Here is a 72,089-nt window from a genome sequence, read left to right as displayed (position 1 = left end):
AAGGATGTACTTAGGTATTAACCGACACCTTACAACTCAATGAGCTTCGAGTGTTTTAGTTTTTTTATTAGTTTTGAACTCATGAGATATTAAACACTTAGTCTTAAGGTTGTATAATTATCTTATTCCTATAATTTATCTTTTCATTTTCAACATTATTTGGCTATTTGGTTAATTGTTTGACCTAAATAACCAAATTACAATTTCATAATTTTTATTATATATATATATATATATATATATATATATAATTGTCTTTAATGTTTGTTCTTTAACAAATTTCACAAAACCATATCTTCTAAGCAATCTAAGAATGTCCTGATTAAAGAATTAAAATTAAATCAATTTTATGAATTATTGAATTTTGTAACGTTCCATTTAAATAATAATGTAATTAAATGAAACATTACACTGAATAATATAGTAAGCAAGGACTTGGAGTATAAACGCTACTCCTTACAGTTATCCCAAAAGAAACCAGGATGAACTAGGACACACCACGATGCAAGTAACAAAGTATAATAAGGGATCAACAGTATTTCAAAATAAAGTCCAATGACAAGACAATACATAGACCATAGCTCTAAAAGAAAATTAAGATGAGCGGAATCCAGCCCAGATAGGCTATGCAGTGGAACCTCCATTATCCTGATGACCACGGGAAGTTCTCGCATCTGCTCACATCAATAAATTGATGATCATCGCAAAAGGAGAAACCACACACATGAACACAAACAAGCAGAAAGGGTAAGCTAGAGTAGAAAATGATTTTTAACATACAATTGCACACATATTCACAGTCCAAGATACATACATCAACCAATCATGTGATGACTCGCAAACAATATACTAAGACTCAAGACAAGAGTTATCTGGATACATATAATTAGTCGGATTCAACGGATGCTTGCACTTGTGGTGACCTTTAATGCTATACCGAGCTAATTGTTATAGTGTTTCATCCCCCACACACAAGGTTAGCCTTAAAGTGTTTCAGGCCTCCTGCTACTCTCACCACTTGAGTCAGTACGCTCTACGTGAGACTCATTGACTCTTTAGAGTGTCAGGATGCAATTCTTACCTTGAATCCTTACTAAATTATATAATGAGACACCACAATGAAACTCCCACTAACAGGGGTCATGGAATTACGTCCTAACCAATGAGGCACCACCACACAACCAACATGGAATGACGTCTTAACCAATGAGGCGCCACCATGAGATCTCACCTAGAGTTCCATGGAATTACGCCCTGACCAATTGGACACCACCACGAAACTATCATGGAATTATGTCCTGACCACACCAACATCATGTTCCAATATAACATTATTGCTCATACCAATTCCATGTCACTTTTATAACCAACCATCCCATACTCATTACACACCAAGATCATGCCAAACTCATCATTCACAACCCATAAGTCATTTTACTCATGCATATTCACTTATCTCATGCTTTAACATAGCAATCCAACTTAACAACACATTATGCAAACAATTTTGGAATTTTTAGAAATAAAATTGCAGCTTGTGTAAAGCTCCAAAAGTTTTGTATTTATATTCAAATTAAATATGATTGAATCAAGAACCAAATGAAACAATAACCAACTTAATTGAATAACTATAAAGAAAGTTATGCACCAAGCAAGCAACAAAGGTCAATGCTATCAACAATCAAACTATAGTGATCTTGCGATAAAAACTGCTCTCTCTCTACAAGGCTCCGATTTAAGATCCGACCGGTCAAAGTTAAGAACTATGTGTTAGGGATCAACTGTTAAAATATCAGCTCGATCCAACGGTTAACAAAGTAGGAACCTTCATTTTATGAAAAGTGTGCAGTGTTGTCAACAACCAAACTACAGTGACCTTGCGATAAAAACCGCTCTCACTACAGAGCTTCGATTCAAGATCCGACCGATCAAAGTCAAGAACTATGTGTTAAGGATCACTTTTAAAATTTCAGCTCGATCCACGGTTAATGTAGTAGGAACCTACATTTTACGAAAGTGTGCAGTGCAGAAAAAAAAGAGTAACGCCACATCAATCAAACATACTCGCACACCATACATTTTTATTCGACCAACAGACTCATTCAAGCATCACAGCCATACAAACAGACCAAAAATTGGCAAAATAAATTAAAAACATAAACCTTAGCTTCCCTTACCTGGAAAACGCTAGCAAAACCGTGCCAACACTAGGAGGAGAGCACCACAAAACGTGGCAACTTGTAGAACTGGAAGTAGAGTTCGATCAGTCAACAGAGGAACTAGCTCAAACCCTAGCAGAACTCTGAAAAGAGAGAAAAGTGTATGAGGGGAAGGGATCTTGCGAAATGGGGTAGAATGAGAGGGTTATGGCTTTAGGGGTTTTAGGCACCCTATGGGCCAACCTTAGGCCCAACAGATGGGGCTGGACCCTTAAACTTTTAGGACAGAAATAAGTGGGTCTTACAAATTCAACTTATTGGATTGAAGGGTAAATTACATAGAAAAATTTAGTAAAATTTCCAAATTTTCTTTTATAAATTTACATCTCTATTTTTATCATTATCCTTAATTTAATTCTTTTTAAGAATTATGTCCTTTCTTATTATTCCAAAATCTTAAAAAAATATTATTTTTATTTATCTTTTTACGTTAAAAAAACTTATAATTTATTTTTCTTATAACAAATTTCTATTGGCAAAATAAGTAGACTTTTATCCATTTTCTACATGTCATAAATTTTCACGTTTATCAAACAATCAAGTCAATGGATGCGTGTAAATTAAATTCTTTTGAAGAGAAGTATTTCCCAACATTCATATCTTATATTTCATCGACCTCATTTAAATGTTGTGCTTTTAATTAACATTGAGCAGCTTGAGCTACTTATTTTTTTGGGTTAGTTTAATGCTATAAATTGACATTAAATTTAATTGCTTATATTTATTGATGTCGATAAATTTATGTGTAGTCTTATGATTTTTTACGATGTCTGATTATAAGAGACAATGTTAATAAATTTAATGAGAGGATAAAGAGCACCATATACATATGAACCAGAAAAATCTCTCAAAATTTTAATATTATTAATATAAATATAAATTACAAAATTTCTAGAATTCTTATGCCAAAGAAAACTTAACTTAGAAATTACCAATTAAAACTATCATCGGCGACAATATTCTAAAGTTGAGGTTGTTCTATGTCATAGACAACAATCACTTAAACTTTTGTTACATTAATATTTCAAATACTACTACTTATGATAGAAAAATCAGCCGAATGATGAACTAAAGTCCTCGTAGCTCATTTATATCAATATTCATTTTATTTAATGCCGCAAAAGGTTGAGGTTTGGAGCAAATTCCTTGTATCATTATACTGAAGCCATGTGTCGAATCAAGTCAACCACACGTGTGCTGAAAAAAAGAAAGAAAGAAATTTAGATGGAAATTATGATATGTTAAAAACATTATCACTATGAATATTGTATTAAATACTGCATTTATGTGATTATTAAACCAACTTTATAGAAGTTCCTGTCTAAACAATAGTAAGATTGTTCCATCAAAAGTTTGAGTTGTTTATATATATATCTTAGTGTGGTTTCAAAGAAAAATGATAAACACTTTCAAGGCATGGAACTGTGTTTTACCTGTAGCCCCATTCATTATCATACCAAGTGACAAGTTTCACAAAGTTGTTGTTCAATTGAATTCCAGCCTTTGCATCAAAAATGCTTGACCTGCCAGTATATAATCACAACATGGTAAGATTTATTACACAACAACCTTATAAACGTAAGCCACAAACAATTAGTTGTTAGTCCTTGTTGCTAAATTCTCCTAACTAAGCTGAAAACAAAACACTTGACCATGTTAGTTGCATCACCTGCTGTCACCAACAAAATCAGTAGACACAACATCATCTTCTGTGTAACCAAGGATTCCCTTCATACTTCCCTCAGATGCTTCCCTGTGAAGAAAAATGAATATATGATATGAGGACTTGCATCTCAAAATATAAACAAAAACACATTTTTCTCAATCTAGAAAATTTGGATTATTCTCACTTCACAGCTGCTTTAATCTCATCATAACTAGCTCCTTTCTCAAGCCTAACTGTGAGGTCAACCACTGAAACATCTACAGTTGGAACTCTGAAAGCCATTCCTGTCAATTTGTTGTTAAGGGCTGGAAGCACCTTAGCAACAGCCTAAACAATTCCAAAAGAAACATTGTTATTTCCAAGAAAAAATGTTGTGGATACAAAACTAATATATGAAGATTATACAAATTAGGAAACTAACAGGAGCATACTTTAGTAAATATAACATATACAAAGATAATAATATAACATTACTAGATACCTTAGCAGCTCCAGTACTGCTAGGAATGATGTTGCAAGAAGCAGCTCTACCACCTCTCCAATCCTTCATTGATGGTCCATCAACAGTCTTTTGAGTGGCTATGTAATGCAAAAAGACAAGTTGGTTAAATAATGAATCATATGAAACCAAAAACAATGTAAAACACTATATATACACTTACCGGTAATGGAGTGAACAGTGCTCATGAGACCCTCAACAATTCCAAATTTGTCATTAATAACCTGAATATATTTGGACATTGTCACTTAGCTTGGATTTGTTTGTGTGCAATGAGGATCTTTGATTCAATACACTATAAAATTTTACCTTTGCAAGTGGAGCAAGACAGTTGGTGGTACAACTAGCATTAGAAACAACAGTAATATCAGACTTGTATTCTTTTTCATTAACTCCAACAACAAACATAGGAGCATCCTTGCTTGGTGCAGAAATAATAACCTTCTTTGCACCTCCCTAAGATGAAATGACATGGCCAAACAATTAGGAAAACTGATCAAATATCGTAAGTGTTTTAAGACATTAAAAATTAAAATATTGGTTCATGAAATATTCTTCCGCAATAATATGGTTTCATTGAAAAGAAGATTCAAAGGAAAATTTGGACAAATACATGTAAAGATGAACAATTTTATCATTGTAAGTCTAGATCATGAAACTGTGTCAGATTGCAATTGAATGTTTGTTTGTAAAATTGATGAATGAAATTGATTTTATATAATCATTCCTAAATAGAAACAAGCTGTAGGTGAAGCCATTTGTTTGTTTATCTTTCTATCCTAAGCACTAGTTAGTTGTATTAAACATAAAATTTTGATCCACCAGACAGAAAAATCTTTTAGATACTTGAACTTGTCATTGTTTTCCTAAAATAACATTTAAATTTGAAAGTAAAACCAAACACACTAAGAAAGTTTGCCAAAGTAAAATTTTCCCTTCGTTGTTTCACTAAACATAATTAAAATGAGAAACCTTCAAATGGGCAGCAGCTTTGTCTTTATCAGTGAAAACTCCAGTGGACTCAACAATAAAATCAGCTCCAGATTCACCCCATGGAATTTCCTCTGGGTTCCTAATAAAATCACAACACAATTTTAGTCTCAGATATTGCATCCACATCCAACTTAATTAACACATAAAAAGAAACTATACCTTATACCATACACATTGACTGAGCTAGAACCAAAGAGAAGAGTTTTACTGTCCTTAATCTTAATTTCACAGTTTTTGAATTGACCATGAACAGTGTCATATTTGAACATGTAAGCCTGTAGAAAACAATTCCAAATTACTAACTTACAAAAACTAATTATGGTTTGATAAATTTAACGAACACATGGTGGGTATACAAATCAAAGTTGAAAAAAAATCAGAATCTCTTTTTATTGCTATTCTTAAACCCATTTACCATGTAATCAGTTGTGATGAAAGGGTCATTAACAGCAACAAGCTCTACATCATCTCTTTGTAGGGCCACCCTAGCAACCAAACGACCAATCCTTCCAAATCCTTCATCACCACAAAGAAAGAGCACAGACACATTAGTTACATATTATTAATTATTACCAAGGTACAACAATATGAACAAGTTTCTACAATTTTCTTCATTGCTATAATTGTTGATATAAGCATTCTCTTTATCAACATGTTGAGAAGGTTTTTGAGACACAAATCCAAAAAGAATTAAGAAAAAAGAAAGAAAATGACATTATTAGAATACCATTGATGCCAATCTTGGTTTTCTGCGCCATGATATTTCTACTATGGTTTAGTTGACACAAGGAAAAGAGGAGAATAAAAGACAGTGAAAATGAATTGAGAAAATTAAGTGACAGTGGTGAATAAACATGCTCATAGCTATATATATGTAAATTGTTGAGTGAAGGTGTGTGAAGGAAAATAAAGGTAAGTTTTTGTGTGTCATGCACCGAGAAACTTCCATTACTTTCGGAAGAAAGTTTCAAAGACTTGCATTGTCAAACAAAAAAAAAAATTAACAACTTTCATGTAGAATCGGTTTCTTACAAAATTATTCACCATAACTAAAAATAAAGTTAAAAGAAAATTTTGTGTCTTAAAACATGTAATAATATAAATCTAATTTTTTAATTACCTAAATTTCTATATAAGTATACCACATCCTTCATTAATTTTTTTAATTATACATCTTGAAATTAAGTTTAAAATTTTAAAAACAATCTATGTTTTAAATCTTAATTTTAAATGTTTTACGCCAATGTTTCTTAAAATTTGTTTTTATCAATTTTTAATTTTTCATTTACTTTTAGTTTTACTTTTTAAAATAATAAGATTTTTTAATCTAAAATATATAAAAGCAAAGACTTCTGAAATTGATCCAAATACCCCAATTTAAATGATTGATATATGTCATTTTTAAAGGTTTTTCTGTAAAATTACCCCTCTTTTCATCTTTTTTCCCGTCTCCCTCTTGTGTACTCATGAGTTTACTATTTTGTCCATTGTTGTTCTTTTTAAACAAAAATAGCTATTTGGGTTATTGTCATTTTAGGTTTCCCATTTATAAGATGGAGGAGAATTGTTGGTGATTGACTTATAAATCCTTCCTGTCTCCCAATTTTGTCCTTACCATTTTACAACTATATCATATCTTGGTTTGAGTTTTATGTATTTTCAACTTTCCCACTATTGCAAATGACTCTGCTTTCAAATATTTGACCTTTGTAGAAAACCTTTTTTGAGGTCTCTTCAACAAAAGTGTTTCATTCATCTATATGCGTATTTTTCTTTTCTCTAGCCATTTGAAATGCTAGGGATATGGTGTTTGGGTGTTAAAATAACATGTCGAATGTACATTTTACGATTTATTGTTTGATTTGATGAATGCACTTTTTTCTATTTATTAAAGTTCTTAACTTCTTTGTTGGTTCTTGGTTCTTCTTCTTTTCCTTCTTCCTGTTTGATGGCTTTCATGCATTCAAAGTGTACAAACGTTTTGGGATATGGTTTTTGAATGTTTCTGGCATGTGCTTATTAGATGATTAAATTTTAAAGTTCTTAATTTTGTAGTTGCTTCTTGGTTGTTCTTCTTTTTTTCTTCATGTTTGATGGTTTTCATACACTCAAAGTGTAAAATCTTTTTGGAATATATTTTTGAATGTTTTTAGCATGTGTTTAGATGATTAATTTATTTATTTTTTTTGTGTTTTTTAGGGTTTTCGTGTTTTGCAACTTCTTGACTGATATCATTTGAGGTAAAACTTTTAATTCGTGTTACCTGCTGAAATTTTTGGATCTTCCTTATTTGTAGGATGATTTAAGTAATCGGCTGGTTGAGTTTGCTCAATTATTGCAATTCATATAGCAACATATTTTTATAATGAAGTGCTTTGACTATAAAGGTATTATAGGAATTTAGCATTTAGTATGGATATATACTTTTGTTAACCTTCATCAACTTTTTAATTTTTTGTTAACCTTCATCAACTTTTTAATTTTTGATGTAGTATTGATCAATCACTATTTTTTTTTTTGCAGGCTACTCAATGATCTGGACAACTTATCAAATCAGTATTTTTTGCAGGACTGAAAGGAATGATTGGGGTAGAATAGTCATCTGCAACAAGACTTTGGAAATGATTGAATATTATGGATTGAAGGATGATGATATAGTTGATGTTAAATACATAAACTATTTTCTTTTAGGTTGTTTGATCAATCAGGTACTGAGATAAGCTAGTAACTCACGCTATTGAAATTTCTTCATCAGATCCTGACAATTTTGAATCTACAGAGCTTTCTGACTCTAATGAAACCACATCAAATTTGTAATTTTATTTCATTTATAATTTATTTCAATATTGAAAATACAATTAACTATATTACAGTTTTATATAGTTGATATATTTTTATTTTTGTAGCTATTATAGTTACTTCATTTTAACATTTTTACTACATATATTTATTTAACCAGATATTACTTAAACAAGTTCTTAAACCTATAATTATATTTATATATTTGGTTATTATTACATAATTTAATATCCAATCATCTACATATAACAATATTTTTAATATATATTATTATTTAATGTATTTTGCTTCCTCACTATATTTATATATTATTATTAAAATAAATTTAAAACTTATTCCTCAAAAATATATTTAATTATATTAATTTTCATTATGTTATCATATCGTGGTGAGCTTTTAGTATATTAATTTGAGTTGATTATTCATATTTTCATGTTACTTTTGTTTAGAACATTTTAAGTTTAACTTTTTTTTTTCTGATTCTATATGCAAACACTTTCTTAATATATATATATATATATATATATATATATATATATATAATTGTTTATATATATACATATGTTTTATGTAAAATTTTAACATCAATTTAATGTTATATTTATTTTGTACGGGACCACATTATATAATACACCTATATTTTATTTTAACAATGACTTGTGCATACGCATTTCATTTAATATAATATACATGTTTCGTGGTAATGATATCTGGATATGTTGGGCTCATTTTTCTTTTATAATATAGGTTTGTCATCTTTATACTTTGGAGACATATGAGGTTATGTATTGTATTCAGGGTGGGTAATGAGTTGGAATTTCTTAGGTGGTTGTGATGGTAGCCCTCTGCACTTATTAATTATACTATATACATGATGGACAATAGTTTGGTCATTGCATTCAATTTTTTGTTGAAGCTCATGATATTAGCCTTCTTACATTCCTTATATGTATAGGGTTATCATATTTTTTGTAGAAGGTTAGAGCACCCCACAAGTGCTCTACTATATGAATTAATATAAAAAAAATCTATATGTGTTTCTAAGTAAGATTTTAATATCAATTTCATGTTATATTGGATTAAATATGTTTTTGGTCCCTTAACTTTCAGTGAAAATTGGATTTAGTCCCTCTTCGAAACCTTGGCCTAATTTAGTCCTCTAACTCTAGAAATGTTTTGATTTAGTCCTTTTAACCATTTTTTTTAAAGTTTATTTAACATTTTCAACGCGTTTCATGAGAGCATTTGAATTGTTTACCCCGCTTGACACATTTTCGCTTCAATGTTAGCTAAGAAACTGTCTTAAAAGAATTAAATCCAAACATTTGTAAAGTTGGAGGATTAAATTGGGTCAAGGTTTCCGAGAGGAACTAATTCCAATTTTCACTTAAAGTTAAGGGACATAAAACATATTTAACCCTATTTATTTTATATGGGACCATGTCACCTAATATGCCTACATTTTACTTAAACAACGACATGTGCATACACATCACATTTTAATATAATATACAAGTTTTTACATCTACATGTATTTCTATTTAAATTTGAACATCAAATTCATGTTATATTTATTTCGTACCAGAGCATATTATACAATATGTTTACATTTTACTTTAACAACGACCCGTGCATACATATTTATTTTAATATAACATACATATTTTTATATCTACATGTATTTTTATTTAAAAAATTTAATATAAATTTCATGTTGTATTTATTTTGAATGAAACCATAATATACAACATACCTACATTTTACTTTAACAATCCATACATACTTTAACATAAAAAAAATGAATATTAAAATAATATTATTTACTCTTAATTAATTTGTTATAAATAATAATAATAATAATTAATTATTTAATTTTTATACATTATTTAAATATTATATATATAATAAAAATAAAAGACCCGGGTGCGTAGTTTTTTCTAAAGTGTAGTGAGTTTTGTGTTTTTATTTCGTTTTTTTTTTCTTTATAGGATAGTTAAAACTCGTGTAAAAAATTGCAACATGCATATTTCTCCTTGATATAGGACAAAATCACATACATCAACAATAACAATTAAATTAATTCATAAGATATTAATAAACTTTTATAATTTTGTTTACTAATCTTCCACCCATATTAATCATCCTTAAATTAATTAATTGTAATATAGCATTACCTATATATATTCTTTATTGTATTTTTTGTTAAATAGGTAAATAAGTGTACAAACACTTTAATTTTCTTCTATTCTTTTTAACTCTATTACATATTAAGGTAATTGAGATATTTTGTCTTTAACAATTGTCATGTGTATTTATTAACGAAAACAATAATAATGCTAATATATGCAATCTATCTTAGAGGGAATTAGAGTATGTAACCATTTAATTTTTTTCTTTGTAAATTTTAACAATTTTAAAATATCTAGTAATTAAATTACTTGCAATTGAATTCTCTTTATTTCTTAAATAAATAGTTTGGATAAAGTAATTAAAATATCTTAGATTTCAATTTTACAATGGACTTAACTCTATCTTTACCTTTGAGTCTAACATAACTTAGGTTTACCTTCGATTCGGTACGACTTGTCTCAACTTTTGTTTCAAGTTAACTTGAGCCGATACGACATGAACTGGTTTGACCTAGGCCAACTCGAATCGATTTGACATGGACTGATTCAAATTGCAGCCGCTTCTAACCTATTTGGCCCGAGTTAACTCAACTCAACTTTCAACTAGGGTAGATTGTTTTAAACCTTATGTCAAGGTCAACTCCACTTGACCTTCGGCCCGGGCCGACCTAGTTTGACCTTCAGCCAGGACCGGCTCAACTTAAAGCCATCTCGTTTGGAGCTTCAAATCAGGTCAGCTTGGCTTGAACTTTAACCTGGGTCGACCAAACTCGACCTTTAGTCCGGGCTAACTCAATTCAACCTACGACACGGGCCGACTAAGCTCAACCTTTTGCCCAAACCAACTCCATTTAGAGCCATCTTTTCTCGACTTTCGGCCTGGGCTAACTTTGCTTAACTTTCAGTCCAAGTCGACAGGTGCCCTTTCACAAAAATCGACTCATGATCTTCGACCTAGATTGACTCGGGCAACCTAAAGCTTAGGCCGACTCGGTTGACCTATGGCTTGGGTCGACCCTACTCGACATTCAGTCTGGACCGGCTCGGCTCGACCTTCAGCTCGAATCGACTCATCTCCACCGTTTGCCCTACCTAACTTGACTTTTTGGACTTATGAACTTTTTATGTCCTAACAAATGAGCAATTTCACAACTTTGTGAATTTGAATTTCCTTTTTTTTTGAGTAAATTTCAAATTATATTATTTTAGTTACTTGAAATGCCTTCTTATAATTTCTCAATTTCAATTTTCCCATCCAAACATCTCATTTTCCTTTAAAAAATTTTAAATTCTTCAAATAAATGAATTACTCTATTAATTGCCTCGTCCAAAAACATTGTAAGAGTTTTCTTCAAAGTTAATTGTATTATAAACTCAAAAAACAACAATCAATTTCATAAGACCTTCAAAAGGATGTCTACATCTATCAACTTTTGAGTATAAAGAGAGTATATGTCTATCAACTTTATCACCAAAGAGGATATATGATTACCAACTCTTGCTTACAATAATATAGCAAACAATGCAAACACTCCAGCAAAAATAATATAGAAAGACTATTGGAACACTCCCGCCAAATCAATAACTTTAGAAGCACTAGAATACTCCAACAAAAACAAGAGAGAAATTACTAAGAATCACAGCAGAAGCAACACAAGGATTCAAAATAACTCAACCTTTATGACCTTAAATCATGATAGCTCGATTGAGTATTTGAAATATATCTTCTATTACTCATAATTTACCCTTTCTATTCGCAATTCCTCTTATAAAAGAGTAAGTGAAAAAACTTTGTTTATAAAGTTTTTAAAAGGTTGATTCAAAAATAGTATTGATGTATTTAATTGATTAATACAAGATGTTAATCGATTATTCTAACTAAATATATCTTCTATTACTCATAATTTACCCTTTCTATTCGCAATTCCTCTTATAAAAGAGTAAGTGAAAAAACTTTGTTTATAAAGTTTTTAAAAGGTTGATTCAAAAATAGTTTTGATGTATTTAATTGATTAATACAAGATGTTAATCGATTATTCTAACTAAATTTTGAAAAAATAGCTACAACATTTTCTGTTCTAATCGATTATTACACGTTTTATTAAAAAACATTACCTCTAAAATTACTATATAAAATTATTTAATCGGTTATGAAATATTGTAATTGATTGTATCTTGAGAACTGAAATCGTTTAAAGGATTTATCTAATTTAATTGGTTATTAAAAATAATAATCAATTATCTTATTTTAAACTTTACTATAGAAATAGTTTAATTGATTATACCAAAACATAATTGATTATAAACATCATAAAACCTTTTTCAAAACACTTTTCCATATTTTAAAACTCATTTTCCTTTTAATTTATGTTAGGCTTAATTAGTCGAATAGTACCCGTTTTTGTTCAGAAGTTTCAGTTTAGTACTTGCTTTTAAAAAAAATTTCAATTTCGTCCCAACTTTTGAAAGTGTTTCAATTAAGTCATTTTCAGAAAAAAAAAATTTATTAACGCTGTTACCGTGCCACATGTCAGCCTCTATTTTTTTTTTCATTTTTCTAATTTTTTAATTTTTTTTAATTTTTTTAACATTGCCACGTGTCAAATTCTTGGTGTGACATGTAGTATTGTCAGTGCCACGTGGCAAGGTACCTCCACGTGGCAAGGTACCGCCACGTGGCAAGGTACCGCCACGTGGCAAGGTACCGCCACGTGGCAAGGTACCTACCAAGTGTCATTGTCTTGATTTCAATTTAGTCTACACATATGTCTATTTGTTTCAATTTAGTACTTTTATTTGTTTCATTTTAGTCCCCGCTCTATTTGTTTCAATTTTTTCCGAATATTTTTTTACAAAATAGAGAAATATTGTCTATCCCTTAAGACTAAATTTATTATTTATATAAATGTTATATTAATATTTGTTATTAAAAATGACTTATAAAATTAATTACTCATAATTATTTTAAAATTTAATAGTAAAAGTCATAAATAACAAATCATGAGTATAACAAATATCAATATAACAAAACATAAATTTTTTATTCATGACTTATACCACTAAACTTTAAAATAAATTTTAATACTTAATTTTAAGTCATTTTTAGTAAAAAATATCAATATAACATTTATATAAATAATAAATTGTCTTAAAAGAGAGACAATATTTCTCTATTTTGAAAAAAAAATATTCAGACTAAACTGAAACAAATGGGGACTAAATTGAAACAAATAAACATATATATGTACTAAATTGAAACAAATAGATACATGTGAAGTTGAAATCAAGATAATGACACTTGGCATGTACTTTGCCACATGGCGGTACCTTGTCACGTGGCACTGACAATGCGATGTGTCACACTAAGGAGTTGACACGTGGCAAACTTTTTTTTTCTTTTTTTTTAAAAAATAATTCAAAACAAATTAAAAAATTAAACAAAAATTTAAAAAAATAAAAAAATAAAAAAACCAGAGGTTGACACGTGGCACGCCGTTAACGGTGTTAATAATTTTTTTTTTCTGAAAAGGACCTAATTGAGACACTTTTTCAAAAGTTGGGACGAAATTGAAAATTTTTTAAAAATGAGTACGAAATTGAAACTTTTGAACAAAAATAGGTACTATTTGACTAATTAAGCCTTTATGTTAATATGGTTGTGTAGTGATTTTAACATTGTGTAAAAGACTAAATAGAACTCGTAAGAATAAAAGGAAAACACATGGACAAAATTAATGGCTTAATTAATTTTGTTAATTTATTTAATTTAATTAGGTTATTAAATTATGAAATAATTATTATTTAAGTGGTTTAAGTTATTGTTGTATTTATTTTAAATTTAAATATTATATTTAATATTGCAGATAATCTTGGCTTGGAGTAGATTGACAAGAGGCTGGGGTGGATTCGAGAGTTTTTATAATATATTTAGTTGTTTTAAATCAGATACTAAAAATTATGTAATTTTCTTTTATCCGCAAATGTTAATTGAAGTTTTTGACAAAGTGACGTTTGGAATTATGTAATTTAAATTAAATTAAAAGTTTTTTTTTGTACATTTTCAATGTTAATTCCTTTTCCGCTAAACGCAAAATTTTCCTAACGTTTCGTGATGTCCCAAAATTGGGGTGTTACATTTTGGTATCAAAGCCTAGTTTTCGAAAAAAAACTTTGGGATTGTGGGGAGTGAGCTCATCTAGTTCATGTTGTGTGACTCTGAACAATGTTATGAATTATATTTGATTGATGTATGTTTTGGATGGTTTCCTTTGGTTTGACTTGTTGTAATTGTTTGGTGATATTTACACGGTATGTAAGGTATGATTGGTAATGTTAGTGTGGTGCATGCTTGGGTGAGATGCTATGCTATGGTGATGACTCATGTTATACTTGATTGTGTATGTGATAAGATAGTATGAATTCTCTAATAACTGTAAAGCTATGATGGTTCTTTTGCTTGTAAGTCATAAGGAAAGCAACAGTCTTACCAGGTTTTGGTGAGTAGGTAAGTGTTGCTCTCTTGTCGGGTTTTGGTGAGCAGACAAGGGTTGTTGTTTGTAAGTCTTAGGAAAAAGCAAGAGAAAGGCCTTTTCCAAGAGGCGTTGTTGCGCATGAAAGGTAGAATGATTGGTTATGAGAGAATAACATACTGCTAGAGGTTACTTGGTGGTAATATGTTGTTGATCACATGTTTTGGTTTTGGGAACATGTTTCTGGTTGTTATCTTTGATGAGATTATGTGTTAAAGGTATGTAAAAAATTTGATGTTATTATTTGGTGGTTGTTTTGTTTTGATAAAGTTAAATAATATATATATATATATATATATATATATATATATATATATCTTTTTGTTAATTTGCTCGTTATAATTTTGTTTAAAAATGTTGTGAAAATGCATAAGGAATAAAGCTATGTGTGGGAAGAAAAGAAAGGTTGCATATTAGATTATTTTATTTTCATGAATAATATTCTACTTATGTTAATTCATGGAAGATTTTGCTTTCTTAGGTAATAATGTTTTTTAGAAAGATGAGGTCTTTATTTTAAATTGATAGTGAATGTTTTAATTGTGCAAATTTATTTGGTAATGAGACTTTTATTTCATCATGTGAGTGCGCAAAATTTTAGATATGCATGATGTGTTCTTTTTTAGTAGACAATTTTCGAGGACGAAATTTTTTTAAAGTTGGGGAGAATGTAAGACCCGGGAAAAAATTAGAATAAAAGGAAAACACATGGACAAAATGAATGGCTTAATTAATTTTGTTAATTTATTTAATTTAATTAGGTTATTAAATTATGAAATAATTATTATTTAAGTGGTGTAAGTTATTGTTGTATTTATTTTAAATTTAAATATTATATTTAATATTGCAGATAATTTTGGCTTGGAGTAGATTGACGAGAGGCTGGGGTGGACTCTAGAGTTTTTATAATATATTTAGTTGTTGTCAGATACTAAAAATTATGTAATTTTCTTTTATCCGCAAATGTTATTGGAAGTTTTTGACAAAGTGACGTTTGGAATTATGTAATTTAAATTAAATTAAAAGTTTTTATTTGTACATTGTCAATGTTAATTCCTAGCATTTTTGATCATCATCATAACATCTTCATTGTAGATAGAAGTCTTCTCCTCAAGTCCAACATAAAAGAGAATATAACAATTTCTCAAAATAATCTAAATAAATTTGTAGTCTCGGAGTTAATGCCAATTCCAAAATAGTCTAAAATAATGCTAGAAGGAATATCACTAAACCAAGTAAAATGCACTCTCAATACCAAGATTAGTGAGACCATAAACACATCTATTGTCTTCACGATAAGTGTGTGAAATCTTAAAGGTGAAATAATCTTTTGGCATAACTATCTTAACAGTTTTCTGTTTTCTATTTTTGTAGATTCTATACATAAACAACTTAATGTATATAGACAGTACATTGTATCTTGTGAAATATCTATGTAGAAACTTTTAAGTAAATAAATTCTTTCAATCTAATTCTTGTGTTTCTCATTTGTTATTGATGGAAACTATCCAGCCATCAAAACCATGGCTAAGAAGATTGAAGATGATGAAAAAAGACTCTACATTTAAAGAGTGACATACAAAGGTTTCTTCCATCCTCTTAGTCTTGTAAAAATGTAAATAAGTCATTTCTTTAGGCCTTGTATTGTGGTCAAGCTTACGTTTCTTTTGGGCTGTGTATTTTGGCCATTTTAGTGTACCAACCTCAACTTAATTGATTATGTAAGTAGAATAATCGATTAAATGAGGTAGTGTTTTACAAAATGTGTAGTTTTGATTTTCTAGCATAAGTTCTTTTGTGACAAGGCCTTGGCATGCGAATTAGGGTTTTATTTTGGGTAGCTTAGGTCTTAAGGAACCCTAGAACACTTTCATAGAGAGCTCTAGCTCGCATTTTACACATGTGGCAATGTGGAAATTGTGAACTTGGCAAGCTGGCTAGTCATACTTGAAACATGCCTAATTTTCAGCCAATTTAATTTGAATTTCAAATTTTCTTCCTCTCTTTTTTGCTGAGCCTTCGGTCAACTCCTAAACCTATAAATAGAAATGTTCATCCATGTTTTTAACTTGGAATTTATATGGAGAAACTCTACCAAATTTGAAACTTTTTTCATTAGGATAGTCTTTCTTCTAGACTTTCTCCCTAGACCTTTTCCTTGAGAGATGGTTGAACCTTTCTCAAGAAATACTCTTTAATCCAATTTCCAAACACATATCAACCTCTAATCATATCGCTTTCACTTCCATCAATCTTGTTCTTCATCATTTTTTTAGTTCAGCATAAAGGAGCTTCAAGTTCATGGAGTTATCTTCCATTAGTTATTGTTGTAAAAATACTTTCTTTCAATCTACTTCTTATGTTTCTTGTCTATTATTGTTGTTAACTCAACATAAGTTATTTTTTCAATTTCCATACCAGCTAATTAATCTTATATAAAGCCTTGAACAATAACCATATCACCTTTGATACAAGGGGTAAGTAATGTTGTAGTAGTTGACAAAATCACGAACAAAATACTTCCCGAGGCATGTAGATTCACTATCCTAAAGGACTTATCTGCGGTCTATTATGCAACCCCCCAAGATACAACAAGAACTTCTTAAAATTTTTGAGGATCTCAGAATCTAGCAAGACTATCTCTTAAAAAAGAGTAAATAAATTACTCCGAATATTATAATAGAAGTATAAGATGGGAAAGAGTGAAAAATAAGAGAGAATTAAAGGAAGTGTGAGTTGTGTGTTTACGGAGGTGAACTTAAGCCTCTATTTATAGAGGTTGGAAAAAGGATCTAACACCATGACCCATGGAGAGAATATAAAAGATCTAAGATATGCCCACCAAGGTTTACGGATGAATCACGTAACTTGTGGAAAAAACAACAATAGCTCCTCAACCTTCATAAGCATCATGCCACGGACTTCCTAACCACCCCTTCGCTTGCGGAAGGATATCTCCACTTTATGTGCTGCTCTGAAAGATGTGGGCATAACTTCAGAATATTGTGGCAACTAAAAGGGAGGCACCTCAAGCCGATTTTATTACCAAAGGCAATGTATATACCTTTTGCAATATTATATTCAATAATCCCCCACATATTGCAAAAGGTAAGATATAGAAAGAACTAAGAAAGAAAATCCTAGGTCTCACATAGGATGTAATGCATCAAAGCTGGTATAGTAAGCTATATGAACCAATCCTAGATTGGGAAACTTAACACACAGTGTAGTTGGTATAACAAGCTATATGAACCAAAACACTTAGTGTGTGTTAGTGGTGTATCAATCACAATAAACCCCCACAATCCTTGTTCTTATCGTTGTGTTGTGCTTACTAGGCCATGCACGTGCCCGGTATTCATGAGTGCTCTAGAGGTCATGCTAAAATCTCATACAAGCGGCCCCACTTGACACTCATATAGGTGATTTCATCAAGTGTATGCTGCAAATCATACCCCACCCGTAAGGGATATGAAAATCATTAAAACTTTGTTTAAACTAAAATTCTTACACCATAGAGAATTTTAATCACAAGGTTTAACCTCTAAAAAATGCAGTCTCTAGCACATTCACACACACACCATAAGAATGGACGTAATTGATTTAAAATCAATTTAGTGCTATCAGAACTAATAAGTGACTTGTTTTTACCCATATGAACCTTATTCATGGGATCCCAATCACAAAGGTTGGGTTACCATAACTTGCTTGTTTGCAAGTGGCTTAAGACCCATTCCCCTCGATGTTTCTAATATCATGTTTCTTCCCAAGGGTTTAGTTAGAGGATCTGCTAGATTTTGTTTTGACCTCACATAATCAATAAAAATAATTCCACTCTTTAGCAGCTGCTTAACCAAATTATGTCTCAATTATATATGTTTGTTCTTTCCATTGTAGTTCTTTCCATTGTAGTTCTTGTTTTTAGCTATAGCTATTGCCGATTGGAAATCACAATGTATTAACACAAATGAGGTTGGTTTCATTCCTAGAGGAATGTTTGCTAAGTAGTTTTTCAACCACTCAGCCTCACTACCTGCCATTTCGAGAGCAACAAACTCAGATTCCATTGTTGATCTTGCAATAATTGTTTTCCTGGCTGATGTCCATGTAATCGCACCACCCCTAAGTGTGAATACATAACCAGTAGTGGATTTTGTCTCCTCTAAATCAAAGATCTAATTAGCATCATTGTACCCTTCTAATACAGTGGGAAATCCACTATATTCAATGGCATAATCCATCAAACCTCGCAAGTATCTCATAAGTCTTGCAAGTGCATCCCAATATGCCTAATTAGGACATTGAGTGTACCTACTCAGTCTACCTATTGCATAAGTAATATCAGGTCTTGAAAATCTCATTAAGTGCAGTAAGCTTCCAATTATCTAGGCATACTAAGGTTGAGAAACATATTCTCTTATATTTTTCATTAATTTAGAGTTAGCATCAAAAGTGGTACTCACTGGTTTGAAATCATCATATTCAAACTTCCTAAGAATTTTCTCAATGTATTATTCTTGGGATAGTAATATATGATCTCCCTTCCTTATGATTCTAACACCTAAAATAACATTGGCTTCATCCATGTCTTTCATTTCAAAATTAGATCCTAGAAACAATTTAGTTCTAGAAACTATATCAATACATGTACTAAATATTAACATGTCCTCCACATACAAACATATAATGGCACATTCACTATTTTCAGATTTAGAATACACACATTTATCAACATCATTAGGTAAGAAACCATTACATAGTAAGACACTATCTAGTTTTTCATGCCACAATTTAGGTGCTTGTTTTAACCCATACTAAGATTTTAAAAGCTTGCATACCTCATTTTCTTGACCAGGGACAACACACCCCTCAGGTTGAGTCATATAGATTTCCTCCTCTAAATCACCATTTAGAAAAGCAGTCTTAACATCCATTTGATGTATCACTAGCTTATGGGTAGCTACTAAGGCTAACAAAACTTGAATTGAGGAAATCCTAGTCATAGGGGCAAAGGTGTCAAAGTAATCTATGTTAGGTTTTTGAGTAAAACCTTTTGCTACTAACCTTGCTTTATACTTATCTATAGATCTATTTGGGTGATACTTTTTCTTAAATATCCACTTACAACCAATGGGTTTTGCTCCTTTAGGCAAATTTACTCAGGTCCAAGTATTATTTTTCTAAATTGATTCAATTTCAATCCTAATGGCCTTATCCCACTATTTTGCATCAAGAACTCTAGTAGCCTCTAGAAAGCTTGTTGGATCATTTTCAAGTAGGTAGGTATACAAGTCATCTCCAAAAGAAGTTTACTTCCTCTGTCTTTTACTTCTTCTCAAAACTTCACACATGTCATCACTATGATTATCTATAGCCTGTTCAAGTGTCTCACTAACCTTTAAAGGAAATATATGTTCAAAGAACTCAACATTTTTTGTCTCCACAATAGTTATGTTCAATTACATCACTTTTAAGGACAAAAAACCTATAGGCAGCACTATGTTCAACATAGCCTAAAAACATACAATCAGAGGTTTTAGAGCCTATTTTCCTTTTCTGAGGATCAGGTAACATTACCTTAGCTAGGCACCCCCACACTCTTAGATATTTAAGATTAGGTTGATAACCTGTCCACAACTCATAAGGTGTTTTACCGGTTTTCTTATGAGGTATCCTATTTTGTAAAAAACATGCAGTAAGAAGGGCTTCTCCCCAAAGGTTATGAGGTGCATTAGAACTAATAAGCACGGTCTGTTTTAAGTCAGCTAGATCAAAATGAATCAGCCCTAACAATTTAGATTGACGTTCTACATGATAACAAGTTTTCTTTATTATTTTAGATTCTACACATATATAACATTTACCACTTTGTTTATCATGTATATTAATTAATCTTAGTCGTTGCAATTTCATAACATACGAAGAATTCACATGTCCTAATCTAGCATGCCACATACCATACGATCAACGATATAAGCAAAAGAATATTCATTAATAATTTTTGAAATATTGAGTACAAAGAGACCTTGATCACAATATCCCTTCCCCACGAAAACATTATTTTTTGTCATTACAATCTTGTCTGATTCAAATCACACTTTAACCCCAACTTTTCCCAATAGTGTTATAGATATTAGATTAACTCTAACAGAGGGCACATGCAACACATCACTCAAGGATAGAGTCTTCCCCGATGTGAGTTTCAGAAGAACCTTTCCTTTTCCAAGGACAGAAGTTGTCCTAGAGTCACCAAGATAGACGTCTTCTTCTCCATCCCCTACACTGGTATAGGAGGTAAAAACACTTCTGTTTGCACAGATGTCCTGGTAATCAAATTTACTCACACTGGTAATCAAATTTACTCACACTAGTAATCAAATTTACTTGTGAAATGACCGCAACTATAGTATCTTTCCCTTGGGCTATATTTGCCCTATGAGGATTGTCGTTTCTTGCTCTACGCCTACACTAAGGTGCATGATGGCCAAGCTTCCCACATACGAAGCAATTTCCCTTTTTCATAAAGGTGGGGTTAGATCCTTTGGGACGGGAATTTTGGAAATATCTTTTCTAATTGTGATTAGGTTTATTCTCATACCTTTTTGGAGCAGGTTTTTCTTCTACAATGTTAGCTTTTGCAGATAATGCCTTGGCCCTTGCAGTAGCACATTCCTGCCTATTGGTATCTTCAACAATGATGTGTGTAATAAGCTCTTGAAGCGACATCTTCTTGTGCATGTGTTTCAGCTATTGTTTATAGTCAGTCCAGGATGTCGGTAGTTGTTGACATGTGAAGCCAAGCTGGTATGCTTCTTAAAGTTTCGATGAAGTTTTGATGAAGCCCTCTTGAACTACCTTGAAGCCTTTACCATTGGAATGAAGCCTACATTGACGAAGAGAAGGAGATTTGATGGTATTCATGTTGATCAAGACTAGAACGTGTGCTCTCCACATAGTTACATAATTAAGAAAGTGTATTTGAAGTTTGTAATTCATATTGTAGAACTTGTAGCATTAATTTGATGTATTTGGTCTTTGGTGTGTCTTTTAGTCTGTTGAATGGTTTTTTAATAGGTTAAAATGTCTCTTTTAATCTATTGAATGATTTTTCAACAGGTTAAAAGGTTGGCTGCAATAGTCTTAAACTGCAACTAATTCAATTAGTTGATTTATTTTTTAATTGGTTGATTTCACTTAAGTCAAGTGAAAGCAACCAATTGATTTGGAAATCAACCTATTGAATTTCGTAACAGTTTGACTATAAGAATTGTGATTTTCGAAAGAGAGGGATTCTGATCATTTTTAGCGCAAAATTGTTCTAGAAACTTGTGGAAACTCTCTCCTTCGTGATCATTCAGACTGTAGCTATTGAAGATTGATCTTGGATCAATTCTTGGAGCTTTTGGCTTGGTTTGAAGCTTGGAAAAAGTGGTTTGTGGTAGGCTGGGTTGTGCTACCACTCAGGTTTGATCTTTCTTAAGCTTTATGTGTGTGCCTGGTGGTTTTTCAGGTCTGCAAGAGGGTTCTTGCTGTGCTGGTGTGATTCAAGAGTCTTTTGTGTGCTTTTTGCATATTTTGAAAGTGTAAGGGTGGATACTTTTTAAATCTTTTGAAATAGTGCAAAGTCAAGCTCAGGTTGCCTTGACAAACTGGATGTAGCTTAGGTTTGAGTGAACCAGTATACAAATCTTGTGATCTCATCGTTTCTCTAACCCTTGTCTCTTGCATAATCATTTAAAGATTAAAGAACTTGTGTTTCGATCGATTAACCCTGTTTTTGACCGATTGAAAGTATACAGTCCAATAACTTTTGTATCCTAACTTGGTGATCTAATTGATTCAATTAAAAGTGGTTTTTAGCTTTCAAAGATAGCCTAAATTTTTAACTAGCTAATTCAACTCCCCCTTCATGGCATTTCAACCATTTCAAAACTAACAATTGGTATTTAGAGCTAGGTACTTGAAATTTGCTCAAGTAAGGTCCTAAATCTGTTTTTGAATTACTTGAAATGGCTAAAAACAAGTTACCCTTTGCTGAAGGTGCCTCAATTTATAGACCCCCTATGTTTAGTGGCATTAATTACCAATTTTGGAAAATTAGGATGAAAATCTTTATTGAATCAATAGATCAAGGGATATGGGATGCAATCATAAGTGGACCCTATACTCCTAAGCATACTGTTTAAAAAGTGCATGCTGATAAGCCATGGGCTAAATGGACTGAGGAAGAAAGGAGGAAAGCTCAATATGATTGCAATGCTAAGAATATCCTCACTTCATCTCTCAATATGGATGAGTTTTTTCGTGTTTCACAATGCAAGAGTGCCAAGGAAATGTGAGAGGTTCTTGAAGTGACTCATGAACGAACCAATGATGTTAAGAGAGCAAGGAAGCATACCTTGATCCAAGAGTGTTGATAGGAAAAAGGAGAAGAAGCCAAAGGAGAAGCAATGATAATTCAACAACAAATAACTCTTCATAAGATGAGAGTGAAGAAGCTAATTTGTGCCTCATGGCTAGTTATGAGTCATACTCCTCAAGTCAAGTAAGTTCTCTAGACAAGAATGACTACAATCAATTGTTGCATGATTTTGAAGAGTTGCATTATTACAGTGGTTGACAGTGGCTTATGAAAGTGGTACCCCTTTCTTTACTTTAAACAGTGGTTTACACAGGGAAAGCTGAAAAGAAGCAAGGAAAGTCAGAAAGTTAATGAAGCAAACAAGATTTCTGCATTAAACAATCGATTGAAAGGCTTAAACAACTGGCTGGAAAACAGAGTTAGTCAACTAGAAAAAGAAATAGCTAATTTAAATATAGATTTTGAACATTTGTAAATGATTTATAGTAATTCAACCGATTGTTTTAGAAATCAACCGGCTGAAAAACCATGTGAAAACTGTACAGTTTTGAAAAATCAAGTGAAATACCTTATAAAGACCTGTGCAAGGTTCACAAGAGGGGAAGCAAACTTAGAGGTTGTTATTGGTTCTCAAAATTGTGTATTTGGCAAAGCTGAACTTGGTTACAATCCTTCTTTTCAAAATAAAATCAAGAAGTTCTCTAGTTTCTTTTCAAAAAGTAAGCCAAATGACATGCCATTCATTTCCTGCAACCACTGTATGCAAAAAGGTCATGTTATTAAGAACTTTCATGCAAGAAAATATGATGTTCCTAAAAGGGTTATGAAATGGATCCCAAAAGGATCAAGAAAGGCTTAACCATGTTGGACGCAACCTATCAAAGGGTACCATGTAATGTATATTTGTTTTGCAGGTTATCAAAAGTGAAAAGAAAGACTTGTGGTACCTTGACCAACTTAGTGATAAAGGTTTTAAAGTTTTGTTTGAACCAAACCATTGCCTTATCTGTGATGAATGTGGTAGTATTGTATTGATAGGAAAAAGAGTCAACAATATATACTTGATTGATCTGCATCATGCATCATATAGTATACATTGCTTTCTTACAAAAGAAATGTTTTTCTTGGTTATGTTATACAAAGCCATGCATATATAGTGTATATAACAAGAGACTAATGACTGTTGAAGAGTCCATGCATGTTGTATTTGATGAAACTAATCCAAAGTTGCAAGATCAAGTGCTAAAGAATGCAGATGAAGAAGATCTACTGCAAGAACAAATGTTTGCTACAGAAAAGCTCTTTGCTGCAGGAATTCAATCGGCTGAAAATGAAAAATAGCCGACTGAAAAAGCTGTAAACAACAACTTTCCTAAGGATTGGATTCAGCCTAGAGGTTTATCAAAGGACAACATAATAGGTGATATCAAACAAGGAGTATCTACTAGACGTAGAATTGTATTTTGTGAACGTGTTGCTTTTGTATCTCAAATTGAACGTAAAAATGTGAATGATGCTTTGAATGATAGTAATTGGATTGTTGTTATGCAAGATGAACTCAATCAATTCACAAGAAATCATGTTTGGTTTCTAGTGCCTAAAGCTAATGATATGAATATAATTGGAACTAAATGGGTTTTTAGAAACAAAATGGATGGAAATGGTAATATTGTAAGGAACAAAGCTAGACTAGTTGCTAAAGGTTATAATTAAGAAGAAGACATTGACTTTGATGAAACTTATGCACCTGTAGCTAGGCTAGAAGCTGTGAGATTACTCTTAGCATATGCTTGCTTGTGTAACTTTAAACTGCATAAAATGGATATGAAAAGTTCATTGTTGAATGGTTTCCTAAATGAAGAAGTGTATGTATCACAACCTCCTGGATTTGAGGATCATCTCTATCCTAACCATGTTTTTAAATTGAAAAAGGCCTTATATGGTTTGAAACAAGCATCACGACAGTGGTATGAAAGCCTAAGCAATTTTCTCTTATCAAAAGGTTATGCTAGAGATGTAGTGGATAAAACACTCTTCATTAGAAAACATGAAAGTGATGTTATACTTGTTCAAGTGTATATTGATAATATCATCTTTGGTTCAAATAACAACACATTGTGTGTGGAGTTTGTTGCAGTTATGCAAGGAGAATTTGAGATGTCCATGATGGATGAGCTTACCTACTTTTTAGGACTGCAAGTCAAGCAACTCAAGCATGGAACATTTTTAAACCATTCAAAATACTATTTTGACATGTTGAAAAAGTTCAAAATGGAGGATTACAAGGAAGCTAGCACTCCAATTGCAACAAATTGCCTTATGGATGCAGATGAGGTTGGCCAACTAGTGGATTCAACCAAATATAGAGGATTGATTGGTTCTTTGCTCTATCTTACAACAAGTAGGCCAAATATCCAGTTTGGAGTATGCTTATGTGCTAGGTTCCAAGCAAATCCAAAGGAATCACACTTTAAAGCTGCAAAAAGGATTCTGAAGTATCTAAAAGGAACAAACAATGTTGGTTTATGGTATCCATGTGATTCTAACATAACTCTTAGTAGCTTTTCAGATTCTAACTATGCAGGGTGCAAATTGGATAGGAAAAGCACAAGTGGCACTTGCCATCTACTTGGCTCAAGTCTAATGTCATGGAATAGCAAAAAGCAAGCACGTGTGATACTCCCCACTACTGAAGCTGAGTATATTGTTGTTGGACATGGTTGTGCACAAATCATATGGTTGAAGCATCAACTTTTGGACTATGGTGTAAAGCTAAGCAAGGTACCTTTGTATTGTGATAATACTAGTGCCAACAACTTAACCTAGAATCCATACAACATTCTAAAACCAAGCATATAGAGATTAGGCATCATTTCATTTGTGATCAAGTTCAAAATGGAGATTGTGAAATTTAATTTGTTAAAATTAAAAATCAATTGGCAGATTTGTTTACAAAACCATTGGCTAGGGATAGGTTTAACAAGCTAAGAACTGAACTAGGCATATTATACATGAAGAATGTGGTCTGATGTGGTTTTAGCATGTTAATCTTATGTATTCATGCATCAGTTTCATAAAAATCAGCTGCTTTGTGCAAAAATTGAAAACTGTCATATTTAACCTGTTGATTTTTAATTTCAACGTGTTGATTTCATTTAAATCTGCCTCTGTTTTCAAAAATCATGATCTGTCAACCTGTTGATTCTAATTTTCAACGTGTTTATTTAACTTAAACTACCACTGAATGATGAAAATTTGATCTGCTATGGTTTTTAATCTGCTGTTTTAACAATTCAGTATGTTGATTTCATTAAAACTGAATCTGAAAAATAAAGTTCAATTTTACGATTTTCAATCGATTGATTTTAAAAATTAGTTAACTATTTCACTTAACCAGATTATGGTTTAAATCTCTGATGCTCTAATGTTGTTTTAATCGTCTCATTCTACTTTTCAACATGTTGATTTTACTTAAACGGTGCATTTACTAACGAATTGAATTGCAAAACTGACCTAGTCAAAGAAAATATCTTTTTGTTAGGTACTATATGCTCTTAACTGTTATTTCATCAACCATGTGTTGCTTCTACTGATTTGTTTGACCAAAAAACATGTGTAGTGTACAATTCCAATGTGCATGCAACTCACATGATCTCAACTGATTGATTCACTCATAAAAACACATTGGAAACACCATGAATGCGGAGTTACTATTTTGGACTGCATTAATCTAGTTTGGATAACCTAAAACAAATTAATTAGGAAAATTTGCACCATTTGATCGACTATTTCTAAAAATCAGCTTGTTCAATTATAAATATTGCACTTGTATTGTTGCATTTGCATCATACTTCTCTTAGAAACAGCCATACCCACACTTATCATGCCTCGTCGTCAACAAAGAGCTACCCAATCTGATGATGAGCACTCAACTCCTCCTACCCCAAGGTCTCCAAATCAAGAATATCATGGGAGAATTGAAGCATGGTTTGAAGATCATGAGGACAACATCCAAGTGTCCTCATTGAGACGAACAAGAAGCAAATCACCATTCCTAAGCTGCTGAGATTCTCCTGCCTGAGGGCTGAAGGCTTTGAGAGCCCATTTCAACAACTCAAGCATCAAAGGTTGAAGTCATTCCTTGAACTTTCAGGGAAAATCTATCCAGACTTGGTGAAGGTGTTTTTCACCAACTTGGAGTTCAAAAATGACATGTTGTCAAGTATCAAGTGTATTTGTATGGAGATCAACAAGAAAGCTTGGAAAGATGTGGCTGGACTCAAATCAAGAGGTATGCAAGTAAGGAAAGGTGAAACTATGACTGTTCCAGAATTCAACAAGGTCCAATACTATGGCCAAGGCTTGAGGAATCCAGCTGGTGAGATCAAACACTTGCATGTTGGTGATCTCAAGGTGGATCAAAGGTTGCTTGGTATGATTGTCACAAAAATTCTTGTTCCACGTGGTAGCAACCATTCAACATTGAATGAGGGAGATTTGATTCTCATGTACTCCATCCAACACAACATTCAAGTGGATTGGATCTATGTGTTTCGTGATCACATGCTCAAGGCCAAGAGCCTCACGGATTTCAGACTGCCTTATGTTGTTTTGGTGTCAAAATTCATAGAATACTTTGGGATTGATGTGGAAGATGAGCTGGAAGAGTCAATAGGACTGCTAAATCATACCTCTAACCAAAATCTGCACAAAATGGGCTTTCTCAAGGTGGGAAATGCATGGACAATTGTTGGTGCTGTAGTTGGTGGTGCACATGACCATGAAGCTGGCCCAAGTGGTACAAATCAAGAGGAAGAACCAACTATTTGATGAAGGATTGACCCCAACCAAGGATGGAGGCACATGCTTAAGAAGACTAAGCATGTATAGAAAGGAAGTTCACTAATCCTTCATCCCTTTCATTTGTGTTTGTTATTTTTAATTCCCAAAGTTGACTTAGTTGATTCAACTTTAGTTGACTTGATGACCTTTGACTATGTTTGACTTGTTGACTATAGTTGACTTGAATTAAGCCAACATGCTAATCTATGCTTATTTGCTTTGTAGGTTAATTAGGAGTAAGAAAACAATGCTAGGTGGCGCATGGTGATTGGGGATCATAAATGATGTGGAAGAGAGAGTAAAGCAAAGGCATAAAGCATAAAGTAAAAGGCATGAAGCAAGTGTACCTATGTACCTTTGGTCTCCTTTGTTTTTAGCACACTTTGACAACTTTTTGGAGACATATGAGACACATTCTTTGTCTCCTTTTGTGCTAGAACGAAATTAGCCTTGCACACACCATAGTTAGCTCTTTTGTCTCTCATTTTTTGTAACCTTATTTGACCTATTTTCTAGAAGCTAGGGTTAGGTTTTTGTAGAGACATCCTTAGGTATCTTTTATTTGCTTAGAGACCCCTAAACTCTAAGGGGTGCTCCTAGACATGTAAAAGGGTTGAACATTTTGAAGTAAAAACACTCTTGTGTCTTAACCATTTGTGAGAGTTTCCTCTCTAGGGAGTGAATACTTTTAAGCCTTATCTTGCATAGCAAGTGGCAGCACACATCCACTCATCTTCAAGGTTGCCATGGCTTCTAGCCTAGCCTTGTAGTGGCCTACTTCTCACATTTTTACCATTTCTTTCCTTTCCATTTTATGTTTTCTTCTTCCTTTAATTGTTCTTGGTTTTCTATGGTTTATGTGCTTTCCATTTCCTTTTTGTTTTGAATCAATCCATCATCTTCTTCTCTTGAGCTTTGTGAAAGGAACCTTCACATCTAGATAGCTTGCTATCTTAATGTCCAGTGGGGATTTCACTTAGCTTTCTTAATCAACTCACACCGTATTCAATCATCTTAAAAAGGAACAAGATAATCCTTCATCACTGTTGGACCTATAGACTTAATTCCCTACAACCCTATAGAGGATAGAGGCCTTGTGTACTCACATTTTGAGAGGATGGTGTTGAATCAACTGCATGAGCTCAATGTGTCCCAACATGCACATCACAACTATTACAATGAGAGATTCAATGCATTGGATGACCAAATCCATGATATCCATTACCTGCTAACCTCATTCCAAACCAAAAATGATCCTCAGGATGGCTAAGTGTGTTGGCTTTTAGGATCATGCACTGCATCCATATGTTTGTGATTTTTCAGTTTTAGTTCTGTTAGTTTTAGTTGGTTGTTTTTATTTTCTATCAGCTGATTATATCAGCTTTATGCTTATTTTGTCTGTTTTCAGTTTTTGTTGGTTGTAGTATGTTCTAGTATTATTGAAATGATATGCTATGTTTGTTCTCTTTATGCATTTGTTTTGTTTAATGAATCCAAAGGGGGAGAAAAGTTACAAAATGGAAAATTGATCACATTGAACTAATAAAATTAGAATCAATAATCAAATACGAACTTGAACCCATATTATTGATAGGGGGAGCATGTGCATATTTGTATGCTTGCTAGCTTGTGTGTATTGCTACTGTAAATATTTTTTAGGTTCCCAAGCCTCAAGATTAGATGTCACTTCATCAACTTAATGATATCCAACCAATGGAAGCAATGTGCGGTATAAGATAAAAGAAGATAGTTAAAAGAAGATAGAGGTTGGCTTCATCAAATCAGGGGAGAATGTTGACATGTGAAGCCAAGGTATGCTTCTTAAAGATTTGATGAAGTTTTGATGAAGCCCTTTTGAACTACCTTGAAGCCTTTACCATTGGAATGAAGCCTACATTGATGAAGATAAGGATATTTGATGGTATTCATGTTGATCAAGGCTGGAACGTGTGCTCTCCACATAGTTACATCATTAAGAAAGTGTATTTGAAGTTTGTAATTCATATTGTAGACCTTGTAGCATTAATTTGATGTATTTGGTCTTTAGTGTGTCTTTTAATCTATTGAATAACTTTTCAACAGGTTAAAATGTTTCTTTTAATTTGTTGAATGATTTTTCAACAGGTTAAAAGGTTAGCTGCAATAATCTTAAATTGCAACTAATTCAATTAGTTGATTTATTTTTTAATCGACTGATTTCACTTAAGTCAAATGAAATCAACTGATTGATTCAGAAATCAAACTATTGAATTTCGTAACAATTTGACTATAAGAGCTGTGATTTTCGAAAGAGAGGGATTCTGATCATTTTTATCGTAAAATTGTTCTAGAAACTTGTGAAAACTCTCTCCTTCGTGATCATTCAGACTGCAGCTATTGAAGATTGATATTGGATCAATTCTTAGAGATTTTGGCTTGGTTTAAAGCTTGGAGAAAGTGGTTTGTGGTAAGCTGGGTTGTGCTACCACTAGGTTTGATCATTCTCAAGCTTTGTGTGTGTGCTTGGTGGTTTTCCATGTCTGCAAGAGGGTTCTTACTGTGCTGGTGTGATTCTTGTGTGATTCAAGAGTCTTTTGTGTGGTTTTTTCATATTTTGAAAGTGTAAGGGTGGATACTTTGTAAATCTTTTGAAATAATGCAAAGTCAAGCTTAGGTTGCCTTGACAAACTGGATGTAGCTCAGGTTTGAGTGAACTAATATAAAAATCTTGTGATCTCATCATTTCTCTAACCCTTCTGTCTTGCATAATCATTTAAGGATTAAAGAACTTGTGTTTCAATCATCTTTTTCGTGTTCTTGCATGTTTTCATGACATCTGTAGCATTGAGCATTTTTGTATAATTATTTAGAACCTATCTTGATCATTTTTGTGCATTGTTCCTGTTTTAAAACTCGAATATGAATTTTTGCATTTTTTCCAGTATTTTAGTCGATTATTTTTCTTTTTCAATCGGTTGATTATACTTGAACAAATTTTTTTTAGTAAAATCAATCGATTAACTCTATTTTTGACCAATTGAAAGTATACAGTCTAGTAACGTTTTCATCCTAACTTGGTGATCTAATTGATTCAATTAAAGGTGGTTTTTAGCTTTCAAAGATAGCTTTCAACCCCCCTTCTTGGCATTTAAACCATTTCAAAACTAACAGTAGTTTCTCGATCAGGAGTTTTGAAACAAACTCACCAGGAAGGATTATGTTCTCTACTTTGATATCTTCTAGCAACTTGTGATATTCGTTATTTGGATCTTAATGTCCTTATCTTCAATCATCTCCCAGCGGTAATGGTTCCCTATGATAAATCTTTATCTAACTACATCTTCAGCAGTATATTGGAGGATGAAAGAATCCCAAATTTCTTTTGCTTCCTAAATGAACAATACACTTCGAACAGGTCATTAGATAATGCACTAAGTAAAGTGTGTCGACATACCTTATTTGCATGAATCTTGTCTTCAACTTGTTTTGAAGGGATATTGGAGTTGGGTTTTGAAGATGTGAGAGCAGTAACAACTCCATACATGTCTGAAAGGGTGGACACACGTTCTTGCCAACGTCAGAAATTCCGTCCACAGAATACCTCAATTTTTGACACATACGGAAAAGGTTTCGAAAAAACTGTCTGACCTCCAAAAATAGTATTTGGATTCTCCATAGAGGATGTGTTCTTGTTGTTGTTGTCAGTCATAAGTCCTTAAGATTATTGTAGTAGCTAACAAAATCATGAACAAAAGACTTTTTAAGGCGTGTAGATTCATTGCCCTTAAGGACTTATCCACGGTGTATTGCGCAAGCCCCCATGATCCAATAGGAACTTCTCGAAATTTTTGAGGATCTCAGAATCTAGCAAGACTATCTATTAAAAAAGAGTAAATAAATAACCCATGATATTATAATAGAAGTATAAGATGGGTAAGAGTGAGAAACAATAGAGAATGAAAGGAAGTGTGAGTTGTATGTTTACGGAGGTAAACTTAAGCCTCTATTTATAGAGGTAGGAAAGTGGATCTAACACCACGACCCATGGAGAGAATATAAAAGATCTAAGATATGCTCACCAAGATTTGCAGATGAATGACGTAACTTGCAGAAAAAACAACAAAAACTCCTCAACGTTCATAAGCCTCATGCCACAGACTACCTTACCACCCCTTTGCTTATGGAAGGATATCTCTAGTTTATGTGCTGCTTTGAAAGGTGTGGGCGTAGCTTCTGAATGTTGTGGCAACTAAAAGGGAGGCACCTCAAATTGACTTTGTTACCAAAGGCAATATATATACCTTTTGCAATATTATTAGAGCTAGTGTAAAAATTTTTATTTACATCATAGTGCAACCTCCAACAGTTCTTGAAGTGATCTTTGATGCATTGTTAACAAGATAAATCCATGCAACGATAAAGCTTATAGAAGAGGGGCTGATGGCCAAAGGAAAGAATGCCCAATACAACCCCAAACCAAAAGTAGAACACAAAAATACGAAGCAAAAGAAAAATTGTAAAGAACAAGATCTCATAGGACTCTTTCCACGAATAGAAAATGTTGTAAAATTAAACAAGAAAAGACAAGAAAATGCACCTAAAACAAGCACAAAATATTTTTTCCGCAAAGAAAGACTTAGTGGTAGGTATCAAGCACCACATGTGCTGCCAATCAAGCTATAATGTTCTTCACGACGAAGAACAAATGCCTAAGGATGTTAATTAGGCACAATGGGTATGGGTTTTACTATCCCCATTTCCATTCTTGAAAAAAATATTCATCCTCATCCTTATATCTAATATTTATGAAATTTTTGTCTCGTCCTCATTTCCATTAGATAATGGGTATATCCATACCCATGCCTGTGGTCGTCCATTTACTGTTTCAAATATTAATTCAATATTTAAAAAAAATATAATAAAAGTTATAGAAAAGTAAACAAGATATTATCAAGGATTCAATATAAAAAGATACATATTTTCTTTTATTCAATATCAAATATCAAGAAATATGTTATATATAATTGTGTAAATATCAAATAAAAGTAACAAATAATATTTGAATAAATGTCAAGTAATTATAGAAAATATAAAAATGATTAAAGTGTTAATTCGATCAAATTATGGATTTCATTTCCTGAAATGTAATGCACCATTTGAATGAAATCTCACAAAGAAAAGAAAATGTCTAATCAAGATTGCGTTGAGAGGAAAAATACCTTGGATATTTGAGTAAAGTTGTCAAATATTAAATAAGTCTAATCATTATGAGAATATAAAAGGTTTCTAGATAAAAAAGGCTTTTCAAATGAAGTAGGGTCAAAGAGATCTAAGAACATAAATTTTTTATTCTACCCAATAAATTAAGGGTTTATGTGATTGAAGACTTGAAATTTAGAATCAAACATTCTCATATGAGAATTAAATATTAAATACAAATAGTAAAAAGAAGTATAAATAATCAAATATGTGCTTTAGGAACTATATGATTAAATTAAATTGAGATATGTGTTTCTTGAAATGCAATACACCATTTGGACAAAATTTTAGAAAGAAAAACTTGTGTAACCAAGGTTGTGATAAAAGGGTGATACCTTAGGGATGTAAGTGAACTTTATGAATTTTGAACAAGTCTAGCAATTAAGAGAGAATAAAAAGAATTGTGAATTGAAATAAAAAAGAAGGGTTAAGAAATTAAGTACCAAAGAGAACAATGCATATTAGTTTTTTAGGTTATTCAATAAACTTAAATATTTTAGTAATTTAAAACATGGATGAGTATGAGAATAGAAATGAACATTGGACATGTAAGGAGACGAGGACGAGATGGAAATGTACATACTCATTCTTGTCTCGCTACCCAGTTTAAATAATCATGTATGTCTATACTCATACTGAGATTCTCGATTAAAATTGGGACCAAACAATACATGTAGGGACAAGTTTATTTATCATCCTTACAAGCCTTACATATCAAAGTAACTACATGAATTGGTTGATTGGTTGTGCATTGACTTGACAATTGGATGGTTGTGTGTTTGAACCTTGGCTTATATGAAATAGGGTTTCTTTTTGCTAAAATTTGTTTTGGTATGGATGGGAAAGGTCAGAAACCCTAACTGTCAAAGGGACAGTCAAGAGGGCTGGAAAGCCATCATAAAACAGTAATTCAATGATCATTAAGCTCATTGTTAATGCTAATTTCATTTTAATCATTAAATCCATTAAAATTAAGGTTGTAAGGGGAGAAGAATAGTGAGTTAACAGTGAGGTAGAGAATTTTTGATACATTTAGTTAATTTGTACTGAAAAGAGAGAGCTAAGAGGGAATTGGAAGATATTGCATGTGGAAAAGTAGAAGGGTCAAGAAGTGGGAGTTGTGCTAATCATTAAGGATTATAACTTGCAATTAGAAGCGAGGAATCCAGGTAAGGGGAGCTGAGCGTAGTTCTATCTTTTTTCGTTATTATTAATGTTTGATGTATGAAATATGTTAAATGGGATGTGTGTTTTTTGCATTTTTTTGTTGTTTTCCCTACACTATGATCCCACTTTTGACGTTGTGCACCACTACTCTCGTATGCTTTGCTTGATGAAGATATTACTGTGTTGTATGCGGATATTGTTGTTTTGGGTAGTCTTTTTGGACTTACTTTGGTGTTTTTGCACTTTCTCTTTGGCCAGCAAGTTGAAGCCTGCTGTAGTGAAAAAGTGGTGACGTCAAGAGTTGTCGTGACCAGTGGTGTTCCGTTTGCGTGATCTGTGGTGGAGTTTTAGGAGGGGTATATGTGCAACATTAAGTGAACGTAGGGTGCAGGTCCGAGGTTTCACGAATGCAATGTGTATTTGTGGGTTGCATAGTTTCCTTTGCCTAACCATGATCTTAAGGTGCCAACACCATTACAACTTGGATGGGACATAGCATGGCATGATGGTCTCTCTTTCTTCACTTTGTCGTGTACCCCTGCGTCAGGCTATCAAAAGAAGGGAATGGTTTTTTGTGTGTTTCTCTTGGCTTTATGTGTGTATGAGTGGAGTAGTACTAGGGCCCACAATAATTAGAATTGTTAATTATATAATGGGCAATGATATTTTGACTATTAAATTTTGATAACTTTCCCTTACAACATGAGGTGACATCTCCTAAGTAGTTTTGGAATATTGAGAATGAGAAAATGAAAAAATGGAAGACCACTTAGAAAATGACACCTAAAGTTGTAAGAGAAAGTTGTCAAAATTTAGTAGTCAAAAAATCATTTTCCTTATATAATATTTTGAGGCTTTGGAGGGACCCACGATATCCTTATTTTTTTTCCTTGCTTTACGTGTGGTGCAAACCCAAGGCTAAGTTCTAACTTTTGTTTTTATTAGTCATTATGACAACTTTTAGTATTGATGGGACGTGAGCATCTTGCGGGCTCTTTCTTCTGGATTAGTGGTTTTGCTTGTCAAGATCCTTTTGGTTGAAAGAAAAATAATAGCACAACCAAAAGTTTATGTGGGGTCGGGTTGGACAGATAGTGCCTACCCGCAACCCGACCCGCAAAAAAAAATCCGTCCGCTACCCGCCCGTTTACCCGTCGGGTATCCGCTTAAAAAATACTTGCGGATATTTTTAAAACCTACGGGTACCCGTGGATACTCGATACCCGCAAATATTTTAAAAATATATATTTTAAAATTTTTTTAATATAAAATTATAAAAATAAAATATAAATATAAATTAAATTATAATTATAATTAAATTTGACATAATAAAATATACTATTAATTTTAATTTTAATTTAACTTAATAAAATATAAATTAAATTTTAATTTTAAATTTTAAATTTTTGCAAGTAACGGGTACCTGCGGGTACGGATAGTATAATACTTGTACTCGACCCGTTTATAAGCGGGTATTAAAATATCTGCTACCCGCTATCCGCGAATAATAAATACCCACAGATAATAATTATTCGTCGGGGATTTTATCCGCAAATATCCACGGGTGTAGGTATTTTTGTCATCCCTAATCATGGGTCCATGGTCAAGTATTTGTATGGTGTACTTGGAATAATGGTTTTATATGCAAAAGGAGATTTAGAGTTTTACACGACTAGAGGCTTGTGTGCTTTGGATGTGCGTGGTCTACAAGGCTTTGGGTGATACCTTAAGGATGAACTTTGCTGGACCATTCCTTGAGTTGTGGCTCAGAATGGTATCCCTTGAGTTGTGGTTTGGGATAGAGAGTAAACACGTGGCATTCCTTGAGTAGTGACTCGGAATGACATCCCTTGAGTTGTGGCTCGGGATGGTGGATGAACACGAGCATTCCTTGAGTTATGGCTCGGATTGGCGAGTGTTGCCGATGTGAGTGTGCGTGTTGTGGCTCGTACGGAGGGTCTCCACTCCATTGAGCAATCACAAGTTGTGGCCATTGAAAATAATAGTTTACTAGACATTAGGTTTGTAACAATTGACAAATTTTATCGATTTTGAATAATGGTGATGTAATAAGTGTTTTAAATTTTCCACGTTTTTGGGAAGGACAGTAATAATAAATGAGCCTTTGTTTTTTATTTTATTTTATCTTATTTAAATTAGTAATATCTGACCGCGATGTTACATTTGGTATCGAAGCAATGGTTTTTAAATGATTTTTGGGCCTTAGGGAGTGAGCTTGTCGTGTTTCAGTTGCGAAACCTAGTAAGAATGTATTGGCAGTCTATCAATCATATTATTGATTGTTGACTGCGTCGAGTGGTGAAACTGGAAGCATTAAGAACAAAAAATATCTTGGTAGAGTGATGAGGGTGCACACTCATGACTATATCAAAGATAGTTTCCTTTCTTAATTCTAAAGGTGTTGGTAAAAAGGGGAAAAGTTATAGTTTGAGTTTTCCTCCTATACATTTTCTTGTATGTTTGTGTTTGGTTGGTTGTGTGTGTTATCTATAGTGGCAGAGGAATGCAAATTCAAGTCGAACTTGACCTGTGTGCGTTTGCAAGGGCTAAGTAGGACCTTTGAAACAATCTCTTGCTTGAAAATACGAATATGTAGAAGGTTGTTTCCTAAATCTCATTCCTATGGGGTGTGAGACCCAATGGAGTGGTGTTCTTAATTCAAAGGAATAAGTCAGTGGTTACATATTAAGGGTGGATCAAGAGGAAAGGAGGGGGCAGAACGTTATGACAATCTGAGTCAACTAACAAAGATGGGTGAAATAAAGAGGAAAGGATCTTAATGGAGGAAGAGTGCTTAGACGTGTTAAAGGAGGGGTACTAAAAGTTCATCTAGGAGTGATGAAGCCCACTATTGCATTAGTACCTAAAGTAGAGCTTGTGCCAATAGATCCTAATTGGATGGTTTTGATGGTAGTGGGAAGAAAGAGAAGTAGGTGAACAAGATATTGAAGACCTAATGGCAAGGACTTAGTGTGAACACCAAAATGATTGCAAGTTCTAGTGGATCGCTAAGGAGAAGTTAGGGTGTGTGTGCCTAGGAAACGGGAACTGATGAAGAGGATTCTAGAGGAAGGGCATAAGAGTCATCTTAGCATATGTCTAGGTATGACTAAGATATACAAAGATCTGAAAGAATCTTTTTGGTAGACTGATATGAAGATGGATGTGACAGATTATGTGGCATCTTGTTTGATGTGCTAAAAAGCGAATATTGAACATTAGTGGCCTAGGGGTACGTTAGAGCCTTTGAATATTCCTCAGTGGAAATGGGACGATATTTCCATAGTTTTTGTGACTCACCTGTCGAGGTTGTCAAAAGGTCATGATTCGATCTAGGTGATAGTAGACAGGTTGACAAAGTGTTCACATTTTTTGCCGATCAACCATAAGATGTCTATGGAAAAATTGGCAGAGTTATATATCAGAGAGGTGGTCAGATTGCATGGAGTACCAACGAGTATAGTGTCAGATCGTGACCTAAGGTTCACATCGAGATTTTGGCAATCGTTGCAAGCAGCACTGGGCACTCAGTTGAGAATGAGTTCAGCCTATCATCCTCAGACAGATGGTCAATCTGAGAGGGCCATTCAATCGTTGAAATATTTGCTTAGGACATGTGATGCTCGTGTATGAAAATAGGTATTTTTTTTCAATTCATACACTAATTTAGCTTCTCACAATGTTCAGTTTGCACTCACTTCTAATTTTCTTCATGATTTTCAATTTCAATGTGCATGGTTTAAGTTTGTCTATGTGATGTGTGCATGAGTGTTCCACACTAACATGCTCAATAATCTCTTCTACTGTGATTAACATGATTTTCTTATGTGGTTTTGTTACCGTTAGGCTCTAGAGCTTCAAGTCAAGGTGACAACTCAATGTTTCTATGACGTAGAAGTTAAGGGTGAGGCTGTGGGAAAAATTGTTTTGGGCCTATTTGGAGATGATGTTCGCAAAACAGCTAAAAGTTTAGTGCTTTGTGCATAGGCAAGCAATCAAGTTTTTTTGCAACATTTTTCTTGTTGTCGTTGGATTTCTACTCTCAAATGGATTGTGTAACTTTGAATTTTATATATCAAGCTAAATAATCTTTTAACATGTGAGAAATGATATGGTTACAAAGGAAGCTCCTTCCATCGTATAATCAAAGATTTCATGATTCATGGAGGAGACTTTACGGAAAGAAATGTGAGTTATACTTTTGTTTGTAGGCCTGCATATATTTAATGATGAATGCATTTACTTTCCAACTGAGATGCCATGTATATGCATCAAAGAAACTAATGCATTTTATTCTCGGTTAGAATGTGCTCTTTTTTTGCTGCAGGGAACTGGTGGAATTAGTATCTATGGTCCCAGTTTCAAGGATGAGAGTTTTGCATATATATATATATATATATATATATATATATATTTTTTTTTTTTTTTTTTGGTTAGATAGTAATATTTAATTATAAATTGTTTATAGTGATTGCCTGATTGGTATTTAAAATTCAGTTTAGGCTTCTTTTCCAATTTAAATTCAGTTTATTTAATCTGCTCACATTTCTAGTTTCAACACTTTCTTGCAATGAAGCATACTGGTCTTGGAGTTTTAAGCATGGCAAATGCTGGTTCTAACACCAATGGTAGTCAATTTTTCATTTGCACTATAAAGGTGAGAGACATGTACTGCCCCTTCTGACTTTTTTAAGTTACTAATAGATAAACTTCAATAAAAGTAAACTCAAAATTCTAATCAAGCCTAACGTCAAAATTTTTCAGTAAGTTGTTTTTGATTTGGACATCATTGTATCATAGTGGCTAACAATAACAAAATCTTTTATATATATTAATTTTTCCCCAACTGATAGATTTAAAGCACGATGATGTTTTGGTTGGTTGTGATTACATGAACATTGGGGTCCTAAGTCTTAAATTCCATGTTGATTGCATTCACTTAATAACAATGTTTTTATTAATTTAAGTACCTAACATAGCACAATGCATTAGAAACCTGTAAAGGGATGGACAACAGATCTTCATGATTGCTTTGTGGATGCAGTCACAAAGCTCGGTGGCCCCGATAGTATGTATACTATTTAGATTTCAGTTTTGAGAGTTGAAAAACACTTTTACTTCATGTAATGTACTCTGTGGGCTAAGAAAAAGTAATGTACCATTGAAAGTGCTTTATTTTTTAAATTTATTTACCCAAAGAGATCTTGTTTGATAATCTTCAACTTAGCTATTGGGAGTTTGATTTCAACAAATTATACATGTGGGTCAGAGTTTTTTCAATATGATTCTGAACTGAGTACGTACATAATGCTATTGTATCAGGTTGAGTTGTTCAAACATCCACACTTGTTGATTTTGCAAGTAAAAAATTCCATCTATAAACTTCCCGGTGGTAGATTATGGTCAGGCAAGTCCATGTTTGGCTATATATATTGATGAAATGGTAACCAAAACAGTGGGTAGGGTTTTGAATGTATGTTCTCTCTTGCTTCAAAGTTCAAATTGGCAATAGTATGTTTATACAATATGAATCGAGTTAGCTAGGCACATTATTTATACAATATGTTTCTATAATATTTTATGTAAAACTTACTGCACATTCATTGTATTTTAATACATGTTTTTCTCTGTTCTTTGTTTATCCATATTTTATTGTAGAAATATATAAAATATATTTTGATAACTTTTATATTTGAACACCTAATTAATCATTTTATACTCTTTTTCTTATTTTCCTTCATCTACTAAACTGGAAATACTGTGATTGTTACACACCTAACTAAATCTTTCACACAAGGGAAATTTCTTTTCCATTTTTGGTCTTAGATGAATTTCATTGAATTTAAGTAATGTGTGAATAGTATTGTTCCAACCAATCTTTGGTCTTTATGTGATTACATTTGAGTTTTGAAGAAATTTATTTGGGCTAGCCCGATTTTCTTAATTGAGCAAAAAATATCGGAGAGGCAGTAACGGGGTTTTGTAACCCCAGGCAATAACAGAGGTTATAAAAACTCCAAACAGTAGTGGAGGTTTTGAAAATCTCAAGCAGTAGTGGAGTTTTCGAAAACTGTTAGTAAGTTGCACTTTTTCAGGAGTTGCTACAAACCTCCAATCATCTGTTAGCCACGTTGATTTTTCCAAAAAAATTACAAATCTTAGATAAAACCATTGGTGGGAGTTAAAATCCCGAAAACATCAAATATAATTCCACTAAAAATAATTATTTTTTTTAATAATTCCTTAAAGATAGTCATGTTTTTAGTATGGAATATCCAAAAATAAAAGTAAGTTTAGTATGTAAAAGGTTTTACAATAAGGATTAATTTTGAAACAAAATACAAGGATGTACTTGGGTACTACTTGACACCCTAAAATTGTTTGATTCATATAATTTATCTTCTCATTCTTAACATTATTTGGTTATTTAGTTAATTGTTTTTACTTTAATGTTATAATGTTTGTTTTATCTAATTAACGAAATTACAAGTTCATAGTTGTAATTATATATATAATTGAAAAACTTTTTAATAAATCGGATCTTGGTAAAACATGATGTACAACCCCCAATTAAAAAAAAAAGTATGAACACTTTTTAATGTTGGTTGTTTAACAAATTTCACAGATCAATTAAGATCTTTTAAGCAATTGAAGAATGATCTCATCAAAGAATTACGATTAAATCAGTTTTATGAATTATTGAATTCAACTTATTGGATTGAAGGGTAAATTACAGAGAAAAAGTTAGTAAAATTTTGCAACTTTCTTTTATAAAATTACATCTCCAATTTTATCATTATCCTTAACTTAATTCTTTTTAATTATTATGCCCTTTCTTATTCCAAAACCTTAAATCCCTATTTTATATTTGTTTTTTATATGCAAACTATTATCTTTATTTTTGTTTTTTACGTTAAAAAATCTTATAATTTATTTTACTTACAAGAATATATTGACATAATATGTACGCTTTTATCTATTTTTAACCTGTCATAAATTTTTACATCAAACAACTATCAAGTTAATGAATGTGTAAATTAATTTCTTTTGAAGAGAAGTAATTCCCATCATTCATTTCTTATAATTCATACACCTCATCTAAATGTTGTGTTTTTAAATAACATTTAGCTACTTATTTTTATGGTTTAGTTTAATACTATAAATTGACATCAAATTTAATTGCTTACATTTATACATGTCAATAAACTTTTGCGTACGATTTTTTGCGAAGTCATTATAAGAGAAAATGTTAATAAATTTAATGAGAAGGATAAAGCGCAAGATATATATGAACCCGAAAAATCTCTCAAAATTTTGATATTATTAATATAAATATAAATTACAAAATCTCTACAACTCTGATGTCAAAGAAAACTTAACTTGAAAATTACCAATTAAAACTATTATTGGCAACAATATTCAAAAGTTGAGATTGTTCTAAGTGATAGACAACAATCACTTGAAATTTTGTTACACTAATATTCTAAATACTACTTATGATAGAAAAATTAGTTGAATGATGAACGAAACTCCTCATAGCTTGTTGTATCATCAAACATTTTATTTAATGCTGCAAAAGGTTGAGGTTTGAATTAAGTTCCTTGTATCATTACACTGAGGCCATGTGTCGAATCAAGTCAACCACACGTGTGCTGAAAGAAAAGAAAGAAAAATTTAGATGAAAATTATGATATATTAAAAACAATATCGTTATGAACTCCATTAAAGACTTCAAAGATGTAAGGTTGGTTAAGAACTGGATTTTAAGACTAATTCAACACCACAAAATTGATTTGTAAGGTGTAGTTTACACCCACTTATATATTATAAAGTGACCTTATCTTTAGTTGAAGTAAGACTTTTAACAAGGTTGTTAGATCAAAAGGCTAAATTGTTTTATATATTTTAGTGTGGTTTGAACCATGCAACCTATAAATTTTGAAAGAGAAAAAAATTAACAGTTTGAAGGCATAGAATTGTGTTTTACCTGTAGCCCCATTCATTATCATACCAAGAGACAAGTTTCACAAAGTTGTTGTTCAATGAAATTCCAGCCTTTGCATCAAAAATGCTTGACCTGCCACCATAAAGATCAAAACATGGTAAGATTCATTACATAAAACCTTAAACATATGTCACAAACAGTTAGTTGTCAATCCTTGATCCTCAGTTGTTCTTACTAAGCTAAAACCCAATACTTGACCATGTTAGATGCATTACCTACTATCACCAATAAAATCAGTAGAGACAACATCATCCTCTGTGTAACCAAGGATTCCCTTCATACTTCCTTCAGATGCTTCCCTATGAAGAAAAATGCATACATGCGATGAGGACTTATTGAATGTGTTGCATTTGAAAATATAAACAAAAACACAATTATTTCAAAGCTAGAAAATTTGGTTTATTCTTACTTCACAGCAGCTTTAATCTCATCATAACTAGCCCCTTTCTCAAGCCTAACAGTGAGGTCAACCACTGAAACATCTACAGTTGGAACTCTGAAAGCCATTCCTGTCAACTTGTTGTTAAGGGCTGGTAGCACCTTCGCAACAGCCTGAAAAATTCCAAAAGGGACATTATTATTTCCAAGAACAATTGTTTCGAACACAAAAAGTAATATACATATACAAGTTAAGAAACTAAGAGGAATATATTTTATAGTAGATATAATTCTTAGGAATTCAAGGTGATTTGAAAGTTTTACATTGGATAAAAATGAGTAATATAAGCAATATATAAGTGGAAGGACTCATAAACCTATTCTCTAAAGATTTTAGTTCAAATGTAGTATCTCAATCTTTTGTATGAGTTCGTTCACGACTTATTAGTCTTAAATCTCCTCGTGCCTTTCCTTGCAAGAGAAAACTAAGAATAGCATATAAAAGATAATAAGATAATATTTCTTGCATTGTATGTTAGATACCTTAGCAGCTCCAGTACTGCTAGGAATAATGTTGCAGGAAGCAGCTCTACCACCTCTCCAATCCTTCATTGATGGTCCATCAACAGTCTTTTGAGTTGCTATGTAATGCAGAAAGACAAGTTGGTTGAATAATGAATCATATGAAACCCAAAACAATGCAAAATAATATACACTTACCAGTAATGGAATGAACAGTGCTCATGAGACCCTCAACAATTCCAAATTTTTCATTAATAACCTGGATATATTTGGACATTGTCACTTAATTTGGATTTTGTTTGTGTGTATAATGAGAATCTTTGTTTGCATCTTCAAATGATTACAATGAGTTACCTTTGCAAGTGGAGCAAGACAGTTGGTGGTACAACTAGCATTAGAAACAACAGTAATATCAGACTTGTATTCTTTTTCATTGACTCCAACAACAAACATTGGAGCATCCTTGCTTGGTGCAGAAATAATAACCTTCTTTGCACCTCCCTAATATCAAAGCAAATGATCAAACAATTAGTCAAACAAGAATTAAAATGTAACTTAGTCTTATAAAATTAGCTTGTAATTATATACTATAAATATGTTTTATTTTTAAGATATTTATTTTTACTAGACAAAATGTTTGCTAACCTTCAAGTGGGCAGATGCCTTATCTTTATCAGTAAAAACTCCAGTGGATTCAACAACATAATCAGCTCCAGCCTGACCCCATGGAATTTCCTCTGGATTCCTAATTAATGAAATAAAAAAAAATCAAATTGGTTCATTGTGTAATATATTAGTGAAATTGAATCCACATTTTATCTAATATACTTAATTAAAAAAATTAACCTATACCTAAAACCATACACAGAAACCGCACTACTACCAAAGAGAAGAGTTTTATCATCCTTGCTCTTAACGTCACAGTTCTTGAATTGTCCATGAACAGTATCATATTTGAACATGTAAGTCTGCAAGAAAGAACTTCAAATTACTAATGGAGCCCATTAATGTTTTATCACTAGAAAAAAAAGGCCATTAGTACAAAAATCAAATTTGAAATAAGACAAACTTTCTTCATTAAAATTATCAAACCAAACAAATTAGTAATTATTAATTGAATGTGTTTTATGTTTTCTTTACATGCATTGATTTAGTGCATTTCTCGTGATTTTGTATTTTTATTTTGGATATTTTTATATATGATAATAGAAAATTGATAAATTCTAAAATGTTAGTCTAGCTAAGATGAGAAAAATCATAATAATATTTAAATATAATTTTTATTAAAAGAAATGTACAAATAATTAGAGTATGAAAAATTAAACATTAATAGACAAACAAATTTAGAAGTAATAAGAAGTCCATTCACCATATAATCAATTGAGATGAAAGGATCATTAACGGCAACAAGCTCAACATCGTCTCTTTGCATTGCCACCCTAGCAACCAAACGACCAATTCTTCCAAATCCTTCATCATCAGAGCCAAGTGAACAACATTAATTACATATAATTAACTATTACCAAGGTAAAAAAAAAAATCAATAGAATTTTCTTTGCTTTTAATGTTGTCAAAAGATGAAGTGCACATCCTTTATTAATGATTAAAAAATTCCTATATTGAGATTTGACATAAAATTTCAAAAAAGTTGTAAAATGAAAAGTAGTGTTATTGGAGTACCATTGATGCCAATCTTGACCTTTTGAGCCATGATCTCTCTTCTAGTTTAGCTAACACAAAAAGATGAAAAGAGTGTAATAGAACACAATGAATGTGTATTGAGAATAAACTGACAATGCAAAATCATGTTCATAGCTCTCTATATATACACATAATCTAATGGCCATTATTATGTGTAGCGAAATAGGTGTAAGTTGTGTGTGTTATGCACCACAAAAATCCGTTTCTTTCGAAAGAAAGTTTCAAGAACTTACATAGTTAATCATAAAATCCATAGGATAACAAAATCTTTCATTTGGAATCGGTAAAGGTTAACTTTTCTATAAAAATTAAAGACTAAAAATAAAAAAGGTTAAAAAGATAAATTTAACATTAAATTTATATAGTGTATACTATTTTCAATTTAAATATACAATAATTCTTGAATAAAAGTATTAATTAAAAAAACAAACATAATATATTTGAAACCATGTGAGAAAAATAATTTATTTATTTTAATTTTGTTCTCAAAATTTCTCATCTCTATTTAATTTATCACTTGTTTACTCTTTCACTCTCCTTGTAACGTCCGAAAATTATAACCTCAAATTCGTAAGACGTCGCATACATAAATAATCCGAGCGTACAGGGTTTGAGATAAGGAGGTATATAGTACCCCAAACACATCCATAACAAGTAAAAAGAGGCCCCACATGGCCCAAAACAAGTACAAAGTCTTGTCCAGAATGAGAGAAACTTAAACTACTAAAACTCCATCAGCTGTGGGCTCCATAGTGAGCCCGATACTCGTCCATAATCATCAAGCTGCGACATCCCTATTATTGTTACCACTGTCAGGGGTTCTCACATCTTCTCACATCATTAAGATTGATGATCATCGCAATGGAGGAAGCCACACACACAATCATACAAACAAGCGAAAGGGTAAGCTAGTGATTATCATATCATAACACTCAACATATAAATTCATAGTCAAGCATAAATAACAAACTTCCACACAAGAGGTACGAAACCATATAAGACACCAAGACTTGACTATCTGGATACGTATCATGAGGCACCACCACGAGATCTGTGGAATTATGTCCTAGCAGTGAGGCACCACCACGAGGCCTTCGTGGAATTACGTCCTAACCTTGAGGCACCACCACGATACCCTCGTGGAATTACGTCCTTACATTGAGGCACCACCACGAACTCTCACTAGGAGGGTCCATGGAATTACGTCCATGTGATAAGGCACCACCATGAGTTCCCACTATAGGGGTCATGGGATTATGTCCTACCCAAACCTTATTCTTGCCTTGCCAACAAATCATAAATTTCTCATGCACACCAATAACATGTCATTTCATATAAACAACCAATCATCAAACATATCTCATGCCAAGTTCACTATCAACTCATTAATTCCAACCCATAACTTACGTAATACATGCATATCCACCCTCTCTATGTTTAAAATCAAGCAAACCAGCCAATCAAACAAACAACATTCATTTAAGGAAAGGAGCAAGAACCCGAGCTAGGTCTCGCTCAAGCTAGGAGCCTTCGCTCAAGCTCTCGCTCAAGCTGTAGACTTTTGCCTAGGCGAGACTGCGACAGTGCCCCTGGAAGATTTCGCGAGCTCTCGCTTAGGCGAGGCGGTCTCGCTTGAGTGAGACAGTTCGTTGCTAAAAAATACAGCCCCTTGCCTGGGCGAGCGCTCGAGCAGAAGTCTGGGCTAGTTCCTACTATTCTTGCATAGGCGAGATGAGCTCGCTTGGGCGAGAATATCAGTTCTCCCCCACTGTTCCACGCATGTTCAACCAGGAACTCATTCACAACAACACCCAAAGCATTTTCACATTATCATAAGCAACATACTATCATCAAAAACACGAAATAGATCCAAAGCATGGAAAAAGTGAATTAAAACCATGAATCCTAGCTTCCCTTACCTGGAATGAGCTAGTATAAGACCTTGACACCGAACAGTGGAGCACCACAGCTCTAGAAAGAGATTACAGAGCTAGAAAAGTGAAGCGAAACATATTTAAACGGGTTTATTAGAACGAACCCTAGTCGGAACCATGAAGAGGGTTGAATGAGCAGAAGAGGGTTGAATGCACTTGGGAACGAATAGGGTCTTAACCCTTTAGAGAGTTGCAGCTGCTTAAGGAGGCAAGGAGGAGCGTGTTTCTGAAAGTGGAGTGAAAGAATGGGATTAGGGCAGATTAGGGTCTAAATTCCCTTTGGGCCAGCCCTTAGACCCATTAGATTGGGGTAACCCTTAAAACATTAGGGTAGAAAAACTGGGCCTTACACTCCCTTATAGTGTATTAGAGAAAAATAATTTGTAAAATATTAAATAGTTAAAATTAATATTATTTGTATATCTTTAATAAATGATAAAATAGTTGAAATTCTTAATATTTATATATCTTAACTAAAATTAGTTTTTATAAATTAACTAATATTTTTCATTTATTTTGTAATTTTATTTTAAAAATAAAAACTTAAAATATAAATTAAGTATGTATTTTTTACACATATACAATGATATTTTATCAGTCTTGTTTTTTTACCTTATTTGTTTTTTCACTAATCTATTTTTTTCCTTTTATAATTGCTTATATTTATACATATGTCAATAAACTTTTGATATTTTAAGAAATCTGATTATAAGAGACAATGTTAATAAATTTAATGAGAATATATATATATATATATATATATATATATATATATATATATATATATGAATGAGCCAGAAATATCTCTCAAAATTTCGATATTATTAATATAGATATAAATTACAAAATCTCTAAAAGTTTTGTGCCAAAGAAAACATATCTTGAAAATTATCAATTGTGAAAGATTTAGAAAATGAAATTTTAAAAGTGACAGTAATTTAAAAATAGTGAGACTCAATTATTTAATGTTAAAATGTTTAAGTATAAATAAAATTGTTATAAACGAGTTTCATTATTTCAAAATTATCTTTGTAAAAACCACTTTTGTAGAGTACACTGAATTCTCTCTAAGGATTCTTTTCCTTTGTTCTCCTGATTGAAGATTTGAGACAGTAGGATTGATCCTCGTGACTAGCTCTTCAATTTGGATCGATCAATTTCTCCATTCGCATAAGTTGAGTTTCAATCATTTTTCTTGGTCCTTTTATGTTTTTTGTTGCATGTGAGGTTTTTTTTCGCTTGCATGTGATGTTTTAATTTTCTCTAGGAGTCTTTGATGATTAGTGATCATAACGATATGTCATGGTCATTCTTATGATGTTTCTATGTGTAGATATAGCATCCTATGGAGTTAGAAGTGTTTCTGTGTTCTTAGAGTTGTTTGGTTCTGTTGAATCACTTTGTCAAGTAAGGAGAGCTAGTTGTTTTGGTGTGTGTGAGTGATAACGCTGTTGTTGAAGCGATCAAATTAATACCACTTATCTATAACAACTTCAATATTGTTAAGAAAGTAGTCAACCAAATAAAAAGGGTAAACTCTATAAGACCCAAGAAAATTAAATAATTATATAATTAAATAAATAATTATTTAATATAAATTGGGGTAATGGAATATTTATGACATTTAATGCGGGGAGTTAAGATAAGGAATAGTACTAACTTAAGTGGTTGAGAGTACTTGATTATTATTAGAGGACTTGGGTTTAAGTCTTGCATATTTAGTGTTATATTTTAATTATTTTATTTATTTTGTGGGCACGCATGAACACATGACTTGGATTACAAAGCAATTGGTTTGTGCATATGCTTGATAATTGTGTGGATGGGAGTTTGAACCTTGGTTAGCACTAAGTAATGTTTTACAGTAAACACTCTTTTAAGTTCGCATCCTGTCTAAATCCACATTTAAAAAAATTCTCAGAACAATTATTTTTTGAATTTATTTTCAGAAAAACTCTCGTAAAGTCATTTGACTTTATATTTTTACCCACACACACACACACACACACACACACATATATATATATATATATATATATATATATATATAATAAAATAATAAGTTCCTCATTTTGTAACATATCTCTTATATTTGTCATATATCTTATATCTCTCATATTTTCATAATTTTTAAAATTTTTCAACACTCATAATATTCCATACTATAATTATATTATATGACTCCAAATATTTCATATTGTAATATGACTCTTAAAATTTCATAAGCCTGCATCCCAATTAAGTTTGCATCAAACTCTCAAGATTAAAATGCAGACTTAAGCCAATGTTTACTGTAGAGGAGTAGCAGTTATGGAGGTAGAGGGTCACACAAAACCTCCATGGTAATGCAAAGTTAAATGATAATTAATTATTTTTCGTTCTATTAATTTTATTAATTTTTTTAAGGCTGAAAAATTGTTTAATGGGTTAATTAGTTAGGAATTAAAGGAGGAATTTCGTGTAACTTACAAGGCAGAATTTTTAGGGCACCAAAAAAAGGACCTATGGTGAGCATAGATAACTAGAAAGGGTTCCAGTGGTAAAGGCAAGGCTAGAGTAATTCTTGGGCAAAGAAGATCACTAGAATTGCTTTAGGAGCAGGAAATTTCAGGTAAGGGGAGCTAACCTTATATTATGGTTTCGTTTGATTTATGTTTGTTGGAATTGAGAAAAAAACTGGGTGGAGAAGAATTGTAGAAATCAATTTTCATGCCGTCTGGAAATTTGAGGTTCAAGGTCTTGTGTTTCATGATGGATTTGATGTGTTGTTTGGGTAATTATTTAGTTGTAATGGGGATTATGTTGAGACAGGTTCCAAATTGTGTGAATGAGTTTTGGTTTTCTTTTCCAATTGTATATTGTTCATAATAAAAGAAAATTGGTGACCGTTAAGCATAAATAACTTATATGTTGTTTATGTTTTGTTTTTTAGCTAGTTGAAATTTTGACTATAATTATAAAGATAATCATATTTAGTTTATTGATGTCATAAACAACTATGTCAGATTGTTTTCTTATTATTATATTGAGTTTATTGATGTTAAAAATGTAAAACTAATTAAGGATCATTAAAATTTATGATTCTCACACGATAAAACATAATAGAGCGCTAACCTTGATTCATAAGAGATCTTGTAAATATGCGTTCTTCAATTTATAATTTTGTGTGCTCTTCAACCATCGTTTCCCAATCTATCTCTTTGCCTTTCTTTCTCTTCTCACACGTTCTTGATGGTTACTGTGAAAAGAACCTTATGGCCAGAGACAGAACCCCAATCCTTTTATAAACCAACGTCCATCAAGTTGGTTTTTTATTTTATCTTTATTTTATTTTATTATCACTTCCCATAATAATAACCAATAGTCTTAAATTTTTATTAAATCACAATTGGGCCCATCATAATATTTCAAATGAGTCACTAATAGAATTAATTCGTCAATTAATTCTAACATTCTCCCACTTGACTCATATGATGTCATAACATTATGTGATTTAATACATAAACATAATGCGTATTAAAAGACCTTGCATAAATTGGTTCCATCATTATTCATAATTAAAGATACATAAATAATAAGAGTCATGGCGGTCACACATCATTCGATCGACATGATCCCTTCCATGTACTACTATATCATCCTTTCTCCTTAATATGACCTTAAAACGAGAAGTCCATAATGGGTTCAAACATAATGTCATTTTACAAAGCAATAACATAACATAATTTGTTTTCTTCATCATAATTTGCATGCATAAACATAAAGAAGAAAACACAGATTTCAGAAATTTATACATTAGGGAGCTCAGAGTGTCACATAAACATTAAAAACATTAACATTCAACATTTAACATTCACTAGTAGACATAATGCCCATATTCTTTACATGCCAGCATACAATTTGGGCGGTAACCCTTTTGTTAAAGGGTAGCAATCATAAGATCTGTGCTAATATGTTCTATTGACACTCTACGTTTCTGAACTTCTTCTTTAACAACAAAGTATTTCAACTCCATATGTTTAGCACCTTTAGAATACTTGTCGTTTTTAGAAAAGAAGACTGTTGCGGAATTATCACAATAAATTTTCAGCGGCTTGGAAATACTGTCGACTACTCCAAGTCCTGAAATAAAGTTCGCAACCAATTAGCCTGAACTGTGGCCTCAAAGCATGCCACAAATTCAGCTTCCATGGTGGATGCAACAATGACAGACTGCTTCGCACTTTTCCATGAAATCGCTCCTCCGGCTAAAAGATACACATAACCAAATGTAGACTTTCTTGTATCCACACAACCGGCAAAGTCTGAATCTGTATAACCTATCACCTCAAGGTGATCAGATTTTCTATAAGTAAGCATGTGATTCTTTGTTCCTTGTAGGTATCTTAAAACTTTCTTTGCAGCTTTCCAATGCTCCAGTCCTGGATTACTTTGGTATCTACCAAGCATACCAACTGCAAAGCTAATATCTGGCCTCGTACATGTTTGAGCATACATCAAACTCCCAACAACAGATGCATAAGGGATATTTTCCATCTGTTTCCGTTCCAAATCATTCTTTGGACATTGCATGAGACTAAACTTGTCTCCTTTCTGTATTGGAACAGGAGATGCTGAACATTTATCCATTCTGAATCTCTCTAAAACTTTATTAATATATGCATTCTGAGACAAACCTAACAGTCCTTGTGATCTGTCACAAATATTTCTATTCCTATCACATAGTATGCCTCACCCATATCTTTCATTTCAAAGTTATTAGAGAGAAACCTCTTAGTCTCACTTAATAGACCAAGATCATTAGTCGCAAGCAAGATATCATCAACATACAGAATCAGAAATATAAACTTACTCCCACTGACCTTCAGATATATACACCGATCAACAGTGTTTTCCTTAAATCCAAAGGACACAATAGTATCATTGAACTTAAGATACCATTGTCGAGAAGCTTGCTTAAGTCCATATATGATCTCTTAAGTTTACACACCATGTGTTCCTTTCCTTCTTCAGCGAACCCCACCGGTTGGTCCATATAGACATCCTCTTCTAAATCCCCATTCAGAAAAGCAGTTTTAACATCCATTTGATGCAACTCAAGATCATAATGAGCTACTAATGCCATGATAATTCTAAAAGAATCTTTCTTAGAAACAGGCGAAAATGTTTCCTTATAGTCAATGCCATCTTTCTGAGTAAAACCTTTGGCAACAAGTCGGGCCTTGTAACGTTCAATATTGCCTTGAGAGTCACGCTTAGTCTTAAAGACCCATTTACACCCAACTCTCTTGCATCCTTCTGGCAATTCCACAAGGTCCCATACGTCATTATGTGCCATTGATTTAAGCTCATCTTTCATGGCATCTAACCACTTATCAGAATTATCACCATTAATGGCTTCTGAAAAAGAAATTGGATCATTATCAATACTTAAGTCATTTTCTGACTCTTGTAGATAAACCACATAGTCATTCGAAATAGCAGACTTTCTATCTCTGTGAGATCTTCTTAATACTATTTCTTGTGGTTGTTCTACTATTGGTTCATTGTTAACCTGGGATCATTAATTTGTTGTTCTTCTTGATTGTTGTGAGTTTCTACAACATGTGGAACAAAACTCTTGATAAAGAAGTACTAGTTATAGGAACTTGTACTCTAACTTCCTTAATCTCCACATTTCGTGAAGCTTCACTCCCACTGGTTTCACCATTCTTCAATGAACCGAGCATTTCCAGTTTCAACGATTCTTGTACTATGGGTAGGACAGTAAAACATATACCCTTTTGATTTTTCTGGATAACCAATGAAAATCCACTGATTGTTCTTTCATCCAGTTTCTTTTCTTGCGGATTGTATATTCTTACTTCTGCCTGACAACCCCAAACATGCAGGTGTCTCAAACTGGGTTTCCTACTTCGTCCATAACTCAAAAGGAGTCTTTTGAACAGCTTTACTAGGAACCCTGTTCAACAAATACATGACAGTCTTTAAAGCATACATCCACAATGATACAGGTAAACATGAATTACTTAACATACTCCTAACCATATCCATTAAGGTTCGATTACGCCTTTCTGATACACCATTTTGTTGTGGTGTGTCTGGCATTGTGTATTGAGCACAAATACCACGTTTCTCAAGGAACTTAGCGAACGGACCAGGGTGTTGTCCACTTTCATCATATCTTCCATAATACTCACCACCTCTATCAGACCTTACGATTTTCACCTTTCTGTCTAATTGCCTTTCCACTTCATTTATATAAACTTCCAAGGCATACTGATTCAGATTTCTCATGCAGTAGATAGACATGTCCATAACGCGAAAAATCATCAATAAAGGTGATGAAGTACTTCTCTTTATTGAAAGAATTTACATCAAACAGACCACATATATCGAGGATTATACGATAAGTCCTTACCGCTTCCACTAGAATTTTCTCTTTATTGCCCATGAAGACGAACTTCTCACTTGGATTTATGGTTCGGGTTGTAAGAAATCCCTGCATCATATTAGAAACATGAGTCGTACATCCAAAATCAATCCCTGCATCATATTAGAAACATGAGTCGTACATTGGATCTCCTAAAGGAGAACATTAGTATACATGAGGAACTTCAGTTAAGTTTGATTCAAAACATACGTAAGCATTATGCTCACCTTTCTTTTCGAACTAAGCTCTACACTTTATGCAGTCCTTCTGGAAATGTCCAGACTTCCCGTAGAAATGACATTTGTCATTTTTCTTCTGGATTTTGGTTGACGACTCATCAATCTTCAGTGGTCCTTTACTCTTTCCATGTTTCTTAGAAACTTTCTTTCCAATAGCTCCTTGATTCTTCACATATTGAATAGAGTGACTTCCTAAGTTCTTCAGTCGAGTCTCCTTCTGAACTAGTATATTGTGCAATTCATGCACATTCGACTTGTCTTTCATGGTGTTATAGTTCATTTGGAACGGACCATACTCAAACGGTAATGAGTTCAGAATGAACTACACGAGAAAATCTTCATCCACTGTTATTCCTAGAGACTTAAGTCTTGCTGCGATATTTGTCATCTCAATCACATGCTCATGCATAGTACGTAAATCGTCAAACTTCATGGTGGTTAACGTACTCATTAGTGTCCCAGCGAGAGATTTATCAGCAGTTTGAGAGCGCTCTTCCACAAATTTCATAAATTCTTTTGCGTTATCGGTTTTGGGAAGAGCTGACTTTATATTGCTTGCTATACTCATTCTCATAAACATTAAGCTAAGTATGTTTGACCTTTCCCAAGCTTTGTAATGGGCTTTCTCTTCATTACTACTAGCATCCGTGATAGCAGCCGACTTTTCAACTTGAAAAGCTAGATCAAGATCCAACACACCTAAGTGAAATTGGACTTGCTCACTCCAGTCAGGAAAATTCAACCATTAAAGACTGGAACAGACGAAGCATGCGAGAGTAAAGATACCGGAACAGAGACTACAATTAACACATGCCTAACATTAATGCTTTGAGTCATAAAATTGAACGTAAAAACATATTCAGACATAAACCATCATTCTATGCATACTAATGTTCTCCTTTAGGAGATCCAATAATACACAAACATAAACATAACGATACTAATCATATTATAACATTATTGATAATTAAAATATGCATCAACTAGAATCACCTACTACCTTTGGGTATATAAATAAAACTAGTGACACATACAAAATTATCTACAATCATGTTCATTAATTATGAGAATAATTAATCAACCTTTGGGCGATCTTTAAATGCCTTATAATTAATGAATTTCAATTAACTCATAAATTAATTATTCATAATTTAGCATCCATACTAAGGGTAATTGAAATAAAAAACATTAATAATTTGAAATCACAAAAACTTTAAAATTTTGGCCACTTTGGTATCTAACAAAATTTATCACAATTGATTTCAAATAAATAATTACACATTTAATTACTATAAACTTTATATAGCATCTCATTAATTTTAATTTAATAATAATAAACATAAATATTATTGTAAATTAAAATAAAATTATTAATTATTTATATAAATAAAATAATTAATATTAATTTTATTGGTGATGTAAACCAATAAAAATATTACTCTACTTTTTCACTTTGCATCAATTGAGAATGATCTCCGTTCAATTTAATAATACTAAGCATTTATTCAATTTAGCGAAAGCATCCAACTCACGTTCCTGCATCAGTTTTTCATAAAACATATTCACCTCCAACTGGCACGTTCACACTTCATTATGCCATTACACTTTATTCAAAATTAAAATAAAAACACTTTCACACGTAATGATTTTTTTTTCTTTTAAAAGGCCTCGGTTTTATAATTGTAACTAATTAAATCTTGCTTTTAATCTATATTGTAAGAAGTGATAAGTGCATAACAATTTAGGTTTTATAAGAATGGTTACAGGATGTTATTCTAAAACTAATTAAGGATCTTTAGAAATTAGGATTCTCACACGATAAACATAATAGAGCACTAATCTTGATACATGAGAGATCCTGTGAATATGCGTTTTTCAATTTATAATCTTTTGTGCTCTTCAATCACTGTTTCCCAATCTATCTCTTTGCCTTTCTTTCTCTTCTCACACGTTCTTGATGGGTTATTGTGAAAAGAACCTTATGGCCAGAGACAGAACCCCAATCCCTTTATAAACCAACGTCCATCAAGTTGGATTTTATTTTATCTTTATCTTTATTTTGTTTTATTATCACTTCCCATAATAATAACCAATAAGTCTTTAGATTTTATTAAATCACAATTGGGCCCATCATAATATTTCAAATGAGTCACTAATAGAATTAATTCGTCAATTAATTCTAACATTCTCCCACTTCACTCATATGATGCCATAACATTATGTGATTTAATACATAAACATAATGCGCATTAAAAGACCTTGCATAAATTGGTTCAATCATTATTCATACTTAAAGATACAGAAATAATAAGAGTCATGACGGTCACACATCATTTGGTCGACATGATCCCTTCCATGTACTACTATATCATCCTTTTCTCTTTAATATGACCTTAAAAAACAAGAAGTCCATAATGGGTTCAAACATAATGTCATTTTACAAAGCAATAACATAACATAATTTGTTTTCTTCATCATAATTTGCATGCATAAACATAAAGAACAAAACACAGATTTCAGAAATTTATACATTAGGGAGCTCAGAGTGTCACATAAACAATGAAAACATTAACATTCAAGATTTAACATTCACTAGTAGACATAATGCCATATTCTTTACATGGTCTGCATACAATTTGGGCGGTAAGTCTTTTGTTAAAGGGTCAGCAATCATAAGATCTATGCTAATATGTTCTATTGACACTCTACGTTCTGAACTTCTTCTTTAACGACAAAGTATTTCAACTCCATATGTTTAGCACCTTTAGAATACTTGTCGTTTTTAGAAAGAAGACTGCTGTGGAATTATCACAATAAATTTTCAGCAGCTTGGAAATACTGTTGACTACTCTCTAAGTCTTGAAATAAAGTTCCGCAACCAATTAGCCTGAACTGTGGCCTCAAAGCATGCCACAAATTCAGCTTCCATGGTGGATGCAGTAATGACAGACTGCTTTGCACTTTTCCATGAAATCTCTCCTTCGGCTAAAAGATACACATAACCAAATGTAGACTTTCTTGTATCCACATAGCCGGCAAAGTCTGAATCTGTATAACCTTTCACCTCAAGGTGATCAGATTTTCTATAAGTAAGCATGTGATTCTTTATTCCTTGTAGGTATCTTAAAACTTTCTTTGCAGCTTTCCAATGCTCCAAACCTAGATTACTTTGGTATCTACCAAGCATACCAACTGCAAAGCTAATATCGGGCCTCGTACATGTTTGAGCATACATCAAACTCCCAACAACAAATGCATAAAGGATATTTTCCACCGGTTGGTCCATATAGACATCCTCTTCTAAATCCTCATTCAGAAAAGCAGTTTTAACATCCATTTTATGCAACTCAAGATCATAATGAGCTACTAATGCCATGATAATTCTAAAAGAATCTTTCTTAGAAACAGGCAAAAAAGTTTCCTTATAGTCAATGCCATCTTTATGAGTAAAACCTTTGGCAACAAGACGGGCCTTGTAACGTTCAATATTGCCTTGAGAGTCACGCTTAGTCTTAAAGACCCATTTACACCCAACTCTCTTGCATCCTTATGGTAATTCCACAAGGTCTCATACGTCATTATGTGTCATTGATTTAAGGTCATCTTTCATGGCATCTAACCACTTATCATAATTATGATCTTTAATGGCTTCTGAAAAAAAATTGGATCATTATCAATACTTAAGTCATTTTCTGACTCTTGTAAATAAACCACATAGTCATTCGAAATAGTAGACTTTCTATCTCTGTGAGATCTTCTTAATACCATTTCTTGTGGTTGTTCTACTATTGGTTCATTGTTAACCTCGAGATCATTAATTTGTTGTTCTTCTTTATTGTTGTGAGTTTCTACAACATGTGGAACAACAACTCTTGATAAAGAAGTACTAGGTATATACATTGTTTTAGAACATGTATCTTGATATATAATTATGCAAATATTACATATATTATATTAAAAACAAGTACAGGCATATGGCACGGAGAAAGTTGGCACCTTAATTGCGCCCATTTTCATTCAAAATATTATAATATTATGGAGTAGAAGTTTTAAGTTGTATATAGGTTCTAGAAGGCTTTACATTGGTGCACACACAATTTATAGAGATAATCAAATTTGAGTTGTTTTTCTTTGGCTAGAAGAATATATGTCTTAGAAATATAAACTAATATGTTATTTGGGATAAAGATTTATTTAGTTGGATACAATACTTTTTTTTATCATAAAGTGCGGTTACGAAAAGGTAAGAAGTTAGAGGCTACAAATTTGAGACGAATGAATTAAAAGAGAGGAAGTTGTGTTTTAGAAATTTAGATTGTTGTTGTTGTATCTAGTTCAGATGTTGTGGATGTTCTGGCTGTTTAAACTTAGTTTGTTGTTGTTGTTGTTTACACTTAGTCTTGTTATTACTATTTAAATTTAGATTGTTGTGGTTGTTTAAAACCATATTGTTGTTGGTGTTTTTAAGTCAGATTTTTGTTACTGTTTAAAACCAGATTATTGTTGCTGTTTAAAATCAGATTGTTGTTGTTGTTTTAAATCAGATTGTTGTTGTTGTTTACAATAATGCAAGAAAGGCTTTTGGCAGTAGTTATTTTTGTCATTTTGTCTCGGGTCTAGAACCGAGGCATATTACGACGAGGCCAAACAAGGTTAGCTTTTTGCCTTGGGTCTCAACCGAAGCATAAACTGCATATTCTACCTTGGTTCTGCTGAAAACTTAGGCCATATGTGCATCTCTGCATTTTCAACCTTCCATCTTCTCCACCAGAAATCCTAGGCAACCACCATGGTTCCACCATAGCTCCATCAACCACCGCCACGTCTGAAACTCACCACCAAAGATCCGTAGGCACCACAATCTTCTCCTTCACCGTAAGAGTAATTCGTGAGTCGCACCACCACCATGGAACTTGTAATATCTCGATCAGATATTACGAATTTAGAATAAATAAAATAAATAATATTAATTAAACTGCTTTTAATGGGATATCATTTCCCAAAAATGTGGCAAATTTAAAACTTTATTAGATTAATGAATAATCCAAAATCCATAAATTATAAAACTGGAAGTAAGATAAAACATCTCATAAGTGTTTACAAATTATTTCAAAACCATAAAATAATAAAGCTCCCAAGTTATCCCCACTTCGTCGCTAAGCCTCACCGGATCCACCTGCAATATCATCTACTCACGTGTACCGTGTACACGATCATCGCCAAACACAAGCAGATAGGGTGAGCTAACAAAATAAAACATATATATAACAAATTTATATACATCACACAATCGCACCGAAGGAATTTCATCCTTTGATTCCACACCACATAGTCACAACCATGTTAACCGTGTTCTATGTCTTCTAGTGATGACCTCAAGAGGTCTTGCTGCCATACCTATCGACCACAACCGATAGAGCACGTGCGTGAAACCATGCTACGGATCATACACCGTAATGCCAGGTGGAGTTCCCATATGTGAACATAATTCATACGTCCTAAGACTACCAAACTCGTTAGCTCATTATTGAGGAAGGTAATTTATCTAGACCCATCTGTACTAGACACAACCAGCACACTCACACTAGCAACACTCGCCAACCCAAGCTCAACTCAAGGGTTCCTCGTGTTCATCCTCCATCCCGAGCTCAACTTGAGGGATGCCATTCCGAGCTCAACTCGAGGAATGGCACGTGTTTAACCCCTATCTCGAGCTCAACTCAAGGGATATGTTCTGAGCCACAACTCAAGGAACACTAGCAGGCCGACCTTTAAGACATCCTACAAGCCTTGTAGATCACGCACACAAAGCCAACAACCCAACATTGCTGCAACACAAATCGCCTGGCGCAGGTCGCTTAGCGCTAGGCGCTACCACTTCAAGAACGCCTGGCGGGGGACGCATACCGCCAGGCGGCTCGTGCCTCAAATGCCACTATCCTTGCAAATGTCGCCTGGCGGAACACCTCTCGTTGCTAGGCGCCACACGTTCCAGGCCTCTTTGAATTGTTCCCTATCGCCTGGTGGTCCAACACCTCTGCCAGGCGATGTATCAGTACCTGCGCTGTACTGGTTTAAAGTCACCCAGACCTGTTTCTACTCTTGGTTCAAGATTTTCAAGCTTACGATAAGAGTCCCAATTTATTTATATCATTTCCCAAGTGACTAACACATCATTAAGGTTCCTACTTCCACTTAAGTTTAACCACCCAAGTCTACAAAGATTTTGCTTCCTCAAAGTCAATCTTATTAATGCATAAGGTACCCAAACCACTTATATTTTATGTACTATTTCCATATCAATTGTCCATTCACTACTATCCAAGTTTCTGGACTTTCCCCACCTAGCTTGCCCAACCGATAATTTACCACATATCATACTTTAGCCTAAACTTAGTCTCTGATTCACCAATAATTTAACAGATTAGACCGCATCCATTCTTAGTCCTCCTTCGAATACCAACATTTGTTCCCCATCACATCACTTTTCTACTATATTTGATCAATTCCAAGTTTAAGCCGACTACTTAATTCATGCATTCAGATTTCTCCTATTTACTATCCAAAAACTCCATCAAATCCAACTTTCCAGTCTATTTAGAACTGCAACAGAACCCAAACCTCGTGCCTGTCATCACAGCCACGTAATGAAGACTCCACTATGCTGGCGCCTGGCGAGGACACAAGTGTCGCCAAACGGCACATGAAAATCTGGAAAAATTCTAGTTTTCTGCTGCACCTGCGAATGCCAAAAGCTACTGAACACCCTGCATTAATCTGTTACTCAATTACAGCAGCCAATCATTACTACCCAAGGTACCTGGTCTATATCCAAAGTCATTTTCACATAATTTAAATGCAATTCTAGTATCCAACCTTAATACCCTCAAATCCCCAATTTGAAAAGCCCTAAACCAAGTTCATATCCAATTTCATTCAATTCCCTCGCATTACAATATAATATCATAATAATTCGCTTCTACTCAGTCAATTAATAATCGAAACAACATTTCCATCGATTAGAATCTACCCAGAACCTATAAAATATCAAAATCGAGCCAGAATTGGCTCGTGTCGCTTGGCGGGTATTCATCACCGCCAGGCAATTCATCAAAAACTTAGAATCATAACAAACATTAGTGTCACCTGGCGACTATGCATAGCCCGCCAGGCGGTTTCTGGAAAATTTCCAGAAACACGAAAATTATCAGGCAACAAAGGTTCATGGAAAGTAAACACATGCATATATCATACAATTCATGCTTAGCATAAAATTCAAAGTGTATAACTCCCCTAACCTGGTTTCCTTGCTTTAAAATATAGTGCTAGAGTCCCTTTCTTGATTACCAATGGCTCCTCTAAGTTCTTCCATTATCCAGCCCCTCAATTCCACTCCCTAAACACTGTTTCTCTCTTATTTCGTGCACCTCCCAATACCCTCAAATGTCCAGACTCAAAATCCTTCTTAATGGTGACTTAAAATCCAAAAACGAAAATTAGTTTAATAGGGCTGATAATTGCCATTTAATTGTTCATTATGGACTATTTTTCGGCCACTTCTTGGCTGCTCCTTGGCCAGCTAGGGTTTCTATGTCTTTTCACCTTCATGCCAAATAAAACTTTTGGCAAAAAGAAAGTTTAATTTGATTCTACCAAGGTTCAAATCCATAACCATGCCAATGCCAAATCAATGCACAACCATTTAACCAATTCATGTTTCGTGATGATTAATATAATTCTATGATTACATTATCACTCAACATGATCAATCATATTATTAAAACAATAATAATTAAATAACACACAAATGGCATACATAGGACTTGAACCCAAGTTCTTTCATAACAACCAAGTACTCTCAACCACTTAAGCTAGTACTTTTCCACGTTATACATGTCAGTATTAAATGTCATAAAGGCTCCCACTACCCGCATTTATTAATTAATTAATTATTTAATTAATTAAATTTCACGGGTCTTGCATAAACTTCCATGTTATTCATACACAAAAACATGAACACCACACTTACATAAACGCGAACAAAAATCAACCATCTACAGCAAATCACAAACCCTAAATCACGCTTCCTCCCCTAAATCGCGAAACCACCTCTGCCACAACGACAAGTTTCTTCACGTTGTCGCCACCTACACGTCTTGCCACCATCAATGAAAGATCTCCATCCATGCACAACACCAATTTGCCACGCACCTACAACACAACAAACTCACGCCCACTTTGTGAGTGCCAAATCGCATTTTGCCAAGCTAGAACGCGAAGAAGCCAATTGTTGAGTACTCGCGAGTGGACGAACGCAACACCAAGAGTGGAGGTGGGTGGTTGAGGGAGAGAATGCGCAAGGAATAATAAGAAAAAAAGTGATACGCGATTTTTGAACCCTAACGAACTTTATGGCCTTAGTTCAATTTTTAACCGAGGTAGAAAACAGTTTTTGGCATCGGTTCAATTCCACCTGAGGCCAAATATCACTGCCCCCAATGACATTTTTAAAATATTAGTCAACTTTTAGGCTTCGTGTCTTCAAAATCGAGACATATACGAGCTTTTGGCACCAGTTTTCTGAGAACCAAAGTGGAAAGGCATTTTCTGCTTCGGGTATATGCTGAACCAAGGCATAAAATTTGGAAAAATTGTAAAAAGGCCATCGTGTCATTTTATGCTTTGGTTAAGTGATAACTGCAGCTTATAACGCGAGTTAAAATGACAAAACTGCACTAGTGTGAAAACCAGATTATTGTTGTTGTTTTAAAATCAGATTGATGTTGTTGTTGTAAAACCATATTGTTGTTGTTGTTTTAAAATTTGGGTGTTGCTGCTGTTTATTTATTTTTAATGTTGTTGTTGGTGTTGCTCATTTATTTTCAACTGTTGTTACTGCTGCTGTTTGTTATTTTCATTCCTGCAGCTGCTGTTTGTTTATGTTTAGTGTTGTTGGTGCTTCTTTTATAGGAAATGTTGTTGCTGTTGTTTATTTTCAATGTTGTTGTTGTTGTTTTTTTCAATTTAAATGTGTTGTTATTTGTAAATCCTAATATGAGCATGAAGAATCTCTCGATAATGGTATGTGTGGCTAAATTGAAGGGTGCAAATTGGCAATGTATGGGTGTTAAAACATGATTGATACATATGATTTTTGATGTAATTTGAGATATGTTGAAAAGTAAAAATATGCAATTTGGTATTTTGAACATGTGCCTGTTATGATTGGGGTGGTAAAAACATGGATTGTGCAGTACTTAAATCAGTAAAATCGCATACTAGTGTAGCGCTTGACAATGCGGATTAGACCACTAGGCGATAGCTACCAATAGAGGATCTGGAAGCATGTGGCGCCCGGCGGTGAGTCGAGACCACTAGGCAGTCTACAGCACAATTTCGTTGGCGGCGCTTAGGATGCACCAAGCGATAGTGTAGGCATAGAGGGCAGGGTTATCTTTTGCTTGAATTTTGTGTGTTTTGAGATCTCGAACTTGGACCAGGAGATGCTTGATAGTGTCACGAGTGGGTAGGTTCGTGATTGGTGATGAACGCGGTATTATTATGAGTTAGGTGGTCCATATTAATGATGCTCTCGTGTGAGGATACGAGTGGGAAGGTTAGTAAGTTTAGTGCTCAGACTTGACGGCTACTACGAGCAGGGAGGTTCATAGCTGGATGGATCACACGTATTGGACTACAAGCGGGGAGGGTCGTAGAGTTGGACTACGAGCGGGGTGGTTCGTAGAGGTTGGACCACGAGCGGACAGGTTCATGGAAGCATGATATATCCTAGGTCCATGGTCGAGTATTTGTATAGAGTGTTTGGGTTAGTAGTTTCATTTGTATAATGAGATGATGATCAAGAGACCTTGGGGCAATAAGGGTTTAAGGTTAAGAATTAAACAAAATAAAGTAGCTTGGGGTGAATATCTATTTTATTGATTTGTATGTTTATATTATTACGAGTTCACCCTTTATGTTTGTGTTTGGCGATGATCGTGTGGTTTGTCACACGGGAGCAGATGATATTCTAGGTGATGTTGGTGATGCCTAGAGACGGAGAGAGGGCTAGCATGGGACTTTTGGCTAGGGATCAGTTTATGTTTATGTTATTTATTTTCAATTGGTTTTGTTGGAACTTGTAGTACATTTTTTGATTTGCTTATTTAAATTTAAACACGTTGAACAAATTTTTTATTTTTCCCGCGTTTGGGAATAATAAATTATGACGATTTGAATTTCAATTATAATTTATATATTTTATTAAGTAAGTTCTAGTAGGGATGTTACAAACTCAACCCTAAGTCGTCTCCTAACGAACATGGAATTGATTTCTAACAAATTAGTCATTATAAAAACTATACAGAAGGAGTTAGTCAAATTAAAAAATATTGGGAAAAGATAAAAAGATAAAAAAACAATTATAAAGAAAATATATTGATTCCACTATTTTTTTCAAAATAGATTCATCATTGGTTATCTAAATATCATTGTTCAATTAATTATTGTTGTAGATTTGCAAATTAATCAATGTAACGTTTCAATTAATTTGATAGCATTCTCACTTTTAACCAAAGTACGGTCTCAATCAAATTTTAATATGTATAATCATGTCTATTATTTTATCTCCTCACCAAATAATCAAAGTAAAGTCTTGACTAATTTTAGTTACATTACTTACCTTTAATCAAAGTAAAGTCTCAATTATTAGCAAACACTCATTTAATCACATGAAAGTTCCAAAATAAAATCGAAGTAAAGTCTTAATTAAATTTAAAAACCCTTCAACGCATACGATTAGCATGCATATAGATTTAAATACTTTGCTAATTAGCTAGTGTAACATCCCGTCAGGATATTACTAATTTATAAATAAATAAATGGAATAAATAAAACAGCGCGTTTAATAATACCTCATTTTCCCAAAACGCGGGAAAATTTAAAGCTTTATTAATTGAGCGGATAAGATTTAGAACGTCCATTACATAATTAAAACCACAATGTTATTAAGTCACCCATCCGGGTTTACAAATGTTTCCAAAACAAAGTAATACAAGTAAAAGTTTCCCAAGTCAATCCCCTCTCCGCGACTAAGCTGCACCAGGGCCACCTGCATCACCAACATCTGCTCCCGTGTACCGCGTACACGATCATCGCCACACACACGCAGATAGGGTGAGCTTAGCAGATAAAACACATATATATACAAAGCTATAAACATATATATATATATATAAATCAGTATACAATTTGACTTCTCAACTACTTTCCACTCCTACCTTTGACCCATGTTAGGATGTAGTACCAATTTGACTTCTCAACTTTGCTGCACAAGCATGCACTGAACACCTCTCCTTATTCTAACCTTTGAATTTGATTCCTCTCCCAAAACTTTTGGTATTCGTTCCAAGAACCTATTCTTGCCCTCAGTTTAACGCGATGTTTCTAAACTCCTTTAGTGATTTTCGCCTACAAATCCACAACTTAACTTCACTCGTACACTGATACACAACCTTCTGCATATTCGTATCTTCGGTCAAGAAGCTACCTTAAAGGCCCTACACTAACCCTTGCAAGCCAAGCAGGTCAAGTTTGACCTTGAATCTGCATTCCTTTGCCACCATAAATAACAAACACATACCACATGAGTGCAAACATAAAAGGAAAAGGTATAGGAGAGAAACTCAACCTATAACTTCCCTCTCTTTTACCAAAACCTTTAGAATTAAGAAAGGAAACTATCTCTGATATAGTCATGAGTGTGCACCCTCATCACTTTACCAAGAAATTTTCTGTTCTTAATGCTTCCAGTTTCACAACTTTACGTAGTCCGCAATCAATAGTATGATCGATAGACTGCAAATTCATTCCTACACGGTTTCGCAACCAAAACACGACAAGCTCACTCCCCAAGGCCCAAAAAATCATTTGAAAACCATTGTTCTGATACCAAATGTAACATCCCGTCAGGATATTACTAATTTATAAATAAATAAATGGAATAAATAAAACAGCACGTTTAATAATACCTCATTTTCCCAAAACGCGGGAAAATTTAAAGCTTTATTAATTGAGCGGATAAGATTTAGAACGTCCATTACATAATTAAAACCACAATGTTATTAAGTCACCCATCCGGGTTTACAAATGTTTCCAAAACAAAGTAATACAAGTAAAAGTTTCCCAAGTCAATCCCCTCTCCGCGACTAAGCTGCACCAGGGCCACCTACATCACCAACATCTGCTCCCGTGTACCGCGTACACGATCATCGCCACACACACGCAGATAGGGTGAGCTTAGCAGATAAAACACATATATATACAAAGCTATAAACATATATATATATATATATATATATATATATATATATAAATCAGTATACATACACAAAACATCACTTAACTTAACTTTCCACATTGCCCTATATTTTTATTTCCGCAATCTGATCCCCAATACGGTTATTCGTGTTCTACATCGTCTGATGATTACTTCAAGGTGACTTGTTGCCATACCTATCGGCCACAACCGATAGAGCACGTGCGGGAAAACATGCTACGGATCATACACCGCAACGCCAGGTAGAGTTCCCATATACGAACAAAGCCCGTATCGTCCCAAGACTACCAAACTCGTCAGCCAACAACTGAGGAGGGCAATCTATCCGGACCCATCCGTACTGGCCACAACCAGCACACTCATACCGGCAACACTCGCCAACCCGAGCCACAACTCCAGGGTTCCTCGTGTCCATCCGCCATCCCGAGCCACAACTCAAGAGATGCTATTCCGAGCCACAACTCAAGGAATACCACGTGCTTAACCCCTATCCCGAGCCACAACTCAAGGGATACGTTCCGAGCCACAACTTAAGGAACTCCAGCAACCCCACCTTTAAAGCACCATTAGACGCCACGTAGATCACACATACACAATCCAAGTTCAAAGCTGTAGCAGTGCGAATTGCCTGGCGGGGGACACGTGCCGCCAGGCGCTGCCAGCTTCCAGACCGCCTGGCGGGGGACACGTACCGCCAGGCGCCAAGCGCCTCAACTCACAAAGTCTACAACCACCGCCTGGCGGACAGTCTACACCGCTAGGCGCTACACCAGTAATGTGACACTACTGGTTTTAGGTACTCTAATTCATTTCCTAGAATTCAACCATTTAATTCTCAAACATCCAGAAATCAACATACACATTCATATATTCCAAATTACAACACCACAACACATATGCATCTTTCAAGTATAAGCACACATTCCTCTCTTTTATAATTCATATATACTTACCTCTTAACTCAATTCCAACGCACTTTATTTTCCCCTTCTCATTTTCCCAACCCTTTGCATGCTTATAATTCCATTACATTTAAAGTATGATTATCATGTTCCCATACTTTTCCAAAAACCCGTCATGATCATGCAACACTCGGTCATAGTGATATCATCAATAGTGGCCTTATTCCCACACTTATAACATCTTACCTTCGAGCTAACATATATAGGTTCATATATTCAACATGTCTCAGCAAGCACTACCAAAAACATAGTCATCAATCATGCATCAATATATTTATATATATACATTCACAATCAAGGCCATACCAGCACTTGATCACACTTAATCATCCATTAGTAATCATACTATTAGGGAATTCAACAACCAATCATGAGTGACGTATATCTCCCTCTTCAGGCATCCAAAATGAATCTCCACCGTTCAAAGTGAAGAACAACATGTTGTGAAACACCTTACAAAATTTCACCTAAATCGGACGGTTAACGAAGCGGGAAATGCAGTTTCACGAAAACTGCGCAGACCAGAAAAATCGGTGGCGCCTGGCGGCATGAAACTACCGCCGGGCGGTTCCTGTTCCACGAAAAGTACGAAAAACAGCGTTTTTCGTGAATCGGACACCATGTCTCACTGGTATGGCGCTTGGCGGCCAAATGGGTGCCGCCAGGCGGTTCCTGCACCTGCGAACCTTACCCCCTTCACAACAACTCTAATTTCCATCAATTTCTGACTCTATAAGATCTAATTCTATCTCTTAGGATTATAATTCATCTCTAACACTTTCATACCCGAATTCATTCGCATTTTTCCATTTAGATGTGTCGTTTTCGAAATCCCAATTCATCAACCTAAAAAGGGTGTTCTTAACGGTTCTCTCAAATTAATTCTAATTGATAGTGAAATTCCCCAATTTCTTTAGTCAAGTATTCAATTAAAAGTTAATGATCCCTTTCCTTCCATTTAGAATCCAATCAGAACACTCAACACACCAAAACCGAGCCAAAATTGGTCTGCGTCGCCTGGCGGGTGTTCATCACCGCCAGGCAGTTCAAGCAAAAACCCAGAATCTGGGTTGGTCGTCACGCGTCGCCTGGCGGCACAACGCTCACCGCCAGGCGGTTCCTCTCTGGAACCCAAGAAACAAGTAAAAATTGGATGAGTCGCCTGGCGGCAGTTCATCGTCCGCCAGGCGGTTTCTGGAAAATTCCAGAAACACGAATTATACACAACAGGACATTGTACATGCATCAATTTAATCATACAGTTCATGAAATTAAACAGTACGCAATTAAAGGTACAATTCCAGCTCCCCTAACCTGGAATTCCTTCGCTTAAATTGAATTGTTTGAGATACTCCAATGATCACTACGTCTCCCCCTTCTTGATGTGGTCACTCAAACCTCACTAGAACCTTACTCAAACCTCACCAATCTCTCTGATTTTCGTGCTCCAATTCAGGTTGCTATTTCAGTTTGCCAAAACCTTCCCTATGGCCACTTTTTACCCTTTTAAACTTGGCTTTTAGTAGAGTTTAATTACCCAAAACGAATTTACCTAATGGTACTGTTAACTACCATTTAATTGACCTTTATGATCTGTTTTTTAGCTACCCAAGGCTGCCTCTCAACTATCTAGGGTTTTTCCCCAACCTTTCATATTCAATTCAAAGCCAAAATGCCAAAAATAATGTTTTTAGTTTGGTTCTCCAAGGTTTGAACCCATAACCATTCAATTATAAAGTAATTACACCACCAATTCAACCAAGTCTTGTTTCATGCTTAACAAATCCAATTCAGACATCATATCATACCAGAACATAATTACATAGATTTAAATAATAAAACAATAACACAAAAGTTAGCATACATAGGACTCGAACCCAAGTCCTCTCACACAATTTAAGTACTCTCAACCACTTGAGCTAGTACTTTTCCACGTTATACCAACCATAATTTAATGTCATAATTATTTCCCCTCCCGTATTTATTAATTAATTATTTAATTAATTAATTAAATTCTACGGGTCTTACAGCTAGCATGTAAATCAATACTTTTTATTTGATTCAGAAACAAAAGACGGTGATAAATTAAAACTTCAACAATAAGAAAATGAATAAAGAAATTATTTCATTCTAATCTTAGAATCCATAATGAAATTACAATGGAACCAATACTATAAGCTTAATCCTAGAACCTAGAAGCTTAGCACTCAACAAAATCGAGATAGAAGAAAAGAGAGTGGAGAGAGGACAAAATAAGGCCCCCTAAAGGGTTCCTAAACTCTGAAGTTTCAAACTTGCTTTCTCTACTTACTCTTGATGTAAGGCCCACTTAATTCTACCCTAATGTTTAAGGATCTGCCATAATTTGTTAGGCCTAAGGTTGCCCATAGGATGCCCAAAACCCCTATACCAGCCCTAACCCCCCTCATTCTGCACTTTTCTGAAAAACAGCTCCCCCACCCTCTCGTAAAACTACAACAGCAAGCTCTGCTAGGGTTTGCTCCCATTCTTGGTCACGTTAGCTCAAAACTCATTTCCATCTCACCTTACTAAACTGTTCTAGGAGTTGTGGTGTTTTTCTGCTCATACCAAAACCCCTCATAATAGCTTTTCCAGGTAAGAAAAGTTAGGGTTTGCTTGTCTTCTTTCGATTTTCTGCTCGCTTTGCCTCTGTTCCATTATTGTATCGCTTGGTTTTTATTTTATTGGATTGGGAATCTATTAAACATTATTTGGTTCAAATGTCTAACTGTTGCACACGTGAACAGTGGAGGAACCTAGTGTTTTCACCCAGGCGAGCGAGTCTCGCCTAAGCGAGAGTACCAGAAGTGCTCCCTGGGGTTTTTGTGAGCTGTTGCTCAGGCAACGAGTCCCAATTTTGAGTGAGAGTCCATCTCACTCAAGCGAGGAGGTCTCGCCTAAGCGAGAAAACGCGAAAGCCACTGTTCCCACTGTTCGAGTTCTCCCATAGGCAAAATGAGCTTGCCTGAGCGAGAGAAACTGTCTCGCTTGAGCGAGAGCTTCTAGTCTAAGCGAGAACTGGGCGAGAAAGTGCTCAGCGATTATGCATGAATTGGGTGATTATGCATGTATTGAATGGTTCATGGGCTGCAATTGATTAGTTTGGTATAATCTTTCATATGGAACATCATTGGATGGTTGGTCAAATATTGGCATGAGATTGGTATGCATGATAACTTTATGTTTGGTTGGTGAGACATGATTTTGGTATGGTTTAGGACGTAATTCAATGAATCTCTTGGTGAGATTCATGGTGGTGCCTCATGGTTAGGATGTAATTCCATGACCCTCTTGGTGAGAGCTCATGGTGGTGCCTCATGGTCAGGGCGTAATTCCATGACCCCTTTTTGGTGGGAGCTCATGGTGGTTCCTCATGGTTAGGACGTAATTCCCCGAAGGTTTCGTGGTGATGCCTCATTATATAATTTAGTAAGGATTCACGTAAGGATTGCATCCTAAAACTCTAAAGAGTTAGTTAGTCACATATAGAGCGTACTGACTCAAGTGGTGAGAGAAGAGGCCATAGTCTTTGTCAGGATAATGACCTTAGATATTTGAAGGCTAACCTTATGCATGGTAGGGTAAAACTCATTGACAATGGCTCTACAGAGCAGTAGAGGTCACCACAAGTGCAAGCATCCAACGAATCCGACTGATTATATGTATCCGAATAATTGAGTCTCAAAGTCTTGTATTGTATGTTATCACATGTTTGGTTGATTTATGTATCTTTGGCTTTTAAATTGTATGTTCAATTGCATGATAAACCTTTTTCACTCTAGCTTACCCTTTTTGTTTGCTTGTGTCTTTATGTGTGGTTTTCTCCTTTTGCGATGATCATCAATTTATTGATGTGAGCAAATGTGGGAACTCCTCGTGGTCATCAGGGCGATAGAAAGTTCGCTGCGTAGCTTATCTTGGATTGGATCCCCTTACTCCGAGTTTTCTTTTAGGGTTGTGGCCTATGTATTAACTTGCTCCTTGAGCATATATTTTGGTTATTGTTAAACTCTTATTCCCTGTTATTAATGGCATCATGGTGTGCCTTAGTTTTCTTTCCAAGTATTATGGACAACTATAGGGAATGACTTTACTACTCCATGAATATGCCCTTTTATATCATTTTGTGTGATATTTCATTTAATTATGTTTATTTATTAAATGAGACGTTACACTTGACCTCTTTAGATAGAACTTGGTTGGGTTAGGATCTTGTTTTTCTGTTGTTGAAATCTCTCAAATACTCTCAAATATCTTTAAAATAATCATAAATGTCATTTATCTTTATAGTGGTTATGAATATCTAAAATTATTTTGAAGACATATAACAAGTTTTAAAACTATTTGACAAATATAGTTGTTTCATAATTTCTAATATAATTATATAAATTATTACTTATAAAGATATCTGATAAATTATCATCAACTAATATTTACATTAATTTTTCAAATAGTCCTTTGAATTCAGAAGTATTTGCAAAGAAATCCAAATAACATCCATATTTATATTTTAGTCCCTTAGTTTGACCAATTTTGAATATTTGACCAATCTTGACTTGTTTACCATCTAATAAGGTTTGATGCATAACAAACTCCTTCTTTCTATCACTATAAACTTCTTCATCCTCCAATAGGGTTTATGCAGTTCACGTGTGTGGTTTGTGTTTGTTGTTGTTTGGTTCATGTGCAAATCTACACTCATAGTGGCAGCGTAATTGTAGGTGATTGACGGTGTTGTTCTGATGGTGACAATCTGCTCCGATGATGCTTCAGGCGACGTCGTAGGTTCACTTTTTCTCACGCCAGAAGCTCACGGTGGTTAATGGTGATAAACGACAGCGATGGAACTTGGATGCGTCGCACTGCTTGTTTGCTTTTGAATGGTTAACGACGCGATTGTGGTTGTCGATTTGGGCTCGCGATGGTTTGCAGGGGATGGAGTGTTGGGTTCTAGTACTGCAAAAGCACATGTGGCATGTTTTGGTTCGTTTGTGGTGCCTAACGGCACGAAGTACTCATGTTTTCTGGTTCGTCTACAAAGTGGCGCGATTTCGACTGCGAAGTGGTTGACAGACATGAACGGTGAGGTTCTG

The 72,089-nt window shown here is 33.7% G+C and overlaps 2 protein-coding genes across 2 annotated transcripts; both read right to left on the bottom strand.

Annotated features, from left to right (window-relative positions):
- Positions 1-3,135: 3,135 nt before the first annotated feature.
- LOC114180992 (glyceraldehyde-3-phosphate dehydrogenase, cytosolic-like) lies at positions 3,136-6,216 on the bottom strand. The gene is made up of 11 exons (XM_028067299.1): positions 6,105-6,216; positions 5,793-5,893; positions 5,537-5,652; positions 5,357-5,456; positions 4,694-4,840; positions 4,548-4,608; positions 4,367-4,464; positions 4,070-4,212; positions 3,889-3,972; positions 3,653-3,742; positions 3,136-3,416 (listed from the first exon to the last, which is right to left on the bottom strand). Exons 1-11 carry the CDS (start codon positions 6,133-6,135, stop codon positions 3,374-3,376), a joined length of 1,014 nt encoding a protein of 337 aa, XP_027923100.1. The 5' UTR covers positions 6,136-6,216; the 3' UTR covers positions 3,136-3,373.
- A 35,612-nt stretch (positions 6,217-41,828) lies between these two features.
- Positions 41,829-45,154, bottom strand: LOC114181931 (glyceraldehyde-3-phosphate dehydrogenase, cytosolic-like). The gene is made up of 11 exons (XM_028068610.1): positions 45,050-45,154; positions 44,739-44,839; positions 44,222-44,337; positions 44,015-44,114; positions 43,724-43,870; positions 43,568-43,628; positions 43,391-43,488; positions 42,879-43,021; positions 42,685-42,768; positions 42,452-42,541; positions 41,829-42,116 (listed from the first exon to the last, which is right to left on the bottom strand). Exons 1-11 carry the CDS (start codon positions 45,078-45,080, stop codon positions 42,074-42,076), a joined length of 1,014 nt encoding a protein of 337 aa, XP_027924411.1. The 5' UTR covers positions 45,081-45,154; the 3' UTR covers positions 41,829-42,073.
- Between the last annotated feature and the right edge of the window lie 26,935 nt (positions 45,155-72,089).

Source organism: Vigna unguiculata, chromosome 4 (assembly GCF_004118075.2).
Source record: "Vigna unguiculata cultivar IT97K-499-35 chromosome 4, ASM411807v1, whole genome shotgun sequence".
NCBI lineage: Eukaryota > Viridiplantae > Streptophyta > Magnoliopsida > Fabales > Fabaceae > Vigna > Vigna unguiculata.
This window is presented reverse-complemented; position numbering and strand designations above follow the sequence as displayed.

Coding starts and splice junctions, on each gene's coding strand:
- LOC114180992 (XM_028067299.1), bottom strand. CDS start 6,135: ATGGCGCAGAAAACCAAGATTGGCATCAATG. Junction 4,609..4,693: donor GTCTTGCTCCACTTGCAAAG/GTAAAATTTTAT, acceptor AAATATATTCAG/GTTATTAATGACAAATTTGG. Junction 3,973..4,069: donor GAGATTAAAGCAGCTGTGAA/GTGAGAATAATC, acceptor TTTTCTTCACAG/GGAAGCATCTGAGGGAAGTA.
- LOC114181931 (XM_028068610.1), bottom strand. CDS start 45,080: ATGGCTCAAAAGGTCAAGATTGGCATCAATG. Junction 43,871..44,014: donor AGGCATCTGCCCACTTGAAG/GTTAGCAAACAT, acceptor CTTTGATATTAG/GGAGGTGCAAAGAAGGTTAT. Junction 42,117..42,451: donor GATAATGAATGGGGCTACAG/GTAAAACACAAT, acceptor CTTTTCTTTCAG/CACACGTGTGGTTGACTTGA.